This window comes from Tauraco erythrolophus, chromosome 6, assembly GCF_009769465.1.
Source record: "Tauraco erythrolophus isolate bTauEry1 chromosome 6, bTauEry1.pri, whole genome shotgun sequence".
Lineage (NCBI taxonomy): Eukaryota > Metazoa > Chordata > Aves > Musophagiformes > Musophagidae > Tauraco > Tauraco erythrolophus.
Window position 1 is genome coordinate 57211816 of NC_141470.1, and position 71898 is coordinate 57283713.

At 42.7% G+C, this 71898-nt stretch overlaps 1 protein-coding gene, 1 long non-coding RNA gene and 1 other non-coding gene across 3 annotated transcripts; 1 reads left to right on the forward strand and 2 right to left on the reverse strand.

Annotated features, from left to right (window-relative positions):
• Positions 1-4718: 4718 nt before the first annotated feature.
• On the reverse strand, positions 4719-9405 carry LOC147528628 (uncharacterized). The gene is made up of 2 exons (XR_015222202.1): positions 8638-9405; positions 4719-7253 (listed from the first exon to the last, which is right to left on the reverse strand). It is a non-coding gene; the product is annotated as an uncharacterized LOC147528628 (long non-coding RNA).
• On the reverse strand, positions 7561-7834 carry LOC147528629 (small Cajal body-specific RNA 13). Its single transcript, XR_015222230.1, has one exon.
• A 746-nt stretch (positions 9406-10151) lies between the features above and the next one.
• GLRX5 (glutaredoxin 5) lies at positions 10152-17421 on the forward strand. Its single transcript, XM_086613170.1, has 2 exons — positions 10152-10452; positions 16024-17421. Exons 1-2 carry the CDS (start codon positions 10152-10154, stop codon positions 16200-16202), a joined length of 480 nt encoding a protein of 159 aa, XP_086469296.1. The 3' UTR covers positions 16203-17421.
• The last annotated feature ends 54477 nt before the right edge of the window (positions 17422-71898 follow it).

Below are 71898 nucleotides of genomic sequence, written 5' to 3' on the forward strand. Positions count from 1 at the left end.
CAGAATACCCAAGAGACTGGGTGGAAAACACCAAATACTGCAAAAGTAACAATGGTGTCGGCATGGTTTACTCCACAGGAGGACCTGCACAACATCCTCAGGGCCACAGAGAAGCACTTAAAACGCTGCAGGGTAGCTGCTCTCCCTTCTTAGTGTAACACACCCATTTATTCACGCTCATAACCGATGACAAACAATTATTACAAGATATTAAGATGTTTCCCTTTATGTCTGCTTGGGTAGAGCAATGTAAAATTGTTATTCAAATAAATGAGTCATATGGCAGTCTTGGGGTGGGAGGAACAGCATTTGTTGGCAGAGTAATATTTGCGTGCAGCATGCCAGTGACATATGTCTTTGGCATGACAGGTTTCAACATCGGGGCTTCTCAGGGTTGTTCTGTTGTTGTTTTATAGCTACTAGAAGTTGCACATTGCACGACAGAAAGCTTCAGTGGGTGGTGGCAGGAGTTGCTACAGAAGAACTCTCTCCTTGGTAGGTGAGGAACGAAGAACCATGAACTCTAAATTAGTTTATGTCAAAACAACATATCTTCAGGAGCACCAGGGCAAGGATCACACCAGTAAACCAGGCTCACCTTCCGCCCTGTATTCATGTGAAGATCATCCAGACTTAACCTGGCATTTCATATTCTTCTTGCCGCATATTTTGCAATTTACACCTTTTGTCTAATTAGGCTCCACATCATGGCCACAGACTGACTACCTCTGCAGGGAAGTGGGCTTTTGCGCTACACTATCAGTTCTGACATCTCTTGGCCCAAATACTCTCCCATGGTTAAGCATATACCATTCACTTGGTTCTGACTCATGGGCAGACGTGGGTATGTTAACACTCCAAGGGAAACTGAAATCTACACACAGATTCTAGAAGACAGATTCCAAATTAATTGATTTTTGGATTTTTTTCATGCCAGTATGCTTCCATGTAAACAGAAGAAAAGCGATACTTGGTGCCCCTTATTCATTAGCTTTTAAATCTGGAATTTCATCTCAAACTGGAAGTTAGCAAACATCATGAAGACTGAGTGCAAACTCCAGTTTGACTGCAATGTTAACAACAGCCATTAAAACAATTGTTGTAAACCGAGTCCTTTACACTCATACACCCTTCTGGGTATAGGAGCCTTCAGCACACAAGATATTTCAATTTGGATTTACTACTCCCAATATCACTCCCAGAACTGCAGTATGTGTATGCCATTAGGAACAGAGGAAATTTGTTTCAAATATTCCGTTAGGTGCAAGACACTGCCAAAGAAACCTCAGATCTCTGCGGCTTCTGCAATTGACAGAATCAAGCCTATCAGTGAAAGAATGTGGGAGCCAGGTGAGCAGACAAAAACTGACATAAGTCCAGTGAATTCAAAGAGACCTAAGCCAGTATAAACCAACTGAGGCACTGCTCCATTTATTTATGGGCAAAACAGACTGTTGGCATCACACGCACAAGACATCAGGATTCTTCACGCAAACAACACTTGCTTGAATCACGCCATATTATTCGGAACATACGCTCTAAAGGAACAGTTGTCGCTGAGGATACTGGAGTCCTCCAGCACTATCAAAACATTCCTAAAGAACATTCAACTTCCCTGGTGATATCGAACAATTTTTGTCTTGGAGCAAAGCAGAAACTCTCCCAAGCATCATTATTTCTTCTACCTATTTTCTTTGCAAGTTCTCGCAGGCTCTGCTCTTGTTTGTTCTTACTCTGATGCCCATGCATCTTTGAAAGCTTTTCTCCCTAAATACAAGAAGAAACACTCAGTGTCCAAAAGAATATACTAAGGGTGTTAAAAGCTGATAAAGGGAGCAGACTCAAACTTTGGAGACAATATCACTTCACAGCTAGTGAACAGAAAAACAATAGGAAAAGGTTGTTGTACACTTAACTACAGTGGTGCAGTTTTCCTGGTGCATCTGCAGTAAAGTCTATACTGGCTTTATTAAAAGGAAGCTTTTTTATACTGCTTCTATATGGAAAAATTTTAAGACTAGGTATCTGAGTACCAATATAATTATTTTGTTTTAAAAAATATTCTTCAAGCAAAAGCATGAACCAAGGAACAACTGAACATAGACCACCAAATCAGGGGCATGGATGGGGTAGGAGCAGATGAGGGTTACATTGACTTCTGCTTTGAAAGCGTGGAGGGAGCAGCGACAAAATGGAAGGTTATACATTTAGGAATAGGCAGTGCTAACTTATGTAACTAACAACAGTCCTCATTGACATCAGCAGGAGACAAGCCAGGGGGAGCCAAGGTCCACTGGAAATCAGGATCTGAAGACAAATCTATCTCCAACTCCACTAGATTGGGTTTTTTCCTTGCTCCTCTCCACATTTTTTATTTTTTTAAAGTTACAGAAGATGCCAGAAGCTGGTTTAAACAAGATACTCTGGAGTCCTCTGGATAAATAGTCACGACAACTGTTGAAATATAACATTCCATAAACTTTCTACTATTAAAATTAATCACATGTGACTACACGTGGCTCTCCTTGCTTCCCTTCACACCGCAAATGCAGTTTCACCATTCTGATTTCCCTGTGACTCAGTAGTCTGGAGCTACACTTTCATCTGTGCTAGTCCCCCTGCTTCTAGACATGCCAGCTCCGTGAAACTATTTATTTGTTTGCATCTAGTCTTTTAAGGGATAGGAAACACATGCTACACAAAACAAATCTCATATGCCAGTGTTTAAAAGACTACAGTTCTAGGAGAACTCTGTAGTTTTACTTTCCTCCTCCCATGGCACATGGACCGTACATCATTTGCCACAGTACTCTAGCATGAAACTACAACTGAGTGCAGATCAACTTCCTCCGATCGAGTGTCTCAAACTGCAGTGTCAGAAAGCAGCTGCTAGGATGTACTTTTGTCTTCTCATGCCTCCCAGGACCAGCAGGAATTAAAAACTAGCATTTGAACAAATCTCTGGGCAAAGAGCAAAAGGGCTACTGATTGCAAAGGGAGTTCAAGGATGATTCAGAGTGATCCATGCCCCACTGTCACAAGAAAAGTGATTGTTCTAAAACTCAGTTTTTCCCCAGGCTTTTGTTCACAAGGTGCAAAAATGCCTTTTGTGGTTTTTTTTTAGATTACGTCAAGCTGATTACAAAACAGGCCTTTGTACAAGCCCAACAAGTGCTACAATTAAACAGCACACAACTTTACAGAACAAGTACAGTACAGTCCAAGGAGGCTGCTCAGCAATCTCAGCTCCATGGGCATCAGCAAGGGAGGAGGGCTACTAGAACTTCAGAGGATGAGCTTAGAGTACTGCAGCATTGAAACTTCGATCACTGAATTGCAATAAATTAACTTAAAGGTAAGCATTAGAATTAGAGAGCTTCCATATAGTTATTTTAATGCAAATTTAGGAAAGGTGCATACACTTGTATTTGTGGAGAAGCTGCTTATTCTGTGAAAGAACTGCTTGCCCTCTAAAAGTATTCTTGTATTCTTAATTTTATCCAGCACCGCTCTAGCAGCTTCTGCTGTCTGTGCCATCAGACCTAGTTGCTAAAGCCTTACGCACGTTCCTAGTGAGTCTAAGTCCCTCCATACTCCCAGTGTCCCTTGTTAGGTTACGCATCTGGTCCAAGAATCTCCTTGCCTGAAGGGAGGAAGACAATGACTGGAATAAGCTTGGAAAGGAGACGCTGTCGCACCATCTCTAGGAGTGACCCGCGTAGCTATCTGCATCAGCTGAGGCGTACAGTTCCCCTCTGCCTGTCCGAGTTCCAGCTTCCCACACCTTTGTACGCCATCTCCTTACTTTCATTACTCGAAACAGACTCTAGGCCAGCCCACAAAAATTCAGAAATACAGCAACAGTATCACATACAGCAGGGAAAAAAAATACAATCATGTACTTTTAGCTCAATTTAGTGCGCAGGTACACAAATAAGAGTTTGCACTACCTCATACCACAGCCAAACACGGTGTCCTGGTTTCAGCTGGGACAGAGTTAGCTCTCCTTTTTAGCATATTCCTGTCAAAGACCAGTTCTCAGCAAAGTTTCAAACCCTCAAATTCCACACCACAGCTTCTTCTAAGAGGCATCACACTTCACATCTGCCCCACCCAAATTCAAGTTCTCTTTAGCAGAGCATAAACTATTGCAAAACTCCTGTGGGAAATTTTAGTCAAAACAACTCCGATTGGTATAAAAACCTGAAAGCTTCAATCCATACAAAAAGATGTAAGCAAGTGAGATGAGAGTCATTTTATTTTGCACAACACTTTATGTAATAGTGAGACTGGGACCACCTTTTTACAACAAATATAATTAATTGCGATGATTAATACTAGTTACTCGCTTAAGCTTCTCTTCATCCCACCTTTAAAATTATCACTTCTGCACTTCCACAAGCACGTGGTATGTAGCTGAGAACTACCCTCAACATGTTTACAGTAATGAGAGCTTATTTATACTACAGCTAATATAAAATTACATTGGTAACACCAGCAACTGAAGACTAGTGTTTTAATAAAAAAAGCTTCCAGGTTCCCCAGAATTACTTTAATACAGATTTGTCAAGCAAAGATTAAGCAACAGCAACTCATGCGATTTAGGGTCACGGCATTGGCTAGACTATAGTTCCTTTTCAAAGCAACGTTGTAAGAACTTGGAAATGTGTTAAAATATGAGCATAGAGTCCTAGAAAAAACTGAGAGACTAAAGGGTGCATGACGAAAAAAATAAAATCTTTATTGAAGTACTGCAGTACCAAGTTTAAAAATACTAAGATTTTAAAAAAATCTTATAATTAAGATTCTCTGTAACAATTTCATCTACTTTACAAATACGTTGATGCGTGCAAAACTCTTGAATTTTCACTTGGAGAAATATCTCATATAGTTGAAACTCATGTGTGATGACCCATACTTGATGCTGTCTTCTGCCACAGAGGACATCAAATGGCCAGTGCTGTTTATTGAAGTGCGGGCAAGTTTTTGTAACATGACATGTATTTCTCAAAGTGACACAGAAAAATACCTTACTGAAATTTTTAAAAAAAACAACACTTTACATAGAAGAGACAAGCAAATTCAAAAGTGCTGAACAAGAGCAGATGTAATTGCCCTCAGAGGCAACAAGCATTCAGGTAGGAGAGCCTGCCGTTTCACTGAAATGCGTAACTGGGGGATCACCAGCCACCGGACCAGAGCTGCCAGAGCACCCTCGTGGGCACCAAACACAGGCTCAGTGGAGCTTTTCTCGCCTCACTGCAACTGCACGTTCTCAAAACAAGCTAAGCCAAGAAAAGCACTCTTATCATCACAGCTATACCCAGCATATGCCCGTAGAACTTAACTGGGGCACAAGAATCCTTCTTACAGGCAGAGAATGCCCTGGGGTTTTCCCACAATTACGAAAGCCCAGAAGACATTTCCAGCATTTTAAGTAAATTACAATTTGTATGCATTACCATACCAACTTCACTCGGAGCCCAGGACCCTGTTTCTGCAACAGTAGTCAAAAGCGAATGCCCAGGAAGCAAAGAACAGGACATGCGTATTGTTATAATCCCAGTCCCTAGCTTTCCACGGCTCAAGACTTGATCCAGTAACAGTGTCTTTGTATTTAGGAGATCAGTTTTACTTTCTTGAATTTGCCCAGTCTTTCTTCAGGCCCATGAAAGATTTGGGCATCCATAACTCCTGGGTAAAAAGAGGCAAGAGGTGTTCTCATTAGAGGTAACATTTCTCAGCTCTGCATATAAATTAGATGTATACAAAATTATGCTTCCTCTGTAATCCCGAAAGACTCAAGTACCACTACCATGTGCGAACAAGTGTCTAACAGACTCTGGTCAGGCAGAACAGTTGCAAGAAGCTTGCTTATCCCTAAGAATAATTCTACTCCTCTGTTACAAAGGCCATACTACATGGTCCTTGCTCCAGGACAGCTTCACAATTCACAAAGCGTAGCGTTACTACAAACAGGCATATATTGAGATTAATGTTAAGAAGCAAGCTTGAAGTCCAAAGAGTGTCTTGTTTAAAGGTCCACATTCAGGCTTGAACATGATCTTCCATTTTATTTGTTACATGCGGGGCTCAGGTATTTCTCCTTTGATTATTATCATGACCTTTCTCTGCCAAAGGCATCCTCACATGATGTAAGTAAAAAAAACCCACCTTAGATCATGTAGATCACCCATCAGTTAAACGGGCTTCAGTGATTTCATAGATATTCTTTGCCTCTGTCATTTATGAAATGGACTGCTGTATTTTAAAGCTAACACAAACGCTCTTTGGGAGTATGCTATAAATCCATAAACATTATTCAATTACCCATCTAGTTCAGAAAGAAACTTGCTTATAGGTCTCTAGGTTAGAGCCAAACCAGGAAGTTAGATACAGTTCAGATTCCAAAAATCTCAGTTTCCCATGGGACCCGAGTTTCTATGCCAACAAAAATCTCCATAGCACTTCTACATTTCTGCTGCTTGTTGCACAACTTTTTCAAACTAGCACATCCCAAGATAACCAGGAACTCTTCACAGGCATTTCTTCAGCATTCACAACTTAGGCACCCCACACAAATTTTAACTGTATAGTCCAGAACTGTAAGTACATTTTAAGCATTCTTAATGCTTTCAAAATCAAGGATATGTTGGTGCTGCCAGATGTTGCCTTGATGGTCTGCTGAAATTATTTACCTGGCATGCAGAACAGCTGGAGCTCAAGCCATCCCAATAAAAAAAGTTTCAAGAGACAGTAAAACCACCTAAGTAGAGCTCAATTGTCAAGGCACAATAAGAGACTCCATTTCCAGGCTCTATCTCAAGTTAGAAAGACACACAGATATCTTGACTTGGACACGAAGAGGTGTCCTGTTCTGATACGCTGAAATGAGACCTTTCTTCTGATCTTTCTCACCAGCTAATTTAGCCCTCCTCTTTTTAAAAAGCAAAACAACAAAAAACTTTCTGCTGACAGTATCATTCTTAGATGTCTACCATTCTGCACACTGTATAAGAACCTCAAACCACCATTTCATAACTAGTAATTCTGTTCAGCAGCAAAATGCCAAGTAGTAACCTAATTTGTGACTAACTGAGCCTTCCAGCCCAGCAGTTTGAATACCGGTGCTTTTATTACAGTTTTCAAAATGAGGTGATAATAAGTCTTCCAACAGGAACATCACCAAAATGTCAGGAGTCTTATGGGAGTTCCATTAATATTTCTTCCGAACAGGTGATTTAAATCATTATCTGGAAAATACAAGAAGTTTCACTTAGACTGATAGAATTCCGGCCTAGGTAACAAATATTTATCTCTGTTCTAGAGGGTACATGGGCTAATTGTTCTAAGTCTTATCAGCAGGGAAAAATGTTTATCCACTAATAGAGTGCTGCGGATTTCCTAATCCAAAAATATTTGACTACACTAAATATTTTACTAAAAAGCATTCTGTTAAGCTTAGTGTTATCTCACATGCTGATCTCACAAAATTACAGTAGTATAAATTCATGTACTTTTATTTAACTCAGTGCGCAGACTTCGGAGCAGCTTTCTAACATTTATAGCAGTTTTTCCAGTGTTCAGCAAACATAACTCCAGTGGCTAAACAATATCAGACTGCAAAATTGCTCTTACTGTTGATAGATCAATAATGACATGGGAGAAGTCATTATCTCCGTGGCAACAGAATCGTAACTGTTTGAGGAATATTGCGCATGTTGCTGCTGTGACTCTTACAGGCATGCCTCGGCTTCCTCACACAGCTGCTCTCTCTGCAAGCCTGGTGTGCCCAAAGTACTAACAACCAAGGGCATCTCTTGGACTACAGAGGATTAAACTTCAGCTGTGGTTATGGCATTCCAGAAGGAGCATATCCTCACATGGGTTTATTACACTTCAGTTTGATGTCCTTATTTCACTTTTTATGAATCATATCCTTGTAGAAATAGCTAGAATGAAATTCAGGATTATTTTTTTTTTTACATATTTAACAACCTTGCACCATAATAATTACAACATATAAACCATAGAAAGACACTTTTCTGTGTCTCGATCAGCATGACAATGCCTATCTTCTGATGTTCTGCTGGAAACAAAACATACTGATACACAAAATGCACAACGTTTATCAACAATACATGATCTTTGCCTTTAGACTCATAATAGACAGTATTTCTTCATAAATACGTATATTTCCAAATACGGCAGCAACACTTTTATATTCATCAACTATTCACATGGGATGAGAAACTGCAAGTTTGCCACAATTCCCATTGGAATTTGTTCTAATTAAATTTAAATAAAAGGCAACAGAAGCAATGCAACAGAAAAAAAAAAAACGAGTTGTCACTGAGCATCGACTGAATTCCACAACAACCAAGAAAGAGAAAAGAGTCTTCCGGATGCTGAAGACAAGCCAATCTTGTTTGTAAAGCTCTCACATGAGTGGAACTGGGTAAAAAAACATTCTTTTCCTTACAAATGCAAGTAATACCAATAGCCATTAACATACCAAAAGTCCAGATGCCAGAGCTGCAATGTAAATTAATACTCAGAAATACACTTTGATTTGTTATTTGTGAGAGACTGGGGTTTAGTACAGAGGAAAACTTTTCAACGCTTTCTTGAACTTACAGGATGGACCTGGCTGCTGCAGAAGACCTCCACGCTCTGCTCCAAGTTCTTGGAAAAAATCCGGCATCTACCCAGGCACTCAAACGAAGTTGGCTGGACACATGGCTGCTTCCAGGACATGTTCCAAATTCATCGCTTCTCCGGCTGTTGAAGGGCAGCTCTGCGTGTCTTCCCCAACCGAACCGACCCTTCTGCACGCGCAGCCAGCCAGCCCGACCTGGCTCCCATCTCTCCATCTCGCTGCCACTCCCGCCAGCTGTTCCAGCGACAGACCAGGCTACACAAAGCCACCGGTTCCTCAGGTCTCCTCTCTTGGCGCTACACCAAAGCACGCAAAGAAGCGCTAGTTCCTCAGTGACACGAACCGCCAGCTTCACCCCAGCAAGTGAACGCGGTGCGACCGGCCAGCAGACGCAGCCAAAGCTACCGAGGAGACACAGACCCACCCAGCGCCCCGTCCGCTGCCCACGTACAGCCTCCGCTGCCTCCTCCGCGACAAAAGGTACCGACTTAACGGCGCTGCTCTTCCGAGGACGCAGCTCCACCGCTGCGCCCCGCAGACGTTTGTACACGCTTCACCGCCGAAGAGTTCCGCTCGGCACAGGCAGCCGACACACCAGAGCGGCCTGCCGCTCCGGGCTAGCACTTCGCCATTAACACTCCTCTGACTCCCGCCTCACCCCCCAGCCCCAGGAGGCTCTACCACAGCCCGCAACACCGAAAACCCCGCGGGATAAAGCCCGAACCCCGCTCCGGGGGCAGGCGGCATCGGCGGCACATCTGCCCCTCGGCCCCACATCCCGCCCCCGCCCCGGCTCCACCGCACAACCCAGCGCAACACCCTCACCGCGAAGCCTCGGGCCCTGCCCGCACGCTGGGCCCACAGAGAGCGGCTGAGCACGGCGGCGGCCGACCGATAGGACTCCCTGCCGTGCTGCTCTCCCCGCCCCACCGCACAGCTCGCCCTGCGCCCCAGCCGCCCTGCGAAGCCGGCAGTGGGGACAGGGGGTCCCGGCCGGCTCCGCGCCCCGCCGCGGGGAAGAGCTGCACACCATTCCCGCACCGCCGGGCCGGCAAAAGGCGGCTGGGGCGCACCGGGCCCCGCCACCAGCAGCGCGGCCGCGACCCGGAAGCGGAAGGAGCTACACACTGAGGACACGCCCCCGGGGCTTCCCAAGCAAAACACCGCACCGGGGAAGCCTGACCAATCGCGTCCGCGGAGTGGGCGGGGATTAACGGAATCATATTAGATTGACGGGTGCTTCTCCCAATGCAACTGCACCAGTGCAGTTCCCTCCACAAATAGGAAAGCAAAGTACCGTTGGCGTCGCTGGGTGGGACAAGGCTCGCTGTTTCTTCACGCTATTGGCTCTCGGTGCTGATTGGCAGGTGACTCTGCCTATGTGGAGGAGGCGCTCTCCCGCGATCTTTCCCGCGCTCCGCCAATAGGCAGTCGGTGCTGCTGCGGGGCTGGCGGAGCGCGGCTGGTGCCGGTAGCGGGCGGTCGGGGCAGCATGAGCGGGGCAGCGCGCGCGGCCTGGCGCCTGGGTGTCGCCGCCGCGCGGGGCCGGGCTGGGCGGGCGCTGAGCCAAGCAGCCGCCGGGGGCGGCGGGGCCGAGGGCGGCGGTGGCGGCTCGGGGTCGCGAGAGGCGGTGGAGCGCCTGGTGCGGGAGCACCCAGTGGTGGTGTTCATGAAGGGCAGCCCGGCGCAGCCCCTCTGCGGCTTCAGCAACGCTGTCGTGCAGATCCTGCGCCTGCACGGCGTGGAGGACTACCGCGCCCACGATGTCCTACAGGATCCCGACCTCCGCCAAGGTCAGCGGCGGGCCGGGGCAGGCGGCCGGGCCGGGGCCGGGCGCGGTAGCTGCCGGGGGTCACCTCTGGGTGCCTCCTGTCCCGCTACCGGGGCTTGCACGCAGCCCGAGCCGGTCCCCGGCTTCCCTTTGCGAAACGCAGCTGTTACGGGGCAGAGCCGGAATGCCGAAGTGCCGGTTTCCCTATTGGAAAGGCCCACGGGAGGCTCCGGCGTGTGTAACCCTGCTGGGAGGTCGGGGTTGCCTTCACGCCTCTGACCTTCTTGGGGCTTGTTGGAGCACCCCGCCGGGCAGCGTGTGCCAGGCCCTGCTTGCCTTTCACGGGTGTAACTCGCTTTTGCTCCCTTTCGGGGGGTTTTTGTTTTGCTCTATAAGCAGGTCTGCATCCCGTCGTTTGTGGAATTGGAAGCGGATCACAGAGTTGCGCTGTTGAGGTTGCTTTGCCTGGGCTTCCCCGTTTGGTTGCTGTAACTCTCACTGTGTCCGAGAGCGTCTTGGTTATCTGTAGAACGCGGTTATACTTACGGGGCGACTCTTGGAGATGGAGCTTTTCATGCCACGCTGCCTTGCCTAGTTAATAGATACAAAGCTGCATTAAAAGACCCCTAAAATACTTCATTATCTAGCCAGATTTTTTGGTTTCCTGTAAACATGTGGTGAAACTTCATGAATGGTTTGGACTTACACCACTGTATTCCCTGCTGGCACTGCCTGCCGGGGTTCTTTTGATAAAGTATGAAATGATGCTTAATAACTTGCACAAGAACTATTCAGTGATAGTTTCACCATTACTTCTGGAATGGTAGGAGCTATTCTATATAAGGTTTTTTACTAATTGTAGAAGGCTAGTACTCTGTTCTTGTAATGCTTTTCCTTCTTTCTCTCTTCAGTGTGAGTAGCTGACTGATAAGGTTTTCTGAGGTTATTTGAGAAAGTTTTAAAACAAAACAAAAAGATAAAAGTACATAGTAGTTAGTCTTTCAGGTGCACAACATTAACTGTTCTTGTCCAGAATACACTAAAATGTGCTTTAAATCCACATGCTGGCAGGTATCAGGTGACTTCCTTCTCCTATGTTTTTGGTATCATCTGACTAATTCAGTTTTTCATTAGCTTTTAGCTGAAAGGCTGATTTTTCTAATCCTTGTTTGCTTTTCAGTTCACAGGTATAATAGGTGGTACAGTATAAAAACTTGAATACTGGAATTTGGGTGTGATGATGTTTTTGTTAATCAATATCCATTTTGTTCAAGTAAATCTACTGCCTTCAGGCAGGTGAGCAAATCATGGTAGTATTTGAAACTTAATTTACATATCTAAATTTATTCAACTTACTCTTTACTGGAATGAACTCATAAACTAAAAAAAGAGGAAACAAAACCTTTAAATTGAACCATCAGCATTTCACTTTAGGTCAAGATGGCTTTTGTGAGCCCTTGAACAGGCAATGCATTTGTCAGTTATGATCTCTGGGGACTTGACCATGTGAATATATAGTATTTTCTTTCTATGTAACAGGAACATCTCCCTTCTGAGCACAGCCAATGTTTCCTGCACATGAACTCTGGTTGTGCTAGGTGATCCGAGAAGTTACAGCCCTCCTGGCTACCTGAGCTTTACATTGAAATTCGTGCTTTGCTCCGGGCTGTTTGGCTAAGCCGGGCTGAGTGCAGTAACAGAGTGTACGCTTACACAATGTCCTGCTGGTTCTCAGGTGCTTAAAGAAGTTGTTCTGTTCCCTTCCATGCACCAGCTTTGGCATTTGTCCGACTGCACGGCGAGCCAGCTCGATTTATTAACTGGATCACTGGGCGCGCGAGTTGAACTAGCTTGTTGTGCCGTAAGGTGAGGGCCAGAGCCAGCACCAGGGATGGAGCCTTGAAGTGAAGGCTCGGGGAACAACGTTCCTGCTTTCAAGGCCAGCGGGCTGTTATATTACTTCAACTGCACCCTAAAAAGCCAGTATATGCCTGCTTCTGTGGGTAGCGGTCTCTGTCAGAGGAGAGGGCAGGGCTGCTGGAAGCTGTAGCTCTGTAAATTGCCAAGTGTGATTAAGCAGCTGCCTGAAGGCCCTCTTAGTCTCCTGGAGCTGCCCTCAGGTGCTGAGAAGTTAGTAAGCAGCATGTGATGCTTTCTTAAACCCTTGCTGTGAACATAGTCTGCATTGCATGCATGTGGGGTTAGCGAGGGGATGCTGAACCTTTAGCTGTAAAAATACCTAATACATCTGTTCTACTAAAGATTGGTCTGCAAGAAGATTACTGTGTGTGAGCTGGTCACCAGCTTTGTATTCAGCTGAACACAACTTAAATGGTTGCATGTATGTGTGCTTATACCATGTGTAGTAAGAAAGAGCTGGCTGTTGGCAGAGATGGTGGTTCAGGCATGTTTGAAGTGCTGGTTCATTTCTTTCCTGTAGCTCTTGAAACACCTGGTTGTGGGGTTGTTATACAGTTCAGCTGCTGAAACTTGCCCTATGCTAAAATGTGGCAAGTTATAAAACCAGAACAACTCTCCTACTTGCCTCTTCACCTAAAAGCATGCACGGATCTGCAAAACTACGTAGTTACTGGTGCTTCTTGTGGTTTAGCTGGACTCGACCTTGAGGATATGCTTCCGTGACACAGATCCTTCATTATTCAAGCTGGTTTAAGAGACCTTGGCACTCTCTGTTGGACCGTGGTTCCATGGCTATTCAAGTTTCTCTAAGCTGGCTGTGCCACTAGTGATCCTGCTGTCAGCTGATGAGAGGTTCATCATTAGGCTGATTCAGCTCACAAAGGTGGCAGAGAAGCGTGGGTATACATACTGGAAAAGTAGGGGTTTAAACTGGTTTGAACTCTTGTGGTAGTTCACCCTCAGATTATTTTCATTGTTGCTTTAGGTTACCACAGTATGGGATGCTGCCAAGAGGGTGCTCTTGATCCTTCTTCCTGCCCTCGGGTTGACTTTCCCTCAGTCACACTTGTGCCAGTACTAATGATCTCTATGAAAACGTGTTGCTTTCCTGGAGAAAGTGCAGTAGGAGTGACAGAGGTTGCTTGAGTCAGTTCTTTGATATGGCCTGTCATTCGTTAGTGTTAATGCTGGCAAGAGAAGGACTGAGAATTTGTAACTGGAGTTGGGAAAATGAGGTGAGAGTGCTCCAGCCCTTTCTGTAGCAGTTCGCACCAATTCTGGTTTCACGGCCACCTTAAAGTGTGCCAGTGCAGCTGTCAAACTTTAAACCTGATCTGTGGAGTGTGGTTTTACAAAGCAATCAGTGCTTCGAAACAGAAGCTGCAGCTTCTGAAGTGCAGCGGGAAGTGTTAACCTGGAGGGTTAACAGGAAGGAAGGTTTTCCAGGAAGGAAATCCCTTGGGGTGCCTGCACTGCGGAAGGATTCATCAGAAAGGCACATCCCGTGTGCAGCAGGCATAGACCAGGCTGACTTGCTTTACCACTACTGAAACAGTAGCAGTAACTGCTCTTCTAAGCCAGGAGTTAGCCACTTTAGGAGGTGTTCAGCTTGTAGACTGGTTGAGCCCCAGCATGAAGGCATTTAAAGCTGCTTGTCCAAGACATGAAATGCAGCTTACAGAGCAACTAAGCTTGATTGTATTCATGTTTTTATCTGAAGTTGGATAGACCCTTGAAAGTACTTGTACGTGTGTGCAGTTGGGTCCTTGAAGAAAATATTTCTGTGCAAGAAAAATTGATGTAAATATTACCCTGGAATGCTTATTAGCAGTAGGTTTATTGTGCAGAGCCCATGGTTCTCAATTAATGTGTAGCATTACAATATCTTAACAAAACCAAACCCTATTTCGTATCTGCAGTGGCTCCTTTGAGTAGGGTTATCCTTAAGCATGCCTTAATATTCCATCTCAGTTTTTTTATTGCAGCTATTACAGGCTAAAAGACTTTTAGGACAGTTTGAGCACTTCTGAGTGCTCAAAGGCCACGGAGTGCTTAAGAAAAGTACTGCTAAACACAAGTTGGCATCAGAGCTTATAATTTCTGAAAACTGTATCTAAACAACTGAGATAAGTTTTAATGAAATACTAAGGAAGAAGATACAGATGGTGATCCTGACAATTAGGTTATGGATTCCTTTTGGGCTTGATGTGTGTGCTAAACTTGCTATTTGAGATTTCGGAAGTGTGAGATGTCCATGCACAAAATCTTAAGTAAAACTAAAATCTCTGAGCTGATGTACTTCGTAGTTAGGAACACTTTGTTGCAACAGAATTTTTCTCTAGATTGCTATCATTTTCGTGGATTTTTAAAACACATTGGTATTTAACTAAGGGGAATTATTAGCTCTTTTTCATCTTTTAGGCACTAAAATCATAATCCTGTTGCCCTGTGTGCATTTACACATATTTGTTAAAAAATAAAGTGTTTTAAGTTCCAATAAAGTAAGCACATAATTTGCTTATATGGCTGCTTTTTTACCTCCAATATTTTGTGTTTTACCTTTACAGTCTTTAGAGGTTAAATTTTTCTGTAAGGGGAAAGGAAATTCCTCTGTATTTTCTGCTCCACAGGTCTAATACTTGCTATTAGTTCCTTGACAGCCTACGCTAAAGCTCGTGCCCGCTTGTTTAGAGGGTTGACTTCCAAGTGAATGGGCTCTGATGATCTGAAAAGGCACCTCTGTTGTCTGTAGGTTTAAATTTGCTATATGGGCTTCTGTGCCCTTGGTAGAAAAAATCCAGGCGTTGCATGTTGAAACGTATGAAACTGTTGAATTCAAAACTGAGTATCTAAGCAAGTGCTGGTGGACTTGGTATATGAGCATGCCGATGTAGAGTTTAACTATTACCTGTGCTACAGAAATAATGACTTTGTGTGAAGGGTCATATAAAAAGTGGCAAATTAGATAGAATGATTCTTCTGGGGTTCAATTTATACCAGCTGATCAGTTAATATTTTTGTGTGGTCCTACATTTGTCTTCTAGGAAATATAGTTTTAAATTTTAATTCTGTACTTTGTGAATGTGACTCAAGCTCTGTTTTGTTCAGTGAATACTTTTGACAAACTTCAGCCTTTGTGCCCCTCCCATGGCCTGGAGGGTCTGGCAATGAAAGATAAACCAGTTTGAAATTCGTAAGGCTTCTAGAGGGGTGAATGTGTCTTGCAATTGAAATTGTAGTAGGAAGTATAACTGCATGAATTCAGAAAGAACATAAAATATTTTGAAGTCCTTTGGAAAACATGAAGGGTAACTGAATGTAAACAGTTATCAATGTTTCAAAACTCTTATTTCTTTAATTGATTGAAAACCTTATTTGCTCGTTTCCTGGAAGGGCAAAGAGACACTATGTTTTTCCAACTCTTGTTTGAAGTCAGTGTAGGAGCTGACTCCATATCTTTCAGCCCACATCTCTGAGTTGGAATGAGAACGAAACCTAACTTTAACGTAGTTTTTCTGATAGTGCTTCTGTTACATAGATAATTTTTGCCTCAATGGGAAAGAAATGAAGATACCAGTAGTTCTGTCAGGCTGAAGCGATGTGTTCTGCTTAAAAACCATTCTATTTAGTGGGGGGGAAAAACCTTTAATACTTTTTTTTTTTTCTTATGCAGGAATAAAAAACTACTCTAACTGGCCCACCATCCCACAAGTGTACCTCAATGGAGAATTCGTTGGTGGCTGTGATATACTCCTCCAGATGCATCAGAATGGAGATCTTGTAGAAGAGCTGAAGAAGTTAGGAATCCGTTCAGCACTTCTGGATGCAGAAAAAGACCAAGACAAAAAGTAAAACAAGAAAAAAGATGTGGTGACAGGAATAAAGCAAACTCGCTAAGAACTCGTTACCAGTAAAGCCTTATGTACTTTAGCACAAAGAAGGCATCTTTTTGAACTGACACTAAGATTTATCTGTGAATGTCTGTTAGGTCATGGTAAATTTAGACATCTGAGTATTTTGATTTATGGATATTGTGAAAATTTGAGTATAACCACTGCACTGTAAAGCATATATTTGTGGAAATTGTGTTTAAAAAAAAAGTTCACTTCTAAAAGCATTCACTTCCTGATTGAGGCAGCAGTAGAGCAAAAGAACTAGTAAAATTTTTATGGATTTTGAATGTGTGTTTCTGTGTTCTTTCATACATAAACCTCTGCAAACAGTGTTTGCATTCCCTTGCTCCTCTTGAGAAAGTGTTAAGTAATAGTGCATCAGTTTTGCTATGTAACTCCTGGTGATAAGACTTCCTGAGAGCCTGTAAAACTTTTGTAATCACATATGATATAGGAGAAATATAGTCTTCAAACAATATAGAAGAAAAGATTATATGAGCGTGTATGAAATAGACTTTTATTCCAAAGGGTAAAAATAAAGAGAGTTGTACAAGTACATGTATAATGGTCATTATTACTTTGTAACATTCTGATGGCTTTTAAAAGATTGCTAAGAATAGTGCCTAAAGATTTTATAAAACCTTTCCTACCTCTTGCAGAGCAGCTTTTCCCCCTGCTTATATACTTTGTGTATTGCAGTTTTGTGTCAGTGCTAAAACATGGGAATTGTTCAAGGCTTCAGTATTCTATCTTGAAATAGTATGGGAGAATACTTCAGTTACTACTGTAACCTTGTATTATTTGCTAGGTGCTACGATATCTTTTTAATATTTGTTGTATTTCCAAGTATTTTCTCCTGACTGCTGTGCTTTGAAGAATATGGTCTTCAAACATGGGATTAATAGATGAAGTGTTTCGTGTAGATGAGTGCAGCAGAGAGGCTACTGAATAGATAAATATTTCTTTGTGGAAAGTCTCTTAAGTCTTCAATACCTATCTAATCACATTTCCCTACGTTAAAAGGAAGCGTATTAACCAGTGTAGCTTCAGCTGTACAGCGATACTGCTAAAGTTAAAAGCTAACCAAGCTTTTTCTAAATGCCATTTACCTTTATTAATATAAACCAGTTTGCATGTGAATTAGGCAAATGATTGGAAATAAACTGTATTTTACATGGGTTGTGTACAGTAGTTCTTCATTATTTTAAATGACTATTCTAATGAAACTGATACAACTTTTGATTTTAAACCTAAAATGTTTTCCACTACATAGGATAGAAAATGTGTCTTAGAGAAAGGAAAAGTTATGAATGGTCAGTAGAAGAGGAAGTCAGGACTGGAACTTGTAGACAAGAGAGATTTGATGGAAGTTCCGGTTCTAAATCTCTCCTGTCCACTTCAGCAAGCTGTCCAGTGGAGAAACTATACTGCTACTTTCTTCACAGAGTTTGCAAAATTGGTTATGATAAACTTACTGTATAGTTTAAATACAATCAGTATCATGAAGATTAAATACAGTCTGTACGTCCTCCATGTGTTTGTGCGTTCATGACAGCTGCTCAGTGGCAGTACAGGTGACTGAATGACCGCTAAATATGAGTAAGACATACTCCGAGGCAGTCACTTTTGGCTGTTAGGCATGTAGATATGAATGCAGGGATTTTTTTGTTCATATACCACATCACATTCATGAAATGCAAAGCTTTAGGTATAGATGAACATTACTTCTGAGCATTTGTTACCTCTCTTTGAATTGAAATTAAATAAGCTTTCTTATGGCTAATCTTTCACAAATAGTTTTTGCTATTCTGAATGTAAAACAACATTTAAAGAAATAAATTAATTTCAAAAGTCTTTGGTCATTTGTGTCAAAAGACCTGTTGAAACGGATGTACACAGTAAACAAAGAATAAGATAATGAAGAAAATTTTTATTATTTTCTTCTTCAATGGTTAACTCTTAGGCTGGCTACTAAATAAATCTATTAAAAAACAAAACCCCAAATCTGCTGTTTCATATAGCTCTATTCTTTATTCTTCTGCAAAAGTTGAATATTTTTCAGTACTATCTGCTAGTAGTTTAACATAAAGGTAACTCTACCGTTGCCAGGTCGTCTTTCTTCTCTAAGCAGCCAAAGTTTTCTCCCAGCATGAGTTCCTGCTTTTTACCAAAACTAGGAATAGTTTTTCTATTTTCTCTACTTCTTTCCCCGTAGACTTTTTTGGTTTTAATTATTTGGTTAAAATTTTGTGTAACATGTATAGTAGCGTTTATATTAATCCTTTGCCTGACTGGAATGTGTTGTGATAGAGCAAGTGAAAGCAACAGTGATACTGCAAAGTGTGTGTGACAGCCCAAGACTGAGCATATGAAATGTGACTTCTGCCTGTGTTCCTGTGTGAGCCATATCATTCCAAGTTCTGTGTGAGTGAGCAGTTTTACATACTGTATCTATCTATATTAACGTGAGCATTTGCTCACGTTAATCCCACTGTAATAAAAAAAGTCACCATCTAGTTAAATCATAAATCTTCAAATGCTCACAAAGAGGCCTATTTTTGGAGTTGACTGAGAGTATTTTTCCCAAGAAACCAGTTTTCAGCGAAGTTGGTCATTCTAGAAGATGGGCAGTATTCTGTACTCCACTCATCGACTTTTGCTGTCCCTCGAACTAGAGGCAAAAGGGAGCATGTGTTTCCAGTCCAAAAGGGAAGTTGCTGCAAATGAGCTGATTATTTTGAGAAAAAATCATGCCTCTCCTTGATGAGAGATTTGCACCTGCTTTTCTCATGCTCTTTGGCAACGAGAGAAGGAACTGATGATATTGGTGTCCTGGTGACAATCAGTGGATGTGCTGAGCTGATGCTGGGGAACTGGCGTTAGCTGGAAAGATCCATGAGGAGTCCCTGGTTGGGAGGATGTGAAGGGTTTGGAAACGCCATGTGAAGGGGGAAAGGGTGACTTTTCCCACCCAGAAGGAGCAGTTTGTCACAGGAGGGTAATGATGGGGAAAAAGTACTGGGCACTGCTGCTTGTCCTTCCCTGATCACTCTGCAGTAAAATGGAGGCTCAGGCTTGGGAAGGCCAGCTGAAGTTGCTGAGAAGGACAGCCAAAAGTAAAGATGGGGAGCTGAGTGGACCAACCATTATGACCAGATCATAAATTCAGCTAATCCTCTGCATCTTCTGACGCTTCTTGCCTCTTACGTATAACGCAAGGTCATTTGATTTAAGCAAATGAGATTGTTTGCATTCCAAAACCAATCTGGTGTCCTAAACCTTCACCAAAGAGGAGGTAGGGTTTCTTTACTCTTTTTGAACTGGTCCTGAGGGGGAGCAGATGGAAGCACATGACAAGCACTTGTTATTGTGTTGCTAGTTTTGATTTGGGAGAATTCAAATCAGTTAAAGGAACAGTTGTTTCCCTGAGAAAACGAGCTGTTAACCACTCAGAAAATCTTAATGGGTTACAGGGCAAGTGTGTTTCTCAGCCTCAGTGACCTTTTCCTCGCCTTAATTTTGCTAGAAACATTTGCATGTTTGGATGTGGTCAATATTGTCCATTGCTCGTCTAGAAATCCTTGGCAGGATTTTTTCAGGAATCCGTCAATGCTAATAGAGAGCGTAGAAAAAAAATCAAGTGTGGGAAGGTGAAATCGAAGACTTGTACCAAGGAAAATCTCTCCTGAGCTGGCACTGAATCCCATCAAGGCCCTGTCAGTGCCTACATCGAAGAAGGGCAATATTAAAAAGCAGAGCTGGCAGCCTTGTCAATAAATCCCCGTCTAACTCAATTTGCATGTCTCTTCTGCAGAAACCAGATCATCTTACACGGGGTTTTTCAACATCCGTATTGCAGGATTGTGTAAGAAAAAACACTCATTAGTTACAAGAGACACGTTACATTTTAAAAAGTGTTTGTGAGCAAAAGTGGAAAGACAATAAGGAAGGTTAAAGACAGTTGGAAGGTTTTGGATTGTTTATTATGCTGGATGGTGGGTTGAGCTTGCTGTTTGGCAGAACGAGTTGAGAGTTGAGCTCCACTGCTCTGGAAGAAGCTGTTGTTCACTATTTGGTTTAGAATTTTTTGATGAGATGCTGCTTGTTCCTTTGAATAGTTGAAGGACATTGAGGTGCTGGAGCGGGTTCAGAGAAGAGCAACGAAACTGGTGAAGGATTTAGAGAACTTGTCCTATGAGGAGCGGCTGAGGGAGCTGGGACTGTTGAGTCTGGAGAAGAGGAGGTTCAGGAGGGACCTTATCGCTCTCTACAATTACCTGAAAGGAAGTTGTAGGGAGATGGAGGTTGGTCTCTTCTCCCATGTTATGAATGACAGGACGAGAGGGAATGGCTTCAAGTTACGCCAGGGGAAATTTAGGTTAGATATCAGGAAAAATTTCTTTACAGAGAGGGTTGTGAAGTATTGGAACAGGCTGCCCAGGGAGATGGTGGAGTCCCCATCCCTGGAGGTGTTTAAAAACCGTGTGGATTTGGTGTTGAGCAACATGGTTCAGGGACCCTGACAGTGCAGGGGGAATGGTTGGACTCGATGATCTTGGGGGTCTCTTCCAACCAGACGATTCTATGATTCTATGATTCTGTCTTACAGCACTGCTGCCTTTTACGTGGTCTGATCATGGTATGGAAACTCCTGACTGATTTAACTACTTGAGGCCTATCCTGACACGTCTTTTAGAAAGAACAGGTTTTAGCTACACAGAGGATAGAACTGAAGTAGCTAAGATTCCGATTTGCAGACTTTCCCTTATCACCCGGCTTCTCACATATGTCTTGTTTCCTGGAAGTAAGAGAGTAGGCCAGGAGAAAAGTGGTTTTGCTTAGAAAGACCATTGTACTGTATAAAATTTATGGTAGTCGTAAGGTGTGACTGAGAAGAATTTGCAGTGTTGTCTCTAATGAGCAAGCATATCTTCACAGTTTCAAAGATCACTTTGTCTTAATCAGGCACCAGAAATGCTTGCTGGACAGCAGGCTGCTGGCTTGTGCTGCCGTCACAAGAAGAAAGAAAACCTTTCAAGGGTGACTTTTTTTCTCAAACGATTTTGATGTTTTAAGACCTTTTGAATCAGAGTAAATAAATAAACACGCTTGACTTCCTTAAAGATGGAGGGAGTCACTAGAAACTTTTGTCTAGCTGTTGAATTATGTGCTGTGTTTTCCAAAGTACCCTGTTTACCTTAAGTATGCGCAGGTGATGATGGTTTGTAAGGACCTAAGAAGAATCCAAGGACCGAGTTCAATATTCATTCTGAAACAGCTTTGCTAATTAAAGAAGTTAATTCTAAGAAACAAAGGAGGGAGAATGATTTTTATTTGTTTTAAATTGTTGCAGCTGTTCTACAAAAAAAGCCATAAGAATGTTCACACAGACAAACACACACAGAGATGCTGGCATGTGTATGTCTGTGGGCTTTGTAGTTATATGGCATCCCTTCTAACGTAAAGCTTGTACAGGGAGCTTACTTAGCATCTTTTAAAGACGAGCTTCTGTACAATTTTACTTGGCATTTAGCAATGATTTTGTCAAAGGGGACTTCGGAGGAGTGTTGAATTAGAAAAAAAAAACATTGAATTATTACACTTTTTTTGCTTTTCATATGAGCACATTCTTCAAAGCCTGAAGGATTTTATGTACAATTAACCTCAAAACAGTGAAGTAGGGCACTTGAATCTTCATTATGTGGACTAATACAAAGTGAAATACAGAGAAGTGAAGTGCTACTCATACTACAAGAGCTACAGAGAGAATAAAGTTTTGGAGTCTTTAGTCTTACATCTATGATCTAGTGAGTGAAAAACCACATGCTTTTACAGGGGTGTCTCAACAAGTGTTTTAGAACTTTCAAATACACACTACAGTGAGTATCTTAGAAATACTGCTTGTCAGACAAGATTTCATAGAATCATAGAATGGTTAGGGTTGGAAAGGACCACAAAGATCATCTAGTTCCAACCCCCCTGCCATGTGCAGGGACACCCTCCACTACACCAGGTTGCCCAAAGCCTCATCCAACCTGGCCTTGAACACTTCCAGGGATGGAGTATCCACAACTTCTCTGGGCAACCTGTTCCTGTGCCTCACCACCCTCAGAGTGAAGAATTTCTTCCTTATACCTAGTCTAAATCTGCCCTCTTTCAATTTAAAGCCATTTCCCCTTGTCCTATCACTACATGCCCTTGTCAAAAGTCCCTCCCGAGCTTTCCTGCAGGCCCCCTTTAAGTACTGGAAGGCTGCAATAAGATCACCCCAGAGCCATCTCTTCTCCAGGCTGAACAGTCCCAACTCTCTCAGCCTGTCTCACGAAGCCTAGTGTTTCTGTTCTCATCCACCATTTCACTTGTTGAAAATCTAAACAGCTCTTCAAGTAGATTTAGAGCGTGTTATTTCTTTTTTTTTAGTTTTGGTTTGGGGTTTGGTTTTGATTTTGATTTTTTTTTTCTTTGCTTCAAGAAAACATAGGTATTCTCTGAGAAGTTTGTGCTTTTTGATTACTTCAAAGAGGATGTGCTCCATGAAGACTGGGTACATACTCAAACCTTCACGGCTAAGAAAAGATCAGTTTTAGAGCTGGTACTCAGGAACGTCCTGTACTGCTGATGTTAAAAATATGCGGAATCTAGGACATGCTTTCCGTCAGTACTTCGTGTATTTCCTCATCTGTCTGTGATGCTCCACGAGAGACCATCAGTGATGTGCGAAAGGAAGCAGGTGCCGTAAGGCTGATACTGTCGGAAAGGAAAGCAAACAAAAGCAAATAAAGGAAAGCTGCGGGTGGCTGCCGAGGAAGGTTGCGGAGGGCGCTTCGGGGAGATGCTGCCCCCCGGGGTGAGACGCCGGCAGCCGGGCGGAGCGTCCGGGCCCGCCGGGAGATGGCGCTGTTGAACCGGGGAAGCGGCACAGCCCCGGCCAGCAGCATCCCTCAATGCGGTCCTCCCTGTTTTCCATCTGTGCTGCACGTTATTCTTTGGGGTCCTCTTTTTCTTTTGGGAGAAGAAGGTGTCAGTGTTGAAGCCGGAGCGTATCCCGGTCCGATATGTAACGCCATTCACAGACGGCCAACCCTACACCCTCCATGGAGATAACGCCAGAGCTGGAAGGCGATGTTTTTCCCTTGGACTGCGTGGCCGGCGAGATGGTAATGCCGAGGCGGCGAGCAGCTTCACAGCTCATTGCCCTCATCCCAGCGACCGCCTGAGGAGTGCCGGGCCAAAGCCAAGCATTTGCTGGGTGCCCGCTGCGTTGCTGCGAGGGGTGGGGAGCAGTGCGCCCGCTCGCGGGGGCTCCTCAGGGACTCTCCGCCTGCCACCTGCCCTCCACCATCCTCCGAGGCGACCTGTCCCCATATGCACGTGTCTGGGACAGGTAAGCACAAGGGCTGTTCTGTTGCTGCGCGTCGAGGACTGGAGCAGGGCCGAGCATGGGGCGTGATGATGTTTCGCCAGGGGCGCACAGCGGGTGCGGGATGTGCAGAGCAGAGGTGCCGCCAGTGCCTGATGGGGTGGGTGACCTCCGGGCCCCCACGGCTGGTGGCCCGAGGCACCCATCTCCCTCCCACACTGGCAGGCCGTGGCAAGCACACAGGTCTGCCGCCCATTCGGGGTGGGAAAATCTAAGGTGGTGAAGGGGAATTTGGGTTTCTTTCAGTCCAGGGCGTCTGAGCAGAGCGAGAGGGCAGATGGTTGTGGTGACGTTTGCTGCTGATTTGCTGTTTTATCAGCATCCTCTGGTTGGGTTCGGGGTCTTCAAATTTGTCCAGAAAAGAACAGCAGGGCCTGAACCAGGCCAGCGGATGTCCAGACAGCAGCTATAACAAAGTCACCAGCCTCAGCCTGGCGACCAAATACCCATATTGGCAGAATATTCAATGGAAGAGTTCAGTAAAGGCCTTCTCCCCTGTTGCAGGAGGGCTTGTGTCTCTGAGTGGTTTTCCATGCGTAACCAGTGACCCGGGTTTTGTACGTGACATAAATGAGTGGCTCTAATTCCCCAAGTCTTCTACCTGAGCTGTTTTCTCTCTGAACAGGTAGTACCGAAATGAGTCTGCTTTGCATTCAGGCAGAGGCAAACACCACCCTGCTGCAGGTGTTTGGGTGGTGTACGAGCCCTCGCTCAGCGCAGCAGCCGTTCTGCTGTGAGGTCCTTTTGAGCTGTTGCACCCAGCGCTCCGTGGCTGAAGGGAGCGCGGCCACCAGCAGCGAAGCGGCCGGTGAGGAGACGGCCATCCGTGGGGAGGATGGCCAAACCACGCGTGGCGTGGACCCACCAGCCAGGCCAGTGAATGATTTGAGGATTATGTCTGTTATGCTGCATTTTACCTCCTCTCCTCCTAAACCGCGACCAGCAGCTCAGCGTTTAGCCAGGGGCTGTGGCAGGCAGAGCAGTGCTAATGCTTGTTGCCTTTTCCATGGCCAGAGATAGGAAGATTTTTTTCCCCCCACAACTACTTGGAAACAATAAATGATTTAAAGCTCAGCTGACACATTGTGAGGGCTTTTACTGCCTGAGAAATTATTTGGCTGTACATGAGGAGGGAGCTGGGTAGGGAAGGAGTTGAGGAAATGTGTTGTCCAGTGGTAATTAGGTGTGTCAGCAGCAAGAAACCAGAAGAAAATATTGAAGAAGCTTCTGACAATTTAGGAAGGAGCATAACAGAAATCAAGTAGCCTGAAGCAAGCCTGTTCAAATACCTTCACTTTTCATGTGGGCTTGAGGTGCAATTCAGCTCGCGCTGCTGAAAAGCTGTCAAATTTTAGGGCTGGGGCTCGGTGTTGATGAAGCCCAGTCCTCAGGAGGGAGTGCTGTGAGCAGGAGACGGTTTAGGGCACACGTCATGACTTCAACTCCATCAACATGGTCCTGCACATCTCCATCTCGGAAAGATAAGCTCTTGCTATGTATTAAAGGGAAGTCTCAGCAGGCACCAGACTGCAAGTTACATATTTTGTTTTAGGGACCATCTATGCATTTTGCACTGACCTGTTGGATAAAACACAGTGCTAAGGATCAGCACAATGGCTGAACCCTAGGAGATCTCTTTCCTCTGAGACCCTAACCCACCAAGCTGTAGTGTGAGGCTTCCTTTCACTCCAGAAACTTTGGTATCCTTTCTGAGCTAGGAGCCCTGCCCCAACAAGTGGGAGAGCATGTGCTCTCTTCTCTGATGGTGGCAGTTGCCAGGTGCTTGCTTCTACATGGGCAGTGCTGGTTCGACCTCCCTTGCACGCAGCCTTTCTGTGTCCAGAAGTAAGCACTGTAATCACTATGCTGTTGTAGAAAGGCAGCTGTCACCACTGTGTTGTTACTGGTATGGATTACAGACACCAGGTTTGCCAGCTACTGCTTGGTTTCTGCCTTTGGCAGGTCTAAAACAGGGGGTAGGTGCCTATTTTTTAGCCTGGGACAGAGCCAGAGCCCTAAGTAGGTATGGAATTTCGGATCAAAATTCCCCTTTTTAGGTGCCCAAATCATGGTATATTGATTTTTGGTTCTTAATCTTAAGCAACAGCATTCAAGGCAAGCTTACATCTGAAGCTGCCAACAGACATATACATGTAATATGGTCCAGGAGCTTAGTGGGAAATCAAGTACAGAAAAGTGACTGAAATTTCAATTTCAGAACATCTGAGTTTCAGTCACGTTGAAAGAGCTAGTCAAGAAAGCTCCCGAGGGAAGAGTACAGGAAGAAAAATCCTTAAAGATGCCATGCATTCCACTTAAGAACAATAATAAGGTCTGCAGGGCATGTATGTTACTAACGAACATAATACAAGGCAGGCAAAGAGTAAATCGGTACAACTGAATGGCAGGGCTGGAAAGGTTTTTTGGTATTTGAAAATCTAACCTTAGTTTACCAATACATTAGTTTATTAATTAGCTTGAAGACTAGATGAAAGGGAATTAAAAGGAGATATGCTGGACTGCAAACAGCTAAAGGTATAAAATAAGAATGCTTCAGGTTTATCCGTCAGAAGAGTTGGAATAATTAATTGGTAGTTCAGAAACTGGATAACAGAAGACTGAAGGCAGAAATTAAAGACTATAAAGACATTGCTGAGAATCTAAATTATTTCTTTGCATCACTCTCTGCACAGAGAATATCAGAGCAATACCTACTGGGACTTGCTCTTTTCTGGTAATCAAGATGTGTCAGAAGAAGAGCTGGAACAAATCAATAATTTAAAAAGCAGCAAATCATCAGCTCCAGATGGTACATTGAAAAGTTCTGAAGGAGCTCAGTATGAAATAGCTGATCTGCAGCAAAAATATGCCTTCCCTAATTAAAATCAGCTATTTCACTGGAGAAGTGGAGGGTAACAATTATACCTGAAGTCAAAAATGGGATTGAGATAATTTGAGGAAACATACATGCTCTTTACCCAGACATGTATTTCTGTTTTACAAACTGGTCGAAAGTAGAAGGTAAAGTAGGAAAACAAACAAAAAAAGGGAAGGCTGTGTCATGATAGGATCTAAAGAGCAAGGTTTATGCAAAGAAAAATCATGCCTCATCATTAATCTGTTATAACTCCAACTGGAACAGTCTTGTCATGGACAAAGAAGCAGCAACCACTGTGATTTAGATAAACCCCAAAGGATCTTTGGCCTATGTAGGATAACGTAAACCAAAGAGAGGGCAGCTGGTTGCATATCTCTTGGCTGAATGTGACTGTGCCAGGCTGCGTGTTCAAAAAGCCCTGACTGTCCTTGGCATTGCCGTGCTGCATCAGTCCCACGACTTGTTCCTGCTCTGTAATGGTGTGATCCCACCCAAGTGACACCAGGCCCCACTTTCGGCTGCCCTGCGAGGTGGGAAACCATGAAAGGGGACGAGTGATCTGTTTCCACCCTCTGCAAGAGGTTATCTGCAGGGTGTTTCTGTATCTCTGTTAGGTCTAGAAGTCTGAAAAGGTGAATATTGGTGAGAAAGTTGACACACTGCTTTTAAATTTTGTTAAGTAAGTCCTGCAGAGGATGCAAAGGCTGTTCTGGGGAACTGCAGGAGGGCAGAAACTGGGAGCTGAGGACCATCGGTGGTAGCCGTCGTGGTGGGACCTTCCTGCAGGCAGCACCAAGGCAGCAGCTTTGTGGTGAATTCATACATGGGAAAAGAAAAACATGCACAAAAAAACTAAGAATCTCTAACTGGTTCGCTGGCTGGCTGAATTCTCTGTACCACTGTCAGTGTCACTCACTAGAGATATATACAGTATTATTTTTTTAAAAAGATAGCTTGAATTATCTGTGTAACAGGGAAATTGGTACTACGGAAACAGAAAATGAATGTGGCAAAGAATCTAACTGCAAAAGAAGAAAGACGAGGGAATGTATTAACTCCCTTCAAACCCTATATGTAAGTGAATTAGATACAGTTTCAGTGTCAATGTCATTTAACAACATCCCTGTATGTTTAGAGTGAATACTCTGGATGAGCCGAGGAAAATGTCATCAGAATCCCTACCTTTAACCTTAATTTATTTTTTAATCTTAATTTTATGCAAATTGGGATGATTTGTGGCCTCCTCGTGTTCTTCGCTCCAACGTGCTGCTGCAAAGGTACTCACCTGCTTCTATGCCATCAGTGAAGGCTGACAAACTGCCTGTGTTACCTCAAAAAAAACAAACCCAGACAAAAAAACCTCAGTAGGATTCCATTGAACAGTTTTTTAAAAAGCATTAACAAATATTTCATGCCCAGACCCTTTGCTAGTAGAAATCAGCAGTTTTCATCAACTTCAACCAGTGGATCGTCACTCTTTTAGATAGACAACAGAACTACTATCTCCTTGTTTCTGCTTCTCCTTTATCCTTTGGTTTTGCCTGTCAGTCCTCCTCCTCCATTTCTTCTGATCCCTGCTTCCATGTGTTCTTCCCTCCTTCCTAGGATCTCTTCTTCCTTGTCTCCCTTTCCCTGATGTGTGTTGCTGCTGTTGCTTATCTTCCTCTGTACCTGCTGCTGCCTCCTCATCGCACCGTCAGCTCACAGCTGTACTGATGCTGGTGCCCAGCCAGAGTCAATTACGCCAGCACAGCTAATTAGAAGGCATAGGATGCTGTCCCTCATTCTTGAGATCTGTACTTCTGAACATCTCAGTGTACTCTGCTGATTAGAAAAATATAGATTTATAGTCATATTAAATGATACAAACAAACAAAAAATAATATGGATTTACAGGCTTCTAGAATAACCCTGCTGGTTTTCTCTCTTCTCTGTTCTGTAAAATTATTTTCATATCAGTAAGCTCCAGTATAGAGCATTTCTAAGTTTCACTGGGTATTTGCAGCAGCATCAGCCACAAAATGCCTGGAGAAGCACGATATTTATGGGTGATAAACTAGACTGCAGATTTTAGAAAGACTGTAGTTCACCTTTTCCTTTTGAATTTTCTATGCAGTCACAGAAGGGAGGAGAGGATGATGCAGAGGTGCCTAGGACACCTTTAAATCAGCTAATTTAGATGTGAAATCAGTTTAGCCATGGCAGCATGGAGCAAAGCAGCATGGCTGATTCACTCAGCTCCCTAGCAGTCCTGAGGGTCCCACTGCTCAGCTTTTTCACTGTTCTTCTATGAGGAAAGTCTCCCATCTCTAGTGCCATGGGATGCTGTGGCTCATGTCAACACAGTAATTCAGCTGCTGGAGGTGACAGCTTGATGATGTGCAGGCTTGTGGGCTTTTCCAGCTGCCAGATCCACAGTAGAGTTGAATTGCTAATGCTTCAGGGTCAGTAGGTTTGGGTTCTTCCTTTCCATTTGTGAAAACACCCGGAACTGTCAAAACTCAGGAGAGCTAAGACCCTACAAAAACCTTGAACCCCTTGTACATCACTGCCAATGTTTCTTTAGAGCTGGTTTCCATGTCTGAGTCTCAGACCAACATGCAGGGATCTTGTTACTTCTACATCAGCAGAATAGCAGACAGCTCTGACATCTCTTCCCCGACCTCAAACTACTCTGGGCTAGAAAACACAATAAGAAGTTGGTGATGGTTGTCTAGAACAATTCTCAAAACTGCTTTATTCCTCACTAAGACAAAGAAAATTTTCCTCCTCAGTAGCAGGACTATGGAGTGGGAAATAGAGCTCATAGGCAGAGTCTTGGGAAAAAGCTTTGTGTTAATTACCAATAACATCTTGTGAACTCTTCTAAGATGTCCAAGTGGTGAAGTCTGGCTTGTCTCTAGCTAGCAGAAAAACATAGACATGTTTTCTGATCATCCTGCCAGAAAAGGCAAGTTGTAACTATACAGTTTGTGATTTTTTTTTTTCTCCCCACCCCTCCACGTCATGGCTTAAGGTAGGGCCTTTTTGTTGGAGGACAAGGAGGACAAGTTGCTTTTCATTTTTTGCCTCTCAAAAAAACAGAATGGGAGAGTGAAACTTCAAATCTTGTGTCTAGGAGAAATTGCTATCTAGTTTTCTACTTTGAGAAGCCAAGTTAAAGGAAAATTAAAGCAAATTTTTCTCAGAAGAAGTGTACTGTTTTGCCCGATCAGTTATTGTGAGTTTGTTTTCCAGAACTGCTGTGTTCAGCTGGAACTTTAGGTGCTTGGTTGCTTTGAAAATTCTGCCCACGGTTTCCAGATCTAGGCAAAGGGCCATGATGGCTTGTGGAGTAATTCTGGCACTGAGGATGAAATAGAGGCTCTCCCTTTCAGAGGGGCCCTCTTACTCCAAGGACTTCAGGGATTATAAATACTGAAATCTTACTGTTTAAAATCCTTTGAACTTTGAGGTAAGCTGAATTCCACCAGGAAGTGCAATCCTCAAGTTCGGAACAAACTGATGCAGCCCCAAATAGGACACTGCATCTAAGCCCCCTCTAGATTGCTATTTGACACTTCATTTTTCTTGTGGAGAGCATAAAGAGTGAATGATGGAGCTCTACAACATGCCCCATAAAGAGTACTGGGAGCTGGTATCTTAAGACATCAACAGGAGTCTATCAGTTTGAATTTTATTAGGTGGGCAAATCCTTGTTTCACTGTATCCGTAGTTGGGTTAACACTTCATTCTGTTCACTGTCCTGCTTTGATTGGAAATTCAAATGCTGAAGCCAATCTGATGGCTGTAATTTTACCTTCTGTTTTTTATACTTCTGCTTCTAGTTGACCACGTTATGTTGCCATCTTGCTTTTTCAGTCTGAGTGTCGCCATTTAGATCTTCTGAAAACAAATTTACCCTATTTTGGCATGCAGAACATTCCCAGTGAGTCCTGGAGATTGGTTTCTGGGGACTTACTTGACTTTGAGATCAAATCCTGGAGGATGGAGGTATAGAAATAGAATTGGTTTCTCAGAGTTGATTTTCTCCTCCTATTAGTCGACTTTAGATGAGCGATTCCCTCACTTAAATTTAGATTGGCTCATGAGATTGAAGAGCCCCTACTTGCACTCATATTTTAAATGTCTTCTCCCATTCCTTTATAAACAGGCAGTTGAATCATAATAAGTTTGAACCCAAAGTACTTGTTTTCTTTACCACACTGAAGTATAGCTGAAAACATCCAAAGTTCAGTGTAGCTGTTATGAAAGTGATTTATGTTTTTTCAAAAAATACCACTGCTTTAGTTGATATGCCCTGATGGAGCTCGACAAATGTGTATTACTTTTATTCCCACAATAATATAAGCCTGTACACTTTCTGATGAAATTCAAAAAGGCGCTCACATTCTCTTCTGCTTGTAATTAGGGCAGAGCAAGCAGTTCAGGAGGAGATCCTGACCTTTTACAGCAGTTCTTATGGGGGCCATGGTCATGATCCTGGAGCAGAAATCATGAGACTCTTTAGACTTCATTACTGACTCTGCTGGAGACGCTTGCTCTGAGACTCAGGTTCTGTTTCCTGTTATATCAATGACTTAACCTAATTTTTTTAATCAATGAACTAACACTGATTAACCCACTGAGTATCCTTGAGCCTGTTTCTGCAGCACCAGTGACAAGTGACCAGTAATGCCAGGTCTGTGCTGTTTCTGTGTCCTTCTTAGGAAAACGGGCGGGACATAGTGGGATGTGCAGGCTAAAAATCACTTTGTTGTGGTGCTTCTGTGTCAAAACTGGTGCGTAAAACTTAAGTAGGTTTTAACATGAGAGTTAAGCAGACATTGGCATCTTTATGGAGATCTCTGCATGTGAAACCGCTGTCTGTGCTCTGATCATAGTCAATGATGACCAATCAGTACTGGCAGAGAGGTCCAGAGAGGTGTGCAAGCACCAAGGGCTCAGTTTAATAGTTTAAACTTAAGTATCTGGTGCCATTTGAGATGTCCTGGTGTAAGTGTGACTTCCACAGAGAGCTGAAGATTTGGCAGAAGACTTTTACTGTTCCGGAGCGGCAGCTGCAGGGCACACTGGACACCTCCAGCTTTCAGTTTACACAATCAAGCCTAGCTGTCAGCTTGAGGGTGTGCTGAATTGCTCTCAAGGCTCTGCTTGCTGTATTGGCAAAATATCCCAGCAATGGCATCCTGGACACTTCACTCGCATGTCGACACCTGGATGGAGGTACCTTCACTTCCAACTGAATCAAATCCCTTATGGCTAAAAAAGATACAGATCCAACTCCTGAAGACATTTAGAGTTTAATATCTAGGTAAGCAGCTACAGAGAGCAATATTTGCAGCCTGGGTTTAATACCTGTTCTAGGATGAAATTAAATGCCCTCTGAAAGTACCTTTAATCGAACTGACTACAGAGAGAAACTAGGCATATTAGCTGTTTAACTTTCAGGTTAAGAAAGTGAAAAGCATCCCACCTTTAGTTCAAATGTAATCCTTTTAACTCTACTGACTCAGAAACTGCTTTCGTCAGTTACCTGCAGGAAGGGCCATGCGGGACACCTGATAATGATATTCTGAACCTCAGGAGCATCTTGAATATTTCTGAACTTCACAAAATGAAATTGACTTAAAGATAGTTGGAATTGAGCTAAGCATAAGCTAACAGCTTACTTTTTTCCCTTCTCCAGATAAAACATTACACCTTTGCAGGCCAGAAGACCTGTGGAAATGAGAATACTTCCTCACTTTATTTCCCTGGACAATTTCAGTCTTCACCACCCAGTTAATGGTTTCTCATTTTTTCCCCCTATTTTCCACCTTTTTGAAAGGTGAAAAGACCACAACTTTACTAAGGTTAGACTGGGAGACGTATCAACTGTGATGGCTGCTGTGGGATTGATGAGGGAAGTTTAGTGTGGGAGTAATGACATTTTCAAATTAAGGCTGGCTGACCCAAATGCTCTTTATAGACATATCTCATTTAGAAGCTTAAGTCAATTATAAAGTCAAAGTTTTAAAAGGAGGTGGGAAGGGGAAAACTGGGACAACTGAAAAAGTGCAGCGAAAATGAATGGCTGAAAAGTGCCATAGGGACTGTATAAATCCACAATTCACTGATCACCCTGGGGACATGGGGAAGTGAAAATCATTGCAGCAAAGTAATAGGTAAATCCTCAATGGGTGTAAATTGAGTTAAGTCCAGTGGGATTAATTTCCCTTATATCAATGAGAATCCAGCTCTCACCAGTGTGGGCTGATGGCTCTGTTGAGAAGGTAATTGTGTGAGCTTGATACATCATTAAACAATATTATTTTGCCTCCATAATTATTCAGAATGTAACGTTCTGCAGGTGCTTTGATTAGTTTATCTTTGTATATAGATGATGAGAATGATTGGAACTTTAAATTGGTCCCACTTATTTATTCTTTATTTACATATACATAGAAAAATACACATTGATTAATCAAGTGGAGCACATAGGTCTCTTGGGATGAAAGAGCCAAGCAGATGCTGATAGCTCACAGTTTCCTTAGGGTCACTATTCTGTGCTTAGATCCATGCAGAGAGGCATGTGTATTTGTACGGACTTCTTAGGAAACCAAACGACAACATGACGTTGACAATTTGCTGTCTGTATTCCTGTGGTGCCTTGTTTATAAAGACCCTGAATGATCTTACAAGGTATAACGAAAAGAAGGTCACAACAAATACAGTGCCAGGAACAGTGCCAGGCTGCTGAAGTCCAGCATTGGCAGGGGATTTGCACAAGAGCTCTCTGGCAAAAGCAAGAGCAGAGTTGAGATTCCTGGGTCTCAACTCTATACCACAAAGACAAGGCTCTCTGTAGCAGAGTCACCTAGGCAGTCCAGGTTTCCCTCTACACATACCAGTTGTTGTAGTCAAGAGTGCTGTCTACTAAAGCTACTTTCGAGGTTTGCTCTGTGCAAATAAACTGTGATGCCATCACTACTTGACGATCTAGAGATCTGCTAGGCTAATTGAGCATGATTGTGTGCTGTTGGGGAACAGCACAGGGGAAAGGGACCTGGGGGTCCTGATGGACAGCAGGATGACCATGAGCCAGCAATGTGCCCTTGTGGCCAAGAAGGCCAATAGCATCCTTGGGTGTATTAGAAGGGGTGTGGTTAGCAGGTCGAGAGAGGTTCTCCTCGCCCTCTACTCTGCCCTGGTGAGGCTGCATCTGAAATATTGTGTCCAGTTCTGGGCCCCTCAGTTCAAGAAGGACAAGAAACTGCTTGAGAGAGTCCAGCATAGGGCTACAAAGATGATTAAGGGAGTGGAGCATCTCCCTTATGAGGAAAGGCTGAGGGAGCTGGGTCTCTTTAGCTTGGAGAAGAGGAGACTGAGGGGGGACCTCATCAATGTTTATAAATATGTAAAGGGTGACTGCCATGAGGATGGAGCCAGGCTCTTCTCAGTGGCATCCAATGATAGGACAAGGGGAAATGGATATAAGCTGGAACATAGGAAATTCTGCTTAAACGTGAGGAAGAACTTCTTTCCAGTAAGGGTAACAGAACACTGGAACAGGCTGCCCAGAGAGGTTGTGGAGCCTCCTTCTCTGGAGATGTTCAAAACCTGCCTGGATGTGTTCTTGTGTGATCTGATCTAGGTGGTCCTGCTCAGGCAGGGGGATTGGACTAGATGATCCTTTGAGGTCCCTTCCAATCCTTAACATTCTGTGATTCTGTGATTCTGTGATTGCAGCATGAGCCCATAACTGAACTCCTCTCATCTGGGGCTACTGAGCTCCTGAGCTTGTGTCCAGTTGAGGAATGCTCTTCTGTCGGATGCCATGTGCAGTTGGGAGGTACCCTGGCACCCAGTGGTGACATTCACACGTGGTGATGGGCCATCTGTGCTCCCTTCCTCCAACTTATTGTCATGTTCTGGAGGCTGGAATAGAGCAGAGGTTATTGTGCTGGCTGAAGGGGTCCCAGTATTCCCTGGGGGAACACTTGGGAGGATGTCCCATCCTAGAGAAGCTGCTGAGGGTGAGCGCACAGAGAGAAGGCGACACAGATACTTCTAATGTCCTGAAGTTGGGGTAGATGATGTAATCGGGTTGTGCAGTGTAGCAGAAAATGTGATGCTTCTAATGAACTTGTACCAATTGTTTCCCTTCTCACCCTCCACGTCTACGCCTCCCTCAGCTCAGCCCTCTGTACATCTTGCTTTAAATTGGCACTAAAATCTCTTACTTGCAAATTTCCATAGGTAGAATTGAATTAAAATAGACTGGAAATGAAGCACTTTTGCCTTCACATCCACTTTTACCACTGCTTGTAATTCTTTGAGCTGATTTTACCAACCCTTCACTCCAAATACTCTCAAAGCTTTCATACGTCAGCATGAAGCTCAGGCAACCTCATCAATCGGTCATCCTGCCTCAGGGCGGCAGGTGCCTCAGCAGACGTCATTTGCTGGAAGGAGAGATTTCACTCAGGTTAGGCTGGTGGGAAGAACTGTTGATGTTGGCAGTGGAACTGGAGGAAAATCCTGTCCCTGTGCACACTGGGGGTGGCTAACTCTGTCACTAGAAAACATCATCCTTCTTTTGGAATAATACATCTGACAAGAGAACCCACCTTCACTATTAGTTTAGATCATGACAAGAAAATAAACTCTCCTCTATAGAAGATGTTGCTTGTCCTTCGCTTATGTAAGTCAGAGCTATGGCTTCTGGGCTCTCACTGAACGCCTCTTTTTCTCTGTACTTTTCCAGCTCATTTGATACGGTTTTGTGGTTGGGTTTGTTTTGTTTGTTTGGTTGGTTTTTTTTAAGAGTTTAAAAAAGAGATGTATTAATTACACAAATGCTTGGTGGAGAGGAAGGCTCATGTCAAAAGGTTTAAGCTTTGGGTTCAATTTGGATGAGTGCCTGAAATTTAGCTCTGAACCAGTGGCGGTCTTTGAATTTATAAATACTAATATCCACATGAGATTCTAGTCCAAAGCAAGAGCAAGACTTTTATTCTGTTCAGGTTCCTCATCTCTGCTTATCACCATAGCAAATGAGCACTTTTCAGGCAAGCAACAAGTGGAATAACTAACAACCAGGTAGCACTTATTCTTTCTCCCCAGCAGTTTCAGTGAGAACAGCCCAGGTCTGGCCATCCAGCCCAAGGACTTAACAAAGCATTTGATATTTTTGAGGATATTTGCAAAATTTAATGCAAATTATCTTGGTTTGGGAATTTATCTGCTCTTGGCTTGCCCAGGTTAATCAAGTACGGGATGTGGGTTCAGTACCCTTTTCATTCCCCAAAGCTGTGCAGTGAGCGAGTGTCCATAACAAAGCATTTAGCCATAGAGGCTGCTGCTCATGAATGGAATGATCAGGAAAATTAGAGTTTGAAGACAGCTGAAGGCATGACAATACGTCCTGGTTTTAGTTGGGACAGAGTTAGCTCTTCTTTTTAGCAGCTAGAAGAGCTCCATGTTTTGGTTTTACTCAGAGGCTCGCTATGAGAAGAATGTTGATAGCAAGCTGATGTTTGTGGTTGGAAGTGAAACTCCAAGGACTTTTCAGTGTGCCGTGTTCTGGCCGGAGTGCAGAAGCACGGCGGGATAAGGGGGGAGCATAGCCGGGACAAGGGGGCCACGATTCCCCTTGTGATTTGTGGTGGAACTTAAGATTGAGGGCCAAACTGGCCAATTAGTATTCCATATCATGCAGCGTCATGCCCAGTATAAAGGTGAGGGACAGCCGGGAAGAAGGGCTTTTTTTGCACTTTGGCTCTTTCGCTGCTTCTGCTCTTTTGCGCTTCTTCTGCTCTTTTGCGCTTCTGCGCTTTTGCCCTATTGCCTTTTTTTTTCTTTCTCTCCCAGTGCTCCCACTCTCAGAGTACTCTCTCTCTCTCGCCCTCTCTATTTCGGGGCCTTGTGTTCTTCTGGGATTGCAGCTTCGGGATGAGACGGGCTGCGGATAAGGGGGTGGTGAGCATCTACCCTGTGTATTACTTACCTGTATTAAATTGTTCTTATCTCAACCCACGGGTTTCCTGTTTCTCCTTTAATTTTCTCCCTCATTCCTGGGGCTGGGGGAGGGTGAGTGAGTGACTGTGTAGGGTTTGGTTGCCAGAGTGGCCTAACCCACGACACAATAGGACAGGAATAACACTATAGTTATGATAAAATTGTGAGAAAAGTCGCATGCATTTAAAAATTTTGAATTTATGTTTTCTTAGCGCCTGAATATAAAAATATTATAGGATTTAGAACTGACATTGAACAGATAAGTGAAAGGATGGATTTGGGATTTGATGTGTGATGAAGTTAGGAGATTCAGAGAGGATTTTTTTCTGACTAATTGGTAGGACCCTAGTTAGAAGTGTCTGTGGTGCCACGTGCTGTGTAAACAGCTATGTCCTCTCAGTCTGCTCTTCCCTACATGCATGTTTTCTTGTGTATGGGATGATTCCTGTTCCAATACAGATAAAGTCATGCTATAATCTCTTTGCAACAGGTTGTCTGGGTGGATTTGGAAATTTTCAGCTTCTGATAAAAGTGCTGAACATTTTGTGCTAGTCGGAGATTCCCATTTCCAGTGTCAAGAAAGACAAGATAGGTCAAATGTTACCTTTCTGACTCCCATACACACGTGGTCTGAGCACAGGGCTGCAGGTATCCAGCAATACTTTAGTCTGAAGGAACTCTTTTTTTACCTGCAAAAGGTGAGAAGATGTAAGAGCTTCTCTTCTTAACCACCCCTGATTGAACACTGTTAGTATTTAATACCTGTATTGAATCTCAGATAATTGCTGAAGTGCTGAACTGCTGTCTCAACTTATCCACATGCAATTAATAATATTGATCACCTTACATTGATCTTGAGAGTTAATAACTGTTTTTTTTTCCTTAGTTTCCCTTGACGAATGGTGCTTTCTATGTGCCAACTTATAATTTTGTCAAGCTGTCAGATCACAGGGTCAGATTCTGCAGACACTGAAATGCAAACAGTGCTTGCTGCATTGGCTGTTTCTTTGGGATGAATAAGACTATTTATGTCTAGGCTAAGGAAAAAAGTACTTTTTCTACAAGGTTTGGCCTGGAGGAAAGTCTACACAAATGTTTGTGTATGAGTCAAATTACTTGAAAGCTGGGTGGGATACATACGTAAAGATTTGGGGCTCCAAAAGCTGGGCCTTATTTTCTCCCTCTAATAATAAAATGGTTCTTTTTTTTTCCCCTAAAGTCTTCCCTGAAGTAAACATCCCGGTTAAGATACAAAACAGATAATTGAAACCATTTATTTGTCTCATCTCATTTGCAGGGACCTTTAGGGTATTTTTGCTCTAGGTAGTCTGAACAACATCTTTTTCCCAATTGGCCTTGAACAAATTGAAGAATTCAGTTATGGTTACCTTTTATTTATAGGCTGCCCTTCTTACCTAATCCTCATCTTATTAGTAGTATCTTATAATGAATCACCAGTACTGCTTTTCTCTTTTTCTCTTATGCTTCTATTGCACTATGTGTCTATACACTCCTGCACATCCCTCTACTAAAAAATTTCTGTTGAGATCCCTACCAGAAGACCAGAACTATCGCAGGGTTGGAAATGGAGAATTTAGCAAATAGGGGTCTATCAAAGTCTCCAAAACATTTTCATTCTCTGTTGCAGAGAAAACCAAACAAACCTGAAATGTCTGGAGTAGCACTACCAACCCAGAGCTTGGCATCACTGTGAAAAGCTTTGCAGAGTTGTATTATCCAAGAGACACATAGCGAGGGAGTTTTGGGGAAGAAATATGCCTCTTCACATCAGTTTTCTCTCATCAGCACTAAAGCCCGTTGGCGGAGCAGTATGTGGGAATGATGCGTTCATAATCCCACCGCTCCTTCTGTAGAACAAATGGAGCATGTTGTCCCATAACAGCAACCACCCAGCACTTCTTTAGCACTGATTTGTCTCCCCCATAGGCACGTATAACCGCCCCCCTTCCTTTGGACAACGGGCATCATCTCAAGACACCTTATCTTTGCAAAAAGCATCTTGACAAACTATTCAAACACTGCCTCTTCCCTGCCTTTGTACTCATTTATCCCCTCCCCATTGCACCCTCAGCTAAAGCAGATTATTGCAAAATCCTTTTTAAAAGCACAGCAGTTTTATACTGAAAGATATCTAGAGGGCAGCAAATCCAGAGGGAAATCTCATCCTTCAGTGCAAATGAAACCTTCTCTTTTATTTCATTTCTGAAAAATCAAGTACAGAGTTACATAAAGCCTTTTTTTTTCCATTACACAAAGCAGCAATAATAATAAGATATCTCTATAAGGTTGAGATATAATCATACCCAGGAGCAAATTTTTAATTTGATTAAAGCTTATTGTAGTGGGCAAAGACTCTGAAGTTCAGGTGTGAGTTAAGAAGAAACTGCTCGGCCATCTATAATCCTATCTGAAAGTAAATGTATTTTTAGAGTACTGCTGTGTGACATGGAATGCTCCTGAGTTATTTGTGCACAACTGCGGTTGATGCGGAGGATCTACTTAATTCAATATTAAGATTGTGCTACTGATTGCAATTCTGTTATTCTTCATGTTTGGTTCGAATTGTAGCTGGTCAAACAGTATCTGGGATCCAATTAACTGTTAGCAATAGAAATCAAGGCTTCTGGGACATCTTGTTTTGTTGTACACTACGTTCTTCAGCACATTTTGAAACCATTTGAGAAGTGTTTCTACAATCATATCTACTGTATTTCGTCACCAACAGTTGAAGCGTACAGTAATAGAGATGTCAGAAACCTCTGTCTCAGAATCATAGAATCATAAAATGGTTTGGGTTGGAAGGGACCTCAAAGATCATCTAGTTCCAATCCCCCTGCCATGGGCAGAGACACCCTCCACTACATCAGGTTGCCCAAAGCCTCATCCAACCTGGCCTTGAACGCTTCCAGGGATGGGGCATCCACAATATCTCTGGGCAACCTGTTCCAGTGCCTCACCACCCTCAATGTAAAAAATTTTTTCTTTATATCTAATCTAAATCAACCCTCTTTTAGTTTAAAGTAATTGACCCTTGTCTTATCACTATATATCCTTCTAAAAAGTCCCTCTCCAGCTTTCTTGTAGGCCCCCTTCCAGTACTGGAAGACTGCTATAAGATCTCCCTGGAGCCTTCTCATCTCCAGGATGAACAGTCCCAACTCTCTCAGCCTGTCTTCATAGGAGAGGTGCTCCACCTCCCTTATATGTTATGTTTGATACTTGAGGTTTGAAGCTTTGCCATCATGAAGTTACTGGAATGCTTAAAGTGCAAATCATAATTTAAAAGTATCCATGCAAATTATTTGAGGTTTTACTCCATTTTTGGAGATTTTCACTGTAATTATATGTGGAAAATAGCATTTGCATGTTGAGAGGTGCAAGTAGAGGCAAATCAGTGCAACTATGTGTGGACACTGACAGTAACCAGAGTGAAAACCAGACAAGTGCCTCCGAGCGCACTTGGGAATACTAGAGCCTAAACGGGGAAGCCTTGAGATGCATCCCCCAGAACATGTTCAATACAGCCATGCCATTTGAATCCGAACTTGTGTGCAGCCCAGGCTGCAAGCACAGAGGTTATGGATCCCAGGGGAGCATCCCTGGGCACTGAAGCCCTACTTCTCTTTCTGCCTGCCCAGAAGAACATTTATTCCTCATTTTCTGAAGCTGCAAAATGGGGTTAATGAACTCACCTCTGTAGGTCTGATTTTTACTTTTACATGTACTGATGAAAAATGTGTTATGAGAGCTGTGGGTGACTGTTATTATCAAGGTGCAATATATTTGCATTGAAATAGGATAGGATGTATACAGGAGAGAGGAGCATTGGGTCTGCGTGATGAGCGCTTTGCTGGATGGCATGCCTGAAATAAGCCGGATTTATGTGGTACCCTGTCAACGTGTATGGCAAAGGCTACACCAGAGCATAGGCAATTTCCTGCTAATTGCATTTCTCTTGATGTGCAAAGTCCTTTTCCTGTCTCATACATGTGGTGATTTTGCACAGCTGGCATTGCAATCCGTTAAAATATCAAGGAGTATTTGCCACTGGAATAGTCTGTTGTGGTTTTCTAAACAGCTGCGAGTGTCGTGGTTTTTGGACTGAGGGTCGAGACAAGAACCGAGAGGGAGCACTCACCAACCATGGTCCCGGGCAAAACATGACTCAGGCTTTTTTCTTGAAACAAAACAATTTATTAACAGTTACTTAACAAGAGACAAAAGGAAATGAAACCGGTTACTTGAGAGGAGAAAGAGAAAACAAAGGCCAGATCTTAAACACAACCACCTTCCCACCCCCCTTTCCTTTTGTTCCTGGCTCTACCTCCCCCCCAGCGGCACAGGGGGACAGGGAATGGGGGAGTGCAGGTCAGTTCATCCATGATGTTACTGCCGCTCCTTTCTCAAAGGAGGAGGAGTCCTTACACCATTTTTCCCTTGATTCGGTGGATCCCCTACTCATGAGGAAAAAAAATCCCAAAACTTTTCCAGCGTAAGTCCTGCCCGCAGGATTGCAATCCTTCCCCATGGATTGCACCAGTTCGGGCTTTACCAGTCTCGGCCTCTTAAGGAGCTGCTGCCACCCGCGTCAGCGTGGGTCGTCCCACGGACTCCAGATGCCACCACGACCTCGTCGTGCATTCCATGCCCATTATTAACAGTACCTCGTCGTGCATCCCCTGCTCCACGACCTCTCCTGGGCTCAGGCATCTCTTCCCCGACGTGGGTTTCTCCACGGGCCATGAGTGGGTCTCTGCTCCGCCGAGTGCACCCTGGCTGCAGGGGGGCTGCCTGCCATCTTCACACCGATTGCAAGGGAAGCCTCAGCTCCAGTACCCCTCCTCCTGCTCCATCTTGACTGACCCGGTCGTTGTGGTTGTTTCCTCTTAGATCTTAATCCTCTCTGGGGGAGCTCGGCCCGGCGGGCACCCCGGGAGCGAGGTGCTTCCCGAGTGCCCCTTCCGGCTCCCCCGGCGTCATCTTGAGCACATGGCGCCGGCCCGGGCCCGGGCAGCCGCCCGGCCGGGAGCCAGGAGCGAGGGCAGCGCCCTCCTGCCCTCTTCTCGCTCCTGGGCCGAAAAAGCCCTCTTCCCGTCCCTTTGTCTCAACTTAAATAGGGCAATTCGCAGAGGCGCCGATTTGGCTCAACCCCCCGAGGGGGATGGGACTCAGATCTGGTGGCACAGGGAGCAAATCCCCTCCCCTGCCACCAGAACACCCCCCCCCCCCCCCATCGAACTATCACAGTGAGGCAGAACGACACACTGCTGAAAGCTGCTGGCCTGCTACTATTTAATGGCAATATAGAACTGCCTTTTTTTTTTTTTTTTTTCCTTCTTTTTCTTTTTTTAAGGATGCTTAATTCAAATACTTCTGGCATTAGAGACCGGCAAAATCAGAACTGGCAAAATCAGAAGCGTTTGGACTCTGAGAGGCTTTTCTCCCAACATCAGCAGGGTCAGTCTGGACATTGTGGGCTGGATGTGGCTCTCTGACTTTTACAGAAAGTGGCTTTGTGGTTGGGATATCAGCTCAGAGCCTGATCTGGGAGGCAAGATGGTACTCAGGCAGAGTGGGACAGATCACACAGGGGTGCAGTGAAGAGGCTGCCAGGGCTGACCGGGCAAGAGAAAGCATCTTGCAAGGCAACAGAGCCCTGTCCCCAGAGCAGCTGGGGTACGGGCCAGTGGTTGCTGCTAACAGAGTGTGTTATCTGCCTGAGGTGAGAAGAAATGGTTGTAAAATGGGGAAAGGATGCCCAGGTCAGGGGATCTCACCCAGGAGATGTGACTTCTGCCAACAGCATTCTGTAGCATAACCTTCAATTGTACTATCCGTTTCCTTGACCATTTCATGGTCAGAGCTGACTGCAAAAGGGGTGTCGTGTATACTCTCTTCGACGAGTAGCGGGTATATCTGAGCTGTGAGAGGTTAAACTCTTTTGGACTCCTGGGGTTGCTTAGAAAACTCTCCCTTGGGCTTCAGAGATTAAATATAAACACCATTTACATCTGCTTAAAATCTGAATTGAACTTGAAATTTATGTTCAGTCCAGTGGTGAATGTAGCTGCTGTTAAATTGCTCCATTAACTATAAAGTAAAGTTTAATCTGCTGTGCTTTACTTTCATGAAGTGCTTCTAAGCACTGGTAATGTTCCCTTTATTGCGTTCCTTTAACTTTACAGGAAACTGAAAGCTTTGTCTTAAAAAACAAGGAAAATTTTAGTATTAAAATATCCATGAAAGCAATGGAAAGATTCAAAAAAGAGAGAAGGAAGGATCAGCGTTACCAGGGAGAACTGAGAGGAGCAATGTTGGAGCAACTTGCTGCTTTGCCTTTTCCTTTCCAAATATCCGGCATGGAGAAAGAGCCCTACTAAGTAGATTAACTCAGATACTCCTGGAAAAGCATACAAGCGCCATCCAGAAAGGCAATTACTTTTTTTCATTCAGATAGAATTTTTCAGCTTATAACATGGAGTTAATTGCCACCTTTTTTATCTCCTTTTTTCCTGTAATGGTCGTTTGCATAGGTTTAGTCATCCTTGAGGGCAGCTGCTCCATCTATACAGCAATTGCCAGATGATTACCTCTTTAATGTTTTCACTGAGTACTTTGCTGGTTAACCTCCTTAACTGGAGAGCTGCTTATTGATATTTATGTCTTGTCAGCATAGAGGTTCATTAAGCATTGGTAAATGACATGTTTTCATATCTGCTGACACTAGAAATGCAATATGATCAATTGCAAATTGACTTTAGTGCAGCAATAGAGTGCATTTAACACACATCAGTGGATCATTGGTGCAAGCAGAGCTGGAATTTTTACGGCTGTTTATGTCTCTCTAATATCCAAGTATAAATTCTCCCAAGTCGAGTAATTCTCAGTCAAACCCAATGCAAAACTCAGTCCAACAAGGGATCATGTACCCCAGGCCAGCTCTCGGCACAGGCAGATTTTGGATGTCAGGATGCTGAAGGTGGTGAAACATCCCCAGTTGCCTCACCTCTGCCAGGAGGCAGAGAGGGGCTGGGGTGTCTCTCGCAGGCGGTTTCTCCCCTGCCTTGGGCTGCACCCAGGCACAGCTCTCCAAGGCTGTGTCCCCCACTTGCTGGCTTGCCACCACCTCCCTTTCTCTGCCTGATGCTTCTCCATCAGGAGGGTAACACTGAGTCTTGCCCACAGCCCAGGCTCGTCCGGAGATGGCTTTGCATATGTGTAAACCCCAGAAGCTGAGCTGGCATCCATCTCTGTGGCCAGGTCCTGCTGGGAGTTGATGATGAGGAGTCAAGAGCTTCTAGTCTCTCAGATGTGCATGGTCTTCTGCTGCTCTGCTGCTCTCTCGTCTGGTAAAGAAGCTGAGCTCACACTAAGTTGGGTTCAAAGTGCTGCTTTCAGAGATTTTCTTACTGCAGCAGCCGTTCTGAGGAAGCTGCAATTGCTTTTAATTGTTGATCCCTGTTGGTAAACTAACAGTCAGGCTTGAGGATGGGGAAGCTGGGGTTGGTGGACAGGGATCCGAAATCTGACCTGCTGCATGTGGTGATAGAGCATCCACTGCACTGTCAGGCACTGGGGATCTCTTGTGGTGTGGAGGCTTGGGATGGTGATCATCCACACCAGTACTCTAATCTCCTCTCTGGAATGAGCTCCAACCCCATGCCAACGGCAGCAAAATGGCGACCGTGTCCCCTCAGGGTGCCTTGTGCCCAAAGCTGTGCGTGTGCCTAAGAGTTTCGCTGGGTGTCCCTCACTGGAGTGCAGGTTCCCCACCCTGTTTCCTTCTCACCAAAATTTTTAGGAGCTATTGCTATTTCTTTTATTTCTGAGACTGCTCTCTCCTTTTAACCAATGTGCTTGGGCTGGAGTAGGTCACCTTCCCAGGCACCTCCGCACCCCTTTCTTCAGAAGCATGTCTCAGTGGCAGGGGTAAAATTTTCAACTCTACAAATCCAGGAAGATTGTATGATACAGAATTGCCATAAAAGCTAGGAAAAGCATATCTTTGTCTCTAAAAAAAAAAAGAAGGGGAAATAAAAAGATCTTTTTGAGCAAAGGTCTTCATTAAAAAACATCATCAGGTTTGAATTTAACAAAATACTGTCAAATAAAAGAAAGCCACAAATGCAGGTGGTAGTCCTGGGAACATTCAGTGCTGATTTACTATGCCAGGACATATCTCCCGTAGAGTTAGCTTATTATTTTTCTTTACTGCTCTGTCACACATTGTTGCATGTCTGAGATTCCTTACCAGTGACTGAGAAAAAGCGGAGAGGATTTACTTGCATTAAGTCCATTATTTTATGTACTGGAGGAAAAAATAATGGCTTATGTTGAAGTCTCTTTGGGAAGAAAGTAAGAGCTTTACATCGTCTTATGGGGGCAGCTTTGGTAATTTAAAAACTATGTAAGTCAAAACATCTTGACATTCATCTGAAGTATCCTGGCTCTAAGCTTATGCTTTTCTTCAGTTGGAATATTTGCAATATGCTCTCTTTTTTACATGCTCTGTTAACTTTTTTGTTTCATCTTATGAAAATAAAATTAAACTTCATATTGTCTCTTTTATATAGAAAAAACATGAGCTTCCGACCTAATCTGTTTGGTTAGTGACCTTCCTGAAGAAAACTTTCGGTGCTGTACTCTTCCTGGTTATAATTATTCCTACTGAATATCCAGAATCACAGTTGCTCAAATGTAGCTGAAGTGCTGGTTGTGTCTGTCTGTTCTCTGTGGATCTAACCACGTGAAATAGCGTTGTTTCAGCACCGTGAACAACAGAATGCTAAATTAGTATTATGGCTCCCTAACAAAAGGGCTTTGATGTAAGATTCCAATATCCTTATTTTGTTACGGAGCCATAATACGGGTTTAGAGTTCTGTTATTCACAATGCTGAGCTGGTATCGATGGACTTATTAGGACTAGAGCTGTGGAGCTCATGCTGAGGTAGAGTCAGACGGATGAAGGTAAACATCAATCCAAGTTTAAGACTTTAAGGTGGAGCAGATGGCAGAGCCAGTGATTTCAGTCTTGGTTATGAATATGCTGATCATCCCTGCATCTTCTTCCCAGCTCCATCGTTTTTTAGCGCAAGGCCAGACCCTGCCCTGGGGAAAGCCACAGTGCGCTGGCAGCACAGGCTGCAAACTGTGTGTCTGAACAAGGCATATTTGAAAAAAGAGGGGAAAAAAGGTGCCTGTTGATGATAAAATTGAAATTGCTGTTTAAGGAAAACAATCATAGACATGCTGAAGGTTAGAAGGGTAAACGAAAAGCGGCTGTCTAGGGAGGTTTGAACGTCTAAGCAAAAATTGTGGTGATTCCACTAAACTCTTGACAATTTAACCAAACTCTGCTTGTGCACACAAGTATGAGTGACATTTGGAAGGAAAGAAGGAAGGGAGAACAACTGCCCTGTGTGTTTTCAGAGCACACGCACATTGCTTCTAGTATTCACCAGGAGGGATCGTGTGTAAAAGTACGACATGAACTGAGCCAGTTCATACCAAACAATTTGAGATCATGGGGAGTTCTTACCATTTTTCTTTTCTTTCTGAAAACTAATTAAAAAGCAGTTTTATTTCAAGATCAAAACTGCCTGAAAGATCAGGAAAATGTATAAGGAGATAATTTATAGATAGCTTTAACTCTAGATGATGATGCAGACTAATAACAAAATGCAAGAAAACAAGATCCCGAATCTCTTTAAACTGATCTCTTAAAATCTGCTGGAGACCTGCCAGAGCCAGACTTTCTCAGTGGCATGGCAGACTCCATTTCTGCTATCTGTGTCTGTCCAAATAGCAGAGCCACTGCCAGGCTGTAAGACAAGGAGGTTCCTTTCCTTTGGACTGCCTCTAGAGCTCGGGCAGGGCAAAGCTGTGGCACTTTGCAGAAGGAGGAAACCACCTCTGAGATCCTCTGCAGAAACCATTCACGGTCCAGCTAAGGGGTGGGGGCAGAGGTTTGTCACTCCCTGTCTCCGCATGCATGTTCAGAGGCTGCTGCCCATCCCAGAGCTGCAGCCGGGCTGGGAGCAGAGCCCTGGCTCAGCTGGGGGTGCAGGAGGATGCGGAGCAGGAGCTGCAGGAGGCTGTGGTCCCGCTCCGCACGGCTCCTCTGGTTTTGACAGACAGGAATCCGAGTTTCAAAGTTACACATAGCTGCAAGGATGAGGTAAAAAATTGAAATACCAGAAATACCAAAAGGACCAGTATTTCATTAAGGAGGATAGATTTATTGACTGTCTAGACTGAAGGTAGTCTTGTATTCACACCTTAAAAGTTTTAATTAAGTTTAAAGTTTGCACTCATACCACCTAGCCATTCCCTGGTTAGTTTTATGAAAACATTAACCTTGACATTTTGACAACTTTTTTCCTTTCATTTAGTCTCTCATTTAAAGTTGTTTTCATTGTCTGTGTGTTAGCGATTCCCCTGGTCCACTTACACAACCCAAGCCCTTTGAAGAGCGACAGCTCAGTGTGCCCAGTGGCAGCTCCCAGCACGGCGTTTAATTTCAGTTTGAGCCGAGCAGTGGAGCTCTACCTCTGTGCTACTACACCAATGTGACGCCAAGTTTTGCAGGCAGCGATGCAAAATTTGCCTCCATGCTTGCACAAGGCGTTTTTGAGAACGACACGCTGCTGCCTTCACAGCTTGCAGGGCCCAGGGACCAGAAGAGGAGGTGGGACACCCCCTCGCCTTGGCGCCTAAGGCAAGCTGGTCCTATTGTCCCTCCTGTCTTCATGTACACACGAGTGCTGTGCCGCCCAGTGCAGTCTGCCTCTCCAGAAGATGCTGGCAGCTCCTGCGCCAGAGGCCCTAAGCAGTCCCCGGGAACTTGTGCCCTGTGTGGGGACAAAGATGTGCAGCACTCAAGGATGCTCTGACAGTTCCCTGTGGTAACTTGGAAAGTCCAAGTTCAATATTGTTGTATTGGAGAAATGCTCCAAATCACTTAAGAACTTAATGTAAGACATACTTAAATCCTTTCTGCTCCAGCAGATTTCTAAATTTCTAAAGATATTTAGACAGAAACGTATGCAAGCTATGTAGGTTTATAGTGATGCAGGTAGGTAATGTGAAAGTCACACTGGTATCTTCCTATGACTCAGGCCACCTGAACACCTCTCGAAAGGCTGAAAATCTTTAACTTTTACTGATGTATTTCTACTCAAGTGTTTTTCTCTGCACAGCTGCCATGGTTGTTAATTCATTGGAGTTCACAGGGTGCTGAGGCAGGGCATTTGGGTGTCAACGGCAGCACTTTCATAGGCAAGCGGGGAGAGAGAGGAGTTGTAAATATGTTTCTGGGGAGGTAGGGGAACTCACCAACTCTGCAACTGTCCGAAGTAAGGAGTAACCATCACCTCTGCATCCTTGCACAACTTACCTTAAGACTGCGTTATGTTGAGGAATTGCCATTCCAGTCCCAGTGACCGAACGTAAGAAGCTGGTCTTTCAATTTTGCTGTAAAAGGGGAAAATGAAGAGTGTTGGTGTTGTATGAAAAAAAAAGAGAAAAAACAGTAAAACAGCATCATTCAGACCAAACTCTAGTAGGAGGCTGGAAACGTTGCTGGTAGGAGTTGCCAGAGGACAGAAATGGCTGCAGAGAAGCTAGGAATGTAAATAGTGTGATTGTAGCCATCAAGGACCAATTTGTCCTTAAAAGCTGCCTGCACGTCCTCTCACTTCTCTTTCAAACATTGTCCAGCATGTTGATGACTGGATGAAGCAAGTGCCTCCTCTGGTTCCAGTTTTGGGAGGTCAGGATCAGAGCGCAGAGTCGCTTGCTCTTACCGAAGGTAATTTTCTAACTGAAGTGTGAATGAGAAGCTAAGAACAGTGACATTTTACAAAGTTAAGGCTACCTGAAAATGTGAAAGATTCTGCCTCATGTAAGTCTGAAGGGAAAAGAAGGTTGGGACTGCATTTTTAATATTGTTTGGGAATCCAGGTCCCCAAGACAGGCAATGTACATCCTTGTGAGCACAAGGGAGCACTGGGGAGAGTGCATGACCCTGTGTCACCGTCACCCTCCTGGAGATGGTGACAACATATTTATAGCAGGAACACGATCCCTGTTCCTGGGTCAGGGTAAGGCAACAGGGACCCAAGGAACAAAACAAACATTGTTTTCAAAAATCTTCGCTCCTGAACAGCAAATACATCTCTGACTTTGCATAAAGTGAGCATCTGAGGATCAACTAACAAATGTGGGATTTTGGTACTGGAATTTGGGTTTAGAGAAATCTTATGAAGCAAGTAGTGTATAGGGCTTGAGATAAAATAGACATGGCAATGAAATTGGTAATAAGGGAGACACCGTTGGGAAACCCTGAATGGAAGTCCTCATTGATTTCTTCTGACACTGAGAAAGAAAAAGCCAGGTCAACAGATTGACAAGCACTGTGTGAGGGGGAAAAAGTAAATTACAGTTAGGGAATAATCCCAAATCAAAAGGAGTTAAGAAGAAAGAGAACTGTCTAAGCTTGTAACTGAACTTTAGAAGCATGGATATTATTCCCTGAGGACGTGACTGTATTGATAATTCCAACAACAAAATTTGAAAAAAAACCAATAAAAACAACCCAGAAGAACAGGTTACACTGAGGTATCAGTAAATTATTTGCTCTGCCATGCAAAAGAAGGAAAAGACTGCCCATAAGCATCTTGATTAACTCTGTAGCATCCTGAGGTAATGTCCTGTGTCAGAATTGCAAATCTCTTCTTTAAATGAAAATCTGTTTTTAATCACTTCAAAGATCCGTGTTACTGATTTAACACTAACAATCTATTCTTTATAAACAGTTCATTAATATTATAAAAATCTAATCTGTTTTCTCATATTGATTTCCTTTTCCCTCTTCACCTATATTGAATTGCAAAATTTGGCTCAGCAAGCCATCTTTTCAACACATTTGACCCTCACTGATAAGAATATTGATCTTATTTTAAAGGACCTGGCTTGGCATTTAAGTCTCCGGTATCCAATTCCCATCTCTGACACAAACTTTATATATGATCTTGAATAGAGGGCTTAATTTTTTTGTGTCTCGTGCCTCTCTGTAAAAGATAACTTTGGGACAGCGAGTTCCCAGCTTCATCCTCCTAATAATTGGAATTCTTCTTCTAGTTTCCAGCATGGATGCATTTGTGGTGAGTTTTCATGCAATATCTTTAAGTCAATATCTCTATTAAGTTAAATAGTTCTTTTTCTCTCCTGGTATTTAGTTCTTGGATACCTCACCGACTGCGATTTTCTCCTCTTTCAGTCCATGTTTTACTGTGCAAGACAAGTTTTCTAGCCTTCTGTCATGAAAAAATGCTCCTCTGATCACCTCTGTAAGCCCCTCCATGCCTCTGTTTCAATGTGAGTTCTTGTGTGTAGTATCCAGATGATGATCTTATAGCAGCCTTCCAGTACTTAAAGGGGGCCTACAAGAAAGCTGGAGAGGGACTTTTTACAAGGGCGTGTAGTGATAGGACAAGGGAAGTGGATTTAAACTGAAAGAGGGGAGATTTAGATTAGATATAAGGAAGAATTTCTTCACTCTGAGGGTGTTGAGGCACTGGAACAGGTTTCCCAGAGGAGTTGTGGATGCCCCATCCCTGGAAGTGTTCAAGGCCAGGTTGGATGAGGCTTTGGGCAACCTGGTGTAGTGGAGGGTGTCCCTGCCCATGGCAGGGGGGTTGGAATTAGATGATCTTTGAGGTTCCTTCCAACCCAAACCATTCTATGTTTCTATGTTTCTATGGTTCTATGATTCTATGATTTCTCTAGTGTTTTTTATACAAAGTTCTAGCAAGGTATTTCACAGAAATGCTTGGCTGATGTGAAGTGCTGCGCTTCTGCAGGGCTCAAGGCAGCTGTACTGCATCACCTCAGCGGAGCGATGGTGTTGTGTTGTCGGGGGAGACTGCAGGTGATGCCTTTAAAGGCCGTTAATGGGGCAGCCTATAGTAGCTCTGGTCTGGAAGCAAGAAGATTATTTTCTAGTCCTTGGGAGAGAGGTATGGCCCACCTTGCTCTTGGTGTGATGTGGAGCTGGGATAAAGGGAAAATGTTAGTGGCAAAAATTGTCAAATGGGGGTTTAGATATGGCTGTTATTTCTGGGATGTAACTGATGATGGCTTCTATTTATGAAATACAATAGGTGTGAGTAATTGCATTTAGTCTTCCCTTCTGCAAAACCTTTTTATTAGAAGATACTCTATAGTGACCACTGCTTTGTGTTTACTTTTTTCTAAAGTATTTTTTGCAGTTGAAGTTCTAGAACTGATCTGGTTTAGACTTTAAGTCTTAAGTATTATTCCTTAATACCTGAGCGTTATGTACTAATCCTCCAGACTGAAGCATTTTGTTGTGCTGCTCCTTGTTTCTAGTGCCAAGATCACAGTCAAAAGGTGTCAGTAATGAAGATTTGTCTGCACAGCTAAACAAACTGCTCATGGAGAACGCTCTAAATGAAGCAGGTCAGTTATGTATATGTAGTTTTGCTCTCCTGATTTAGGAGGCAAATTCTTTGTGAAATAATACAAACTTAAATCTGTTTGCTTGTTTGGTGTTTTTTTTAAGAGTTAGTTGTAGAAAGTGCAATGTAGAAACAAACTTTTTTTCCTACATTTGTCTAGGAACAAGCTGGACCTAAGCATGCTTCAGCTTGAAGAAAACCTAACATGAATGAGGTGAGGGTTTACGATGTCTAGTCTCTGGCATCCTCCTAACTTTGGAGGTACCCAAAGCTTCCTTTCTTTTGGGAAGATTTAAAGTGTAGTTACAAACTGGCCAGTAAAGGTTATCTCTCTTTTGACATACCTCTGTGCATCTCATTTCTGTTAGAGCAATTCTCTTTTGGTCTGCGTGCCTATATCTAAGCAGCATGTCTCTCAGGATGGCTTGAGTATTTTGCAGTATCACGTGCTACTAGATTACAAATGCCTGTGAATAGCCTCGTTTTTCAGAAAGGCTGGTTGGGTTGAGGTTTTGCTGCCTGGAAAGGAAGGCTCTGGTGAATTCAAAGAGGTTTTTCCTTTGTGACTGTTATTTCAAACTCAGTGGTGTCTTTTCTTGATCTATATAATCATCTGTCAAAAGCAATATTGAAAACCCACGTGGCTCAAGTTCCTGCTTTTTTTTTTTTAATATAAAGAACCAATAACTTCTGTGTGTGTTTGTCCAGTATATCCCTTATTAGGATCTGTTCGGAAAGGTTCCTATGGGGTTTGGATCAGGCCTAGTGGTGTGTTAGGACAAACCATGTTCTGACCCATCAGAGTTAATGGAATTAACCTGGGAAAGTTTTTACCCTGCTTTATAGTCTCTAGATTAAAAATGTTTGCTTCCAGGAGGGAGGAAACTTGAGTTGCCTGTTTTTTCAGGAGTACTTTATTAGTGTTAATCTCACTCCTAATCAGAGTGCTCTATAGTGCTTAGAGAAGAGATGCATCTTTGTGCTGATATTAAATAAACAAAAACCCCCCTCAAACACAGAATAGTATTTTGGTTTCTGCAGTCTGCTGTAGATGAGGTTCCTCAATATCTGCACTCCTAAGTATGCAATATCAGCATGCTATATCAGAGGATGAACCTCTCTGACCACAACTAGAACAAAGCAGTACTTTGCCCTTGAATAAGAAAATTGCTCTCCTGTGGCAGTAGCTGATATAAATTATGATGCTGGGTTCTGTTTTCGTGCTATCAGCTGTTTCTTCTTCCACTAACAGAATGAAAGTCAGAAAATGCTGATTCTAAACTGCAGTTGTGAATACAAACACTTCACCTTCTTTGCAGGACTTCCTCTTTTGCAGAAACCTCTCTTCACAAAGTCAAAATCGAGGCTGAAATCTCTCAGAAAAGAGCAGCTATCTAAAGTCTTGGCCCATTGTTCAGCTCTTTTCCAGGACAAGCAATTCTTTTCTACTGAATTATTTACTGAGGAGGAGAATCAGCTTTAATCATCAGAGGAGCATTACAATCTAACAGGACTTTGAATACATATTTAAAATGTTTACTAGTGTGTGTTAGCTTATTCATTTAAAGCCTTTAGAGACTGAGCTTTTCATTACAACCTCAAATGAGGTTTACCCTCACTTTTTTAACTTTCCAGACTGTAAGATGCTTTTCTTGGCTTTTTCTGCCCTGAATGTGTGGCCTTTTGTTTTGTGCTCAAAGAATCAGATGTGAGACATTTTCCATGGTACAAGGTTCTCTTACATGAACATGGGGGATGTGTGTGTGTGGTATTTTGACTTCTAATTTGCCCATGTTGGAGGTAGGGGGGGAAGGAAATCCCATGGAGGCAATGCTCTTTCTGCTGAAAACTACGGTCTGGTTGTTGCAGTGGTTTTCAAATATGACCCTATTGTGTTTGAGAAGCATTTAATAGCACTATGCTGGCTGCCTTGCTCATTAAATCTCTCTTGTAGCTATTCCACTCCTGATGCAATCAAAGCTGAACTGCACTAATACTTGCTCATAGCTATTAACATTTCAAAAACTTATGCTTTAAACAGTTCCTTCGCCTTTTCTCAAGATTTTCAGAGTTGTCTTTTGAATTACTTCTCAGATGAAAGACAATGAAATATTTATTAAGATTTCTGGGAAGACTCTGGAGGCAGAATTTATTAATAGTGAAAATTCATTATTGATGCTGTTGTTCTCAACTGATAAGCAGTTTTATGCCTGCTTATGTTTTGTTTTTACTTTTTTTTTTTTTCCAAGATAGCATAGACTGCAGCTGCTCACTATTGAAAATCCTTCCTTGGCTCCTGAGCTGGCAGGAGACTGAATCCTTTGTGCTCAGGCTTAAAAGCTGAACCTCTTCACCTGTGCCTATAAACTTGGCTCTGCTGGTATCAATGAAGGCAAAACAGTTTCTTGTTTATTTTGTCTGCTCTTCACATGTTTCTCCCAAGGCTATTTCAGATTGTCTAAAGCTGACTTATCTTTTAATAGCTAGCATTTTTTTACTGACACTTCATAAAAGTCTTTTCATCCCCTCTGCCCTGACATTATCTTCTCTCTGTCATGATACAGCAGTCCATGATCTGGCACTTCCATGAGTCCACGATATGGCTGAGATTGGGACTATTGTGATTGTGCTGGGGTGGAAATAGATGGGGTTTGTTATTGCTAGGATGGTGGGCAGAGCTATGCTTACAGGAAAACTTCTAGATCCCTTTCAGAGCTTTTCTGAAGTGCTAACCTTAATTTCACAGTCTTAACAGGCACCTGAAGCATGTATGGCTAAGGGGATGGTTTTGGAGATGAAGCGATGCAAACCCAAGCCTTGCTGATGGGTAGAAATTCTAAGTGGCATTTTAAAGACTCTTTCTCTGGACTGCGTGGCTCAGGGTTTACTGTGATGTGGTAAGGATTAAGGTATTCGTGTGTAACATCCTCTGTGTTAAAGAATAAGAGTCATCAAACATTGATGTTAAACCCTTTGTTTTACCATCAGTGATCCTATGTATAGAATAATATTTCAATACAAATTGCTGTGTTATATTTAAACACAGTAAGTAAATTCCATATAAAACTCAATGTTCTGAATTCAAAGTGTTTTAAATCAGTGTTCCTAAACCACCTGACTCCCAGTGCTCCATCAGCAGGGCTGTCTGAGCAGGCTGCTCCTTCCTGTACACTACAAAGGGACAAAGGAGTGAGCATAAACCTGATCCTCCTGTATTTTTTGGAAGACAAAAAAGCAGCACAGTGTGTACTAGTTTTACAGGGGCATAAGCCAAATTCTAGTCTTCCTTTTTTTTTTTTTTTCCTGCAAATAACATCAGTTGTCTTATTGCTTCTAAATTCATAGAATCCTACAAAATAATAGAATCATAGAATGGTTAGGGTTGGAAGAAACCTCAAAGATCATCTAGTTCCAATCCCCCTGCCATGGGCAGGGACGCCTTCCACTAGATCATGTTGCTCAAAGCTCAAATCTAGCGTTGAACACTTCCAGGGATGGGGTGTCCACAGCTTCTCTGGGTAACCTTTTGCAGTACTTCATCACCCTCAGAGTAAGAATTTCTTCCTTAGATCTAATCTAAATCTGCCCTCTTTCAGTTTAAATCCATTATCCCTTGTCCTATCACTACACGCCCTTGCAAAAAGTCCCTCTCCAGCTTTCCTGTAGGGCCGCTGTAGATACTGGAAGGCTGCTAGAAGGTATCGCGGGAGCCTTCTCTTGTCCAGCCTGAACAAGCCCAACTCTTTTAGCCTGTCTTCATAATAAAAATAATATTTGGTTACCTGGCTAACTTAAATTTATTTATTTAATCCATTTGAGAGCCCTAGGGTTTGTTGGAACCCAGAGGTCTCTATACCTCCTCTGCTTAGGCAAGGGGGATAAGACATGCCTTAATAATTACCTCTGAAATTGCAAAAGACCAAAACCTCTTTCTCTCATTAATGTTCAGATCTGTTTTGGCCTCTTTTCTTGCTTTGTTTATATTTAATTAGAATTTTAGAGAAAACACAGCTTTGCAGCTATAGTAATAATCCTGGAATAATTTCTGAACCTTGCCATGAAATTTCAGTGTTCCTTATTGAGAAATAGTTCTTTCTAAACAGCTACAGTGAGTGTCCTCTTCCCTCGGCAAATAAATATTTCTAAAAATATTTTTGTGCTGAGTCTATGCAAATCTACAAAGAGTTAATTTAAATTCATGGCCACAAGAAATTCCCTGTGTTTGATATGCTCCTCACAGCATTGCTAGGCCTGGCTCATTGGCAAGTCTAATTGGTGCTCTGAGCCCAGCAAGGTCCTTCCGCCCACGCCGGGAGGCTTCAGCCAGCCACGACGTTCCGGGAGCCGGCGCTGTGTAGCTGCTATCTCTGCTTGTTGAGTTGACATGGGACAAGTGATTACCATATAAATGAGATAAGGTCTTAGATAATTGCAGACTGAAAGTAAAACTGAACTGAACTGCTTGTGGCTGGAAATTTTAAGTATACCTTTCTATCTTCGATGTTTTATTTTTTTTTTAAGGTCTGTATACTTTTTTCCTTCTAGCCATTAACCTACTGTATAAAGAGCCCTAATGTTTTCCATCAGGCTACCAGTTATGAATTGAATTGCTTATAGCTGGAACTTTCCTGGTGCCTTTCTCTTCTCCTCTGCTGGTTATTATGAAACCTCTATGCAGAGGTTGTAAAATTGCTTTGAGGAAAATACAAATGTTAATCACTTCGACCAAAATAATCCATTGCAGTCACTTTATTCCATTTTCTTTAGAAAAAGTTTGAGAATATATTTGACTCATTCATTCATTGTCCCAGCATGGCCTGGCCATACCCAAGGGTGGGTGACTGACTTCAGAAAAAGATTCTTTTGCTCTAGGTTAGCATCCATTCCCAGGCATCTGACTGCAGTGTGGAGTATAAGTAATTGAGGTAAAAGTGATATTCTACTCCGTTCATCTTCTCCTTCCCATATAGGACAGAAAACCCCAAGAAAAGGAGGGAGTATTTTCATGTGTCTCACCAAGGCATAGTGGAATCTTAAGGATCACTTTTGGTAGCTAAACCCAGTGTTTTTTCAACTGGCAATCATCAAACAACCTAGTCTTGTGAGGGTGATGCATCTGGTGAGACAGCCAAGCAGTGAGCACTGAATCTCTTATTTGTTCTGGAGATCAAACTTGCAAGTCAAATTCAGGTCTTGCACACTAAGCTTACATGGAATTCGGTCTTTCAGAGAATACTGGGATGGCTACTTTGTGCTTATACCCCAGAAACGACTCCTTCAGCAGGGCATAGGGCTTGCGCTGGATGACTTATGGGAGGCTTGACTCATGAGCCAAAGGGAACTTGGCAGCAGCACGGGGGAGTTAAGTCTTTATCTTGGTTAACAGCAGTGCGAGGTCTACAAGCTGCTTTCTCCAAAGCATAGTTTGGGCTGCTTGTGGTTGGTTTGTTGTCTTGTTTTTTGTTTTGTGGGGTTTTTTTTTGTGTGTGTAGTCTAGCTGAAGATTTAAGGAGGAAAAGATGAGTTTTCTGAAATAATTGCTAAGCTGTGAGACATTCTTTCTGAGGAAGGTACTGGAAACTCAGGTGTGTAATAGGTACATAGGGTGATAGGTGTGCAGTGTATCTAAAGGACACAGCGTTGCATCTGCTGGCTCTGCTGTACTCAGTACATTCTTCCTGAAGGTAGGAACAGGGCCACCAGCAGCAGGAGGTCTTTTGTGCTCACCAAAGCTGGGGTCCTGCTGCTGAAGACAACCGTTCCTCTTGGAAATGTGCCTTTGCCTTAAAGTTAGCTGCTGAAAAGTTTTCCTCCTGCTTCCCTAATCGTGAATTTGTTCCAGAACTTGTCTCCTTGGGTGATTTGAAGACTTTTCATTTCTAGCCTTAATATATTCATGGGCAGTTTATAACCCTTTGACTATATCAGGTAGATGATGCAAAATCATAGTTAGAAAGATGTTTTTATAATACATATGTAACAGATTTCTGTGCATTGAAAAATTACTTGTCTTAAATAACCAAATTAAAGCTCAGTCTGAATGTCAATCTATTATTGGGATATAATATAAAACTTTACAAAAGATTGCCTGAACAGAGTCCCTCGTTAAACAGTGTGTTTCTCAATTTCTAATGTCTCTGGTCCAGCATTGCTGCTTATGCTTGCTTGCTATCTCATTTCACAATGTTCTTCACTTCAGTTTGATGCCTTGCCTGCAGCAAGGGTATTGCTGAGGGGCTTATTTACTTTTTTGTGACTTGGCACAACAACTAGAGGAATACCAAGCCCAAGGAAAAAAGGTAATGTTACAGTTTGATCATCTAAGGTACCTACAGAATTACAAACTTTAATACCAATAGATGTTTAAATTTGAAGAGCTTTTTGAAAGATAGGTCAGATGTTTCAAAGAAAACTGGCTCCATGTGAAGAATAAGGGATGTGTTTCTCTGCAACACAGCGAGGCTTAAAACACAGCATGTGAGTCATCTGTGGATGCGATGATGTCTAGAGGATATTGAGACATAAACAGAGTATGGGATGGCACGAGAAGAAACATTAAACAATATAGAGGCATAGTGAAAGAATAATGAACTCTCAGATTAATATTTCATCAGTCTATTTAAAATGATGTTATTATAGTGCTTGAGGCATTAAATTTGCTGGGCTGACTAGTGTGGGAAATCAGTTTATTTTAAACATTGTGCAGTCTTGGAGAACTTGCAGAAGTTTTCAACAAAGCTAATGTATTATGCATCTGAATTGCACAGAAAAAAGTGTAAATGCTACATATAATAAAAACTGATGGAGGTGTAGAAATGCTTGGAGTTTAAAAATAAAATATGAAGAGCATCCAAGGAGATGAAATCGTGTAAATAAAAGAACAATGAAGACAAAGGAAACTTCACAAATAAGAACAATCAGAAATTTCATCACAAGATTACTCAAGGATATTTAGGATGCACTCTTCCCACTGGTTAGAATTAATCTGCAAGTTAAAACTAAATTGTCAACTTGCAGGAAGCCAGAAACAGAATCAGTGACTTGGTAATTCCAGGCCATGTTGTTATTGATGCACAGCGAGGAATGTATTGTGGTTCCTGAAGTGGAATGTGAATGCTGATATCCTCTGTACAAGACTGCCTGTTGTGGAAGGCAATGGGCTTCTGGAGGTACAAGCTACAATCTGCCCCACATCCTAGTGGGAACAACTTTCACATCTTCCCTGCTCCCAATGTGAGAGGACATGGGAAAGGCTGTTACTAAAATGCACGCTGACCTGTCTTCCTAAAGAGCTTATTTCATACTACAAAGAGAGCTGGAGCAGAGATCTGATGTATTCATTAAACATGAGAAACAAATTGTGTTAGAAACAACCTCTTGCTCTTGGTACAAACAAGTTCTTGGTGCTGGATGAAAAGGAGTTTATCTCCATCTCATCTAAGATTTGGTATGAGGTAGCAGTATGATTTTGCTTCTCCAGGCTCCTTTAACTGTTGTGTGAGTGAGTGTAGTGCTTTATGGTTTATCGTGTGACTCCACAACAGAAAATCTTGGGCCCTAATCTCTTAATTCCTTCCCATCTTCCCTCCCTCCTCCCCATTTCTCCCTTCTGCCAAGAAAAAGAATTAAACAACCTTTCCTCTTCCAGTCAAACAAAACAGCATCCCCAAAGGCACAGAAAAAATGCAACTCAACAAACAGATTAAGTACATGGTATACACAATGTTTCATAAGTTCTAGAAACGTTTGCCTTACAAAAGTTTAACTTTAACCTATTTGTGCTGTTCACAATATAGGTTTAAATTTGATTGCCAGGTATCACAGCTGGAAAGAAACAGAAAAAACAAAAATCCGTATCATATTATCAAAGACCATGAATGTGTCTGATGTTAAGGAATCTTTTGGTGTAGCAGATCATGTGTGCCGTAAGACTTTAGGTAACTATGTTTTAATGCCCTCTCAGTGTAAATAATAGAGTGAACTCTGTACGAGACATGGCCTTGAGGTCACTGAATGTTGTCCTTCTAAACTCCTCGTTCGTATCTCTGTAGCATGAAAGGAGATGTGGAAAGATGCAGAAGAGTAGTAATGTTAGCTATGAACCAAAGCACTGAGGGTATCTGTAAGGACCAAGTTCAGCTAGGAAGGGTTAAATCGCCTCTGCCTGTAGAAATGCTTGTCCTCCTCCTAGCACCTATGGCAGATGTTTTCTCCAGGAGTGCAGCCCTGCTTCAGCTCAAATCTGCATGGGAGCACTGTGGCGGCAGCGTGCAGAGCTCCTCATAGGTCTCCTCGACAAAGACAGCTGCTGCCTTATTTTGCAAGTTTCCACCCTGGTGAGAGATAGTGCGGGCAGTCAAAACCTGAGCCTTCTTGGATTGACACTGAGCTTGAGTAGCTGTCACCTAGGCTCTGTGCGTGTGGGTAAGCTTTCTCAAGGAGGACTGGAAACAAAGTCATAATCTCAGCTGTGAAGTGCTATAATGAGGTGCCTTCAGGTTTTCCAGTTGCCACGTTTGTTCCTCTGCTGGCCAGGTGGCCCGTTTGAAACCACCTCATCTGAGTTATACCTCCTTACTGTCAGCTTTTGCTTTCTGTCTGAACTTAAATACAGCCCTAGAGTGATATCCAACCTTTAATTTCTGAACACAGTATAGTTATTATTCACCTTGCAGTTAATTCTCTGACACAGGATTTTTTTCAGGGTGTGAATCTTTTTTGAGTCTTCCTTACAGAATTCTTCAAAGCATTTTTCTAATCTTTTTTTCTTTCTTTATCAGGGAACTTTGTTTCACAAATTTGTTAAGATCTGGTTGTGGAACAAAACATTAGCAGTCATAACCACTGTGTTACTAAAGTCTGTGTAGGCTAATTAAAAGCAAGCACTAACTGGAGCCTGTTTGGGTTGAACACCCTTGTGTAATCCCACAGCAAAACAACTGCTTCATTAATGAGTGACTGGAATGTCACTCTGAAGAGGACTTGTTTCATGCCGCAGTGGATCAGGTGGTCCTGTGTTTGATCAGTTCACATAAAGCCAACATGGGGTTTGAAACTGTGGTGGATTGGTATGTGGATGGGACTGCTCTCCTCCCTGAGCCCCAGGGCCAGGCTGGATCATGATGGACTAATTCCCTCCCCATGTACTCCAGTCTCCTCTTAGAAGGAGCCATGATGATTGCAGGAAGAGGTGATCACGCCATCTCTCCTCCTGACTTATGGATAGGACATGGCAAAGGCATGCACCTGGAGATCAGACCAGCAGGATAAACTCCTCCCATGCTGAAGCTATGGCTTAGGTCCAATCCTCTGTTTTCTCTGTGTGTTTAATGTCTTCTGTTAGAACAGAGAGTGAACATGCATTAGTATTTGGATTGCACCAGTGCCTAATTCTGGAATTTACACACTTCAAAGGTGCTTCAGAGAGCTGCAATATTCATAAAGCTCCCTTTCTTGCCTTTAGCCATCTTTTCACCTAACTTGTAGCCTTTGGTGCAATGATCCAAAGACTTAGGACAGTGTATATATCTGGAACAGAGCAGCATATGGTTTTTGACTGTTTCTCTGACGTATCATCACCTGCAGAAATTACAGCCTGGATTATGACAGCAGGGAATTTGTCAGAGTATGACAGGTCGGGTGTAGTCTTGGCATTTGCAAAAAATCTGCACTGCAAATTAAATTGAGTCAGGAATCCCCTTTTGCCAGCTCTTAGGCAACCTCTGTTTCCACCAGAAGAGTTCCAGGTCTAAAAGTAGCAGAGAGGAGACTGTTAGTGTGGGTTACATAGTGACTTTAATAATAAAGATATACCTGGGATGGTTGTGAGCATTTCTGAAAGTGCCTTACGTGTACTGTCTTAAATACCTGTTTACCTCTTGTGAGAGTTGGGATTCCTCCTGTGGTAGGACATTAGCTGAATATCCAGGGCCTGGGTTAAAGGGGAAAGAGGTGGAACAGTGAAAATGCCCAAGTGGGTTTGCTGAACAGCAAGTTGTTACCTATACATGTAGGGGCTGCTGCAAGGTTTTACATAGCCAGTAACAGATGGTCCATCTCAAATTGCTTATCAACATATCGTTTCTGTCCACATACGTAAGTGCTTATGGCTTTAGTATATGGGATCTACGTTCCTGACCCTACTCTGTGCGTTTTACTGTGCAACATTGAATACTTTTTATGATATCTACATTCCCTTCAATGTTTCAGGGCAGGAAATCATCCAGGATATTTCTTCCCTTGTCTATGAACTTCTTTGACTCAAAGTGTTGATAACTTAGGAAAGGAGATTTGAGTGGATATTTGTGATAAAGTGGCAAACATTTTGTCAGAAGTTAAAGGGCTAGACTGTTTTGAGTCCTAAACATAAGCTATAGCAGGGGACAAACACATACCACTTGTGCTTACAGTAAGATTAAATTTAAAACAAATGCACTGAAATTAAATAACATAAAAGTAATGGTTTTAGTTCCCAAAATTCTCTAAATATATCTAATATTTATATTTTGATGCTGTATTTGGACAAATAAGAAAAAGCTTATGGAATATTTGGATCATAAAAGACTGCTTAAAAAGTACTAGGCAACTAAACTTTATGTATCAATAAATACTTAGGCTTTCAAGAGACCTTGAGAGCTATTGTTGACTATGAAAACATCAGTTGCTGTCCAGAAGAACAATATTGGAAACACTGATTCGGTAAAATGTGTAACATAAACCCCTCAGAGTAATAAATGTCAGTGTCGTAATTGTTTAAAAGGTGCCTTGAAAGCCGAAGCCAAGACCACATAGTTAGAATAATGACTGAAGATGTGAGAGATTTATGCCGGGTTCTCTCCTCGCCTATGGATTTTCTGTGTGACCTGTGATGTCTTTCTCTGTAGCTCGGCTCCCTAAATGCTGGCTCAGACGTCCAGCTGAGTTGCTGCTTCCTGAGGTTACTATCTGCCAACTAAGTGTGTGCATGCTCTTTACTTCACGCTTGCAAGAGGTTAGAAGTATCAGCTTCAATTAAAAAGACCAGAGCATGTATTTTTCTTTTCATTTTGTGCACATGACAGGTGGTGACAATGAGTGCGGCTTCACTGGCAAAGGGGACCTTGTTGAGTAATGGTAAGTTGACTGTGTCCCAAAATGGGGACGATATTCCTTTCCCATTTCATACTGCAGAGCACCTGTATTCTGTGATGAGAGCCATGTTACACCAGAGACAAACGTTCTTGGGCGGCTCTGGACAAAGGTTTATTTTCCTGTTGAGGTGGTACTTAGTCATGCGAAATATTTTTTAGCTTGAGTTCAGCTTGCTGTTCGTCACCGCTCCCCGTGGTTCTCTGCTTTTACGCCTGTGGCCACATCTCCCTGACTGGAGGCAAAACATGCTGCGGTGGCGGCTGGGGAAGCTCTCCGCCAGCTCCTGTCTTTGCAGGGGTGGTGTTCCCAGTGAAAGTCCACTGCTTGCTCTGTGCTGGTTGTGCCACGCATGAGATGAAGCCACAAGTGTCAAGAGGTTATTGAAGCAAGAGCTGCCTTGAAAGGGAGACTCGGGCTTAAATTATGTGTGTAGGTGCAGGAGCTGGTGGGAAAAAATATTGCCTCTGACAGACATGTAGCTGGGTTTGATCAGAGGAAAGACCTTTCAACAGTTCAAATAAACCTTTCTCTTACCTTGTCATGGCTTATTAACTGACTGGCAAAGACGTATTAAACCATTTAGCGTATTCTTTCTCCAGCCATGGATGATAGCTAGAAAAATTTAAAATCCTCTTTGTCTCAACGTTTTCCCCAAAGAGTTATTACCATTAAAATTTCTGTGGCAATTGTAATAACTAAAACTCCCATAGGAGATCACTTATATATTTTATGATTTAATTTGTAGTCAATAACAAGCAGCTAAGCAGAGTCTGTTGTGTAAGAACAATGTGGACAAAAAGCAAGATTTTAATCTCCATTTTAGGACCCTATAGATGTGGGTTAAGGCTATGTTGATCCTTTTATTTTTTTGTGTATTCCTCACTCTTTGTCACTTAAAGGTGTCTGACAGAAATGCAAATCTTGGCCCATGTTAAATATGAGCCGTAGTAAACTGGACTTCCATCAAAATAAATGATAATTCAATGATTTCTGCTGATAACCTCTGCCAAGACAGACATGGCAATGGTAAGAAGCCTTCCACAGTTGTTCAAGCATTTGTGAACTGCTGTTCCTCCTCAGGCTGGCAGTCTTCAGTTTTGTCCCTTGTCCTTGGCGGCAGCGCTGAGGCGAAACTGCTGACCTCAGCAACAACGGTTTTCTTAGTCTCTCATCATACTTGGACACAAGAGTGAAGCAGGCGGTTGCTTTGGGCTTGCTCAGTAGAAGGATGCTTTTCAAGAGCAAGTTGCATGAGACACTTTGCAGCTCCTCACTTTGATGCATGAATCGCACCAGTGAGGTAGGATGCTTTTGGCAGCAATCTTGTCTGTTGAGGCCCTTTGGGAATTTCCTCTGCGCAGGAGGGCTGTACTGCCAGTCACTTGCTGCGAGCCAGAGCAGGGGCTGCTCACCCACCGGGAACAGCCTGCGGGGCCAAAGTGGCTCCCGTCACTGGGCTGGTGGCAGTGGGCACCAGGCATTGCCGCCCTGCGAGACTCGACCACCTAAAGCTGTGAGTTCAGTCTGCTGTAAAAGGGGTAGAACGAAACTGGTGGACCTAGTAATCAACTACCTAGATCAAAGAATAAGATAGTTTGGGGAGCAAGTATTTTACCAACAGCGTAGATGAACTGAATAAGATACTTATTTTTTCTTGTTTTTTTAAAAAAAATAAAAAATACTGGTTGGCAAGCTAAGTGACTTGTGTTTGAAAGTGGGATAGGAGCTTCAGCCAGTGTTTTAGAAGCAACCCAGCTTCTCATTGACCCCCACACAAGTCCCAGTGGAAGGATTAGGAGTAGTTGAATACGAGGGATGTGAACAGAGAAACAGGTATGAATTTGTAGGGCATCCTGCTGCACGTAAGTTAATGTTGGTGGTGAATAGATTAAATAGAAACAATCTTATTTAGGTTTTTCTTTTTAAACCAAGAAAAAGCATAGCCAATAGAGAACTGTGATGTGTTCTGCTGGAGCTTCCCTTTCCCTTGAGCATTGACACCAAGGACACTCCCAACCATTTCCAGGTGAACTGTGCATTTTGCTGTCCTAGCAACCTAGCTTTGTAGGCCAAGAAGTAGCTCTCTCCTGTTATTAGCAGCCTCATTAGCTGGTTACAAATTTCAGCAGTGAGTTAGCATGACAATGGGTCAGTCTGTAGGAAGCAGGCCAGGGGTGCTCAGTGCTCTGTCTACAGGACCCTGCTTCAGAGGGAAGTGCACAGAGAGCTGGAGGGGTGAGAAGTCTGGCTGGGAACAGCTTATTCACAGGTCTGTGCTCTGCATCTGGTCTGGTGGTGCCTAGTGTGTGCTTTGAGTGAAAGTGGTGGAGGATGAGGTAGTGTGGTGTTCTACTCATGTCCTTCATCCACGTTCATCTGTTAGTGAAGTAACACAGAGTGAAGATCTGAAAACGCAGCAGGCGCTGATGCAATCTCATTCATGTCTGTTCAAAAGTTATGGATTTATTTTTTTTAAATTGTTTTTGTCAGGTTCAGGTACTGATGTGGATGCAAAGATGTGGATGAAAACATAGAGAGTAGTTTGAAGTCCTGAATATCATCTCTGATGGCACCAACTTGCTGCAGCATTTGCTGTACAAACAACAGAAGGGACACAGCCTCAGGTTCAAATACCAGTCTTCAGTCCTGAGCACCCTTGGATTTCTCCCATCTTCTTCCAAGATACTCGTAAGGTATAGAGAACAGGAGAAAGAGAAAGCATCAGTCTTGATACACTTTTCTGAATTTCCACTGTTGTCTAATGCTTTACCCAGCTATGGATCATCACTTCCTTGGGGCTTTTCCAGTCCACTGAACTCGTAGTATGAGGCCTGATGTGATGGAAAGGTCCAGGCAACTGGCACCGAGGCAGGGCATTTCCTCACGAAAGCTGTCGTGATCCTGCCTGTTGTCGTGGGGACACCACTTGTTTTCTTAGGATACGTTTTCAGGCTACATGCAATGTAGCAGGTATAGCTTTAGATGGTTTAACTTTAAGCCAAACTGATTACAGAGCTTCTTTCACTTGCTCTGCTCGGCAGCCTCAGGCATTATTTATTTTTCTATAACACGAGCTCTGGGCAAAAACTCTCTATGATTGTGACTCAAAATCTGGAGACTAAACAATTACTTCAGTAAAGATTTCAGTGTGGCATTTGACACAGTGCAAATTGCCCAGCATATATAATCCTATGAACTGAAGTGGAGAGATGAGATTCTTTCATGCTTAGAATCAACAAACACTGCACGCTAAACCCCACTTATCTCAGACAGCTGGCTAAATAGGCACTGAGACCTGAGTCCAATGGTTGGCTACTTGACTCACCAGAGTAATACAGATAATACCACATGTTCTGAAAATGCCAGAGTGGGATCCTGCTGCTGCTGCTTTTTGCAGAATGTGTCTAAAATTTGTTTGTTTGTTTTTTCTTTCATAACCCCAGGCTTGCTTGGTTTTTTGTTTGGTTGGTTTTATCTACTCATTAAAATTTTCTTCCTGTCTCAGTATTGGCAACCTTATCTCATTTGCTAAATTCATACAAAAACTTCTACTTCTTTTGAGTTTTCCACCTTTTCAGTGAAACGGAGACCCTGCTCCAGGATGAGCTCTGGCACGCTACAGAAAATAATATTCCTTTCAAAAATACTGTAGTAGACAAATACCAACAAATTTACAATGTCAAGCATAAAGAACTTAGGGAATAACGACTGAGAGTGTCCCATTGCAATCTTTCTTCAGTGCCACTGTGCACATTTGCTGTGTCTTCAATGAATTGTGTGCTCACATAATACATTTTTTAAAACTTGGTAATATGCATTTAGTAAGGGTTTTCATGCACATTCTCCTAAGGATTTCAAAATGATTTTTTTTTTAACTATATGATTATCTTCCATTTTGGCTAAGGATGTAACTGATACCAATGTAAAGTTGTCTGTATGTGGACAAGCCCTAGAAGGAGATGGCACATCTCTCCTTCAGTTGTTAATTGCAGTCTTATCTCACTTCCATAGCAATCTAGAGCTCCTAAAGCTTCTTTTGCCATGTATTTTATGCAACTGTTCCTCTGCCTCCATGCAATTCCTTGTCTTGTTGTTTTATATTTGGAATTTACAGGTTTAGGAAGTTAAGATGAGCCCTTGGGCTCATTCTCATTTTTAGCAATGTCATTCTCCTATGAAGAGGGAACACTTGTAGAAGACAATCTTAACTAGTGTTGTTTCTTCTACTTTAAGAAAACTCCAACCCCAATAAATAAAAATAAAACAAATACTATAAATAATTTGAGTGAAACACTTGGTTGTTATACTAGTGATTTTAGTAGACAAATGGTACCTACATCATTAAGTAATATACTGAGAATCCTAGAATCATAATTCAGATTGGAAGGGACTCTAGAGGACATCCACTCCAACCCTTTCCTCAAAACAGGTCTAACTAGATTGGACTGATCAAAGTTACTTCTGGTCACCATAATGAGTGTGCTGAAGCCCATGGATTGCTCCAGAACATCTGGGACACCCTAGGCCTGCTGGAGAGTTCCCTGTGACTGTTTGATTTAATGGTGTGAAATAGAACACCTGAGCTCCTGGGTAGATAGAGGAGGGAAAAAAAACCACAGTTAATATAGGAAAGACTACACTACAGTTTGTTCTGAGAGGAAAAGACAAGAATAAACCCTGAACAAATGAAAAAAGTGGGGATGTAAAACAGAAGGGTGTTGATAGATGCTGTGAGTTGTCAAGTGCAGAGCTGGCAGAATGTGAAAGTGAACTCTATAGGGTACAAATTTTTGCCAAGGAATTTCATATCCTTCTTGGAAAACTTACCTCTAAGCTGTTACTGCGAGCTGTCGGCATTTATTCTGGAGAGAACCCACAGTGTTTCTAATGTGTTTTGTTGCATGTGGTGTGCATCTCCCGTGGTGTGATGTAATGTAACATGGCATGTGGTGTTATAAATAGAACGATGGAATCTTGCAAAAACCTGCCTGGCAGGCACACTCACTGTCTCTCCTTTCGAAAGGCTTCCTGAGCTCTCCACTACGCTCCCTTCTTTCAAAAGGTACTTTCCACCCCAGTGCCCTTGCACTCAGGTTCCCGGAGAGTGATTGGGATAGAATGGCTTTTTCTCCCAAATTTGTTTTGCTTATCAGCAGCGCAGCAAAGACTTCATGGGGGCAGTGTCTTGCTGCTCTCAGTTCCTGTCTCTTTCATCTGTGTCTACGCATTTCTAATTTGCTCGGTGCTATGGGCAAGATGCTAATTTTAGCAACCTTGTGTAATTACTCTGAAGTCACTGGGGTTAATACACGCATACAGTGTAGCTCCAATCAGAATCTGGCCTTATGTTGTCTTAATATTTATGGCTGCTTTTTTTTTCTGTGGTGGTGTTTTTTGTTTGTTTTTTTTTTTTTTCTCCTGATAGTAAATTCAATCTCCGTGGCTTTAACAGCAATGCTGCTTGTGGAATAATATTCAGACAAAGTTTTAAAATAGGCTATGGAGTCAGAGTTCCCAGCATGACAACATGGGAGCAATTCCCTGGGCTTTCTGTCAGTGATGCAGGACTACAACTTTATGGTCCCCAGCTTGTTCTGTGCTCTCTGGAAGAGTGCTGGGTTACTATATTTATACCTATCAGTTAAGAATACTGTTCTACCAGCATTTATTTCTAGAACTGTTTCGGTTTCCGTGCAGACTTGTCCTTTGAGTGCCTAACCAATAATAGTTCATTTAGCTGCATCTAGTATAAGAATTGAAGGTCATTTCAATTGCCTGCTAATAGTCATTAGTCTAAAGCATCAGCTGTAAAACTGGACTTATCAGGACTCCCCCTTATGTGTTTCATGACCTAGTGTGTGACAAAATATACAGAAAGTGACTTTATTTTTCACTTGCAATTTTTAGTTGTTTTGTCTTCGCTTTTATTATACACTGAAATGATATATTTCTGAAGCTGTTGAAAAAAGCATTAATGAACAACAGTGTGATTTACCTGTGTTGGCTCAAATACTCTGATAGATCTCTGAACATGTTGTAGTGTATATGCCTGAAACTTTGACATGGTGTGATTTCTTGTTGCAAAGCTTGTTACTTCTGTTGAATTAAAACTAAACGTATTGTGATACTTCTTCCCGAAGTATCATGGGGAAACTTTCATGGTTTTGAGACACAAACAAAACAAAAAACAAAACTTTTGAGACACAAACAAAACAAAAAAACAAAACAAAAAAACCCCCAAAACTTTGAAACAAAACCAAAACTTTCATGGTTTTGAGACACCAGTTGACAAGTCCTTAAAAGATGACAGCAGTTTGGTGGCATTCAGTCTCTTTTGGCTGATCAAGCAGGAGAAGTGTGCATGCAGAAGTGACTGAGATGTTTTACAGGGGAGAGGTTGCGTCAGACTTCACGTAGCTCCTGAAGGATGAGGAGGAACAGTCAAATGTAGCCAACAAATAATTGGTTTGTTTAATCACTTCCCACTGATAGTGAGTCCATACACAAGAAAACATTAACCGGGGAAAATGTTAGCACATGAACGCTGCATTGAGCTGGAACTCCACACATTGTGTTTGGCTCAGTAATTTAGGCAAAAGCAAAACAGATTCAGCCTAAGGCAACACAGCTCTTGTTAAATTTCACAACTCATGAAACATTTGAAATGCTATAGTGTTACAAATTAAAAGCGTGTTTATATGCATGATTGGATGCATATCAGGGGATAGTTTTTGCTAAAGTTTTTTTTTCTTTACTCTTAATCTTTCCAGCTACGCTGAAACACGATCCTTTATTAAACTTTATCTTGTGTTGTGTCGCCCTGCCTCTAGTTTCGCATATCTCACATCCTCATTTGGATCTGCTGCACGGGGTGTTATTTTCTTTCTGGTTACTTTAAAGGCTGGGTTTTTTTGCATCCAAATTTCTTCTCCTCTCCTAATTTATTCTCCTCCAGCTGCAAGGATTTGTTTCTATCTGCAGTACAGAAAAGCAGTTAGACTAAGTAATGAAAGCAAATGTTGCTCTTCTTTCCACTACAGAACATTTTTCTTCTAGCTCTAAACATGTGATCCTCATCAGAAACAAGTGGGTCTAGTATGGGCTGCAATCCAAAGCATGTACAATAAATTCTGGACTTCTGCAGCTATTTAGCTGATAGCCAGGAATTAAGATGATTAGAGGGCCCTCCCATACTTCCTGAGGAGCAGAACCAAATGCTACAATACAGGAGAATGGACTTGAAACATTTTTTGATCTCAAATTTCCCTCATTTGAAATGAAAATACATGACAAACAATAGAAGTACTGGAAGAAACTGCAGTTGCCTATAGAACCTTCAAAACCTCTTTTAGTCACTGTAGTATCTTGTCTCTCATTGCCGATGGATAAGTGTGAAGGGGGACCTAAGTGGATGCTGTGGGATTTTGGAATCCTTAATGTTTGTTTAAATTGCATTTTAAATGTGTAACCACATTGAAGCCGGGATTCAGCAATACGATGGAATATGAAATTAAGCATGGCTTTAATAACCTCTTGGTGTTAAGGAATACTTCCTAGAGTAATTTGAATAAGGTTTGTAGAATTATCCAAGGCTTAGTTTTGTTAATTATCTTGTAATGGGAGATACAGAGCAGCAGAAAAACTTAATAAAAAGGTAAGGAGAAACTAGTTCCTCCTGAACTCCTCTTCTCGCTTTTGGCTGGATCCACTGGCAGGAGGTGTCAGAAGTGTCTTAAGGTGTCTTCAAGTCCTCATATGTTCTTGACTCCACTGTCACTTGCTCTTAATCATGGAAGAAGTTGGTACTGGAAAGAAAAGATGATGCATCTGCAGCTGGTGCAATGTTTTTGCTTCAGTCAACGATCTAGTAAATTGTTGTTTAAAACAAGTCCTGATTAAACAGCTTTTGCATCTTTGAAAAAAAAAAATCAAAATAAAACTCAAAAACAAACAACACAAAAAAAGGCCACACAAACTTTTTCTGGTGCATTCACGGATTTGTTCTTCTGTGACACTCACGAAGGATTCCCTTTTACTGAAAACCCAAGATTAGGAGCTTCACAGTACAGGGGCTTTTGTGGCAAAGAGCAAGTTACTCCTTAAGCTGCATTTGCTCACTTCTGCCATTGTCTGGCTGCAGCATGCGCCATCCTTTCCTGCAGTGAAGTGGCTCCTCCTTTGTGAATGCTGGAGAACTGCGGATGAATATAGAGAAGGAATTAGCTTAAAATCAAATGGTGTGTCTATGTTGTCAGGGACTCCTCAATGCATAGAGAGTTTCCTACAGGGAAAAACAACTACATAGTCAGGAAAAGTAAACAAAGGAACTCAAAGATGCGGATATGTAGCAGCTATTTTACAGTTTTGCCTCCAAGCCGCTGAGCTAGTCAGAGGTTCTGATTCACAAAGGAATGCATTATGGAAAGTGAGGTAGAAGATCACAAGACAAGAAATGTAATAATGTGCTTTGGCCATGCAGTGGCAACTTCTGTAGGGACTCAGGATACCTGTGCTTCAGTAATGCTCTTTGAGATGTCATGCCTGACTGAATGCCTGTGTCTTCATGGTGGTTTGCCTATGTAGCCTTTGGATGTGTTTTTTTTCTTTGTCTGTTAATAAAGCTTAAAAAATAAAGCAAGGGGGGGGAAAAATAAAGCCTCCATACATGATCATGCAGTGAATGCTAAGGACATGTCTCACTCCTCACTACAGCAAATGTGGTCAGCAGCCTTAAAGTAAGTGGTGAAACAAAATGTTTTCTGTTTGTTAAATCACAGCGCACGTTGCAGCTGTGTAATGAAATTTATTCCTCACCAAGCTTGTCTGAGAGCTGCACTCTGGAATTTGTGTGTGATTCTTCCTCAGTTATCTTTGAGCTTAATAGTCTCCCAGTGCAACTGAACTAAGTGCCCAGTAGACTTTCCTTTGCCCATGTATGTCTTGAATATTGGAAGAGCTGAGATAGGAGTTTGTGTATCTTTCCATCTGTAAGCAATGAGATGAACTGAAGAGGAGTCTGCCTCTGCTCCAACCTGTTCTGCACATGCCAGGCTTGTCTCTGGTGGAAGTCAGTCTCTGAGTATCTTTGTGCAACTGGTGTAAGCAGACAAGCTATGTTCAAAATAACTCTGAAGTCAGAATAATCTTTCTATCAAGATTATTGAGTGCAATTGAATGAAACATAAATTAGTTTCTTTTTTTAATACTCACTTGAAATTCTAAAGCTTGTTGCTGAATGAGAAGTTGGTTTATTATCCTACAGATTCCTGATAGAAATAACTAGCGTCTCTCACCACTGAGAATCAAAGCAATAGCTATTCTTGAGACCTATCCTGCCAAACATAGGTGTTTAAAAGTGTTCTCACTGTAAATAGTTGTTTTCTGTGTTATCTGGAGAAACAAATAGATTTACATCCCAGAAACAACTGCAGTCTGCTAAAATTGGCTGCTTTCACAAAAGCCAATTATTTTTTCCCCCGTTTTCTACCAAAGAGTTCAATTTTGATATGGAAACTATCTTGAGTTACAGTGATGTAGGGTCAAACTTATCAGAATATATTTTCTAGTCATTCATCATGGTGCTGTGAGGGTCTTGACTTCATTCTCCCCTGTTCCTCTCTCAGTCAAAACATGTCCTGCCTGTTTATTTTCTTAAGCTTCGGGTTTTGTGTTGGTTTTTGTTTTGTTTTGGTTGGTTTATGGGTTTTTTGTTTGTTTGTTACA

Excerpts from the sequence above, each read along its gene's own strand:
- GLRX5 (XM_086613170.1), top strand. The coding sequence starts at position 10,152 with ATGAGCGGGGCAGCGCGCGCGGCCTGGCGCCTGGGTGTCGCCGCCGCG. Across the intron at positions 10,453-16,023 it reads GGATCCCGACCTCCGCCAAG|GAATAAAAAACTACTCTAAC; the intron begins GTCAGCGGCGGG and ends TTTCTTATGCAG.